At 31.4% G+C, this 72089-nt stretch overlaps 3 protein-coding genes across 3 annotated transcripts in view; all 3 read right to left on the reverse strand.

The window, feature by feature from the left end:
* Positions 1 to 1830, reverse strand: part of LOC128959362 (zinc finger protein 761-like) — a 2452-nt gene extending 622 nt beyond the window's left edge. Inside the window, exons 1-2 of the mRNA XM_054305309.1 lie at positions 1746 to 1830; positions 1 to 1057 (exon numbers count right to left, since the gene is read on the reverse strand). The exon at positions 1 to 1057 is cut by the window's left edge and continues 622 nt beyond it. Coding sequence (XP_054161284.1) covers positions 1 to 1057; positions 1746 to 1830 — 1142 coding nt within the window. The remainder of the gene's footprint in view (positions 1058 to 1745) is intronic.
* Positions 1831 to 9371: 7541 nt separating this feature from the next.
* LOC128959363 (zinc finger protein 239-like) lies at positions 9372 to 10865 on the reverse strand. Its single transcript, XM_054305311.1, has one exon. It carries the CDS (start codon positions 10443 to 10445, stop codon positions 9372 to 9374), a length of 1074 nt encoding a protein of 357 aa, XP_054161286.1. The 5' UTR covers positions 10446 to 10865.
* LOC128959364 (uncharacterized) lies at positions 10544 to 25283 on the reverse strand. The gene is made up of 8 exons (XM_054305312.1): positions 24131 to 25283; positions 23778 to 23933; positions 23098 to 23689; positions 22830 to 23026; positions 15884 to 17281; positions 14479 to 14814; positions 13572 to 13727; positions 10544 to 11367 (listed from the first exon to the last, which is right to left on the reverse strand). The coding sequence occupies exons 1-8, from the start codon at positions 25281 to 25283 to the stop codon at positions 10544 to 10546; spliced, it is 4812 nt and encodes a 1603-aa protein (XP_054161287.1).
* Between the last annotated feature and the right edge of the window lie 46806 nt (positions 25284 to 72089).

Raw genomic sequence — 72089 nt, forward strand, 5'->3', positions numbered from 1 at the left:
TCCAGACAATTCATATATGATATGTCGGGATAGGCATCGGGATGTTTAGTCAATCGATGACTATGTAGTAARTGTTTCGATGAATAACATTTACGACAATCCCGGCACTCGTATGGCTTATCATCCGAATGAACCGATTCATGTATTTTCAAACCACTGTTACTGTCGGCCATAAAATTGCACGAATCGATCGGACACTTGAATGTACCCAAATGTTGGTGTCGGTGCTTACTAAACGCTGAACGACTGTTCAATAGTTTTGAACATCCAACCCATGGACACCTATACGTTCCGTCAGTTTGTCGACATTTTTTCGTATCAAACAATTCAATGGCTTTCAGTTCATCAGCCGATATGATTCGCTTCTTAACAACAACAGCTGTCGTTGACTTTTTCTTCTTCAACTTCTTCTTCTTCGTCTTCTTTACCACTGTTTTATTCATTTCATTACTTGAATTCTTTGTATGASTCAATCGATGTGCTTTCAAAAGACCCGGACGATCGGTAATATACTGACACTCATTGTCGATATCACACCTATAGGTTCCCTTATGTCTATGCATATGTCGATTGAAATCTTGTAAATGTCTATATGTTTGCATACAGTCCGTCCATTGACACCGATATGTACCGTCCGGTTGTCGGCATTCAGTTATATTCAATAGTTTTTCTTTATTATCGGTACTTCTCTTCTTAATCTTCTTCTTCTTCTTAACTGTTTGTTTAACTCTCTTCTTGTCTTTGACTTCTTCATCACTACTATTACTCTGTTGTTGTTGTAAACCATCACAACTGTTGTATACATCTGTTTCGCTACCATTTGATTGACAATCAATGTCTTCATTAATATCTCTATTATTATTATCATTACTTATATCCAAATCATTGTTCACTTTATTTGTCTGAATATTGTTGTTGTTATTGTTGTCTTCATTGATGACCAAATTGTTTGCGACATTTTTATCGGCAATAATTGTTTCGCTAATATTATTATTATCATTACATTCATTGGCAGACAATACAGGTATCACTAATTCATCAATCAATTGATTGTTATCTTCAGTATTATTATTATTATATTTATCACTTGATTTAGAATCTGATTAATAAAATAAAAAGATTTAATAAAAGTTATAATAATTATAGTAATAATAATAATAATAATTATACTAATTATACTAATAATAGTTATAATATTGAATACCATTTATTATTTGATTTACATTATTGTTATCACAATTTTCATCAATTGATTCACTATTACTGATAATACTATTGATATCGCAGTCATTGATATCACTATCACTTAAAACTTCAATTGTTTTGTTAATATTTTGATTGTAATTATCATTGAAATCATCACTTGTTTGACAATCACTTGATTTATATGTAATAATACTAATAATAATGTCTTGAGTTTGTGTCCACACATTCATCGATAGTGTTGTTGATGAAGATGTTTGACAACCAATTGATTTGTTGACTATTTTTTTAAAACAAAATATAAATTTACTAAAACTTTTAATAACTAATTATTTTTTAAATACCATTTGTGTTCATCAAGTGATCCGATTGTTTCAATAAATTCAAAGACACGGAACACCTGTTGATATCATTCAGTGATTTAATACTCTGTTTGATCTCATTTTCATCAATAATTGTGTCATCAATTGTATCAATAAATTGCAGATATTTTTCATATTTTTTTGTTAACAATTGATATCTTAATAAATCATTTGTCAAACAATTGACTTCACGTTTGAGTCGATATATCGCTGAATATAATTCATATCGACTTAAATCACATAACAATTCACTAATTGATTGCATTATTGTTATTATTAATACTTTAAATACTATTTATTTTAATTCAATTTAAAAAAAATAATTATTTGAAATACAAACACATTTAATAATATTATTATTACATAATATTTATTAATACAAACATATATACACTGTATATAACAATCAATAGATTACGTCTACATTTTTTTTCACTAACTTTATTAAAATAAATTCAAAAAATATTAATTAGTTTTTTAACTTTTAAAATTTAATTCAATTGACTTAATTATATAATATTTTTAAAGTTAAAAAAAATTATATAATTAATTTTGAATATTTATTTTGTGACGGGTGTGGGGTTGATTTTCCCGTCATTGAAGCGAAGCTGTGATGAAAAGCCAATGTTGAGTGTTGTTGATGATTAAGATGAAAATAATTAATAAATAATATTAATTAAGGCGAATGTTCATTAGGTGCCGTCACAAGTGTATATATTCACATTGAAATAAAACTTAATTTTATTTAAAGTTAAGTGCACATTAAAATATATAGTGAGTACATATTGTTTACATTATAATATAATATAGTGTATAGGAATATAATAAGTTGAATACAAGAGATGCGTGCTCTTTGATAGCAAGCGAGTAACTGATAAAATAATGGATGCTAAGCATTATTATATAGTGATTCTACTAATCAATAAATGTACTGTCAAGGCTATGCTTCCAGAATATTCTATAGTTACGCAACTGTAGATACAGTGACGCAACCAGAGCATAGGGATGCTATGATTGACAGGTCTATGGGAGTTATAATGTAAAATGTAATATTTGGTTATAATTAGTAAAGTATAATTAGTTATGTGTTGTGTTTTATATAGTTGTGTTAAGTGTAAAGTCTAGAACACGAATATAACAAAAAGTCTACAAAAATATTAAAAATTACTAAATTATTGACTAAATAAGATTTACAACAAATAGAGAATTTCAATCAGTTATATATGGTAAGTATTGTATACTTATATAAATGGGAGCACTGTACTACTATATAGTAGTGTACGCATTAATAGTACAGTGTACCCCAACATATAATGTTAAGCACTGTTGACTCTCCACTGCTATAGCGTATGAGTCAACGCCCCTGTAATGGCGGCTTCCCTGAATGCATGTGTTTGTATATGTTTGTATGTGTGTGTATGTGAATGTATGTAAACATCAATTGGTAAGTATGTTTTTAAATTAATTAATTAAATGTATATAAATATATATAAGTATAATAATTGTGGTTCATCACATTCTCCCCTCGCTGACGAAAATTTATTCTCGTAGAATAAATTTCTTTAATTGAGAGACGTGAGCGCGAAAGGTTGGACCAGACAAAGTGTCCGCGATGTCGTATGTGACTTCACCATAACGTGCGATGATGTAATACGGTCCTGTCCATCGTGGTGATGTCTTCTGTACCGTTGGATGATTAGCAGGTGTTATACGGATGACTCGATCTCCAGGTTCATAAACAATGTGTTTATGTTTATCATCAAATCGAATTTTGCGGGTGGCTTGTGCTTGTCTTGTACGTTCATTTGCAAGTTTTCTAGCSTCATCTATTGAGATAGCGGGAGATGCAAATGTGGGAGTTTCTTCAATTCCAAATATTAGAAACTGTGGAGTAAATCCAGTGATGTCATGTGGTGTTCTGTTGTAATTTCGTATGACATCCTTTAATAATGTATTCCATTTACGTTTCGGTTTGTCTATTAGTTCGGCTCTAAGTTTCTCAATAATGATACCATTTGCTCGTTCAACGATACCATTAGTTTGCGGATGATATGGAGTTGAAAGTGAATGTTTAATATGATTAAGGTATAAATATTCATTAAATGTCTTAGAAGTAAATGATTTATGACAATCAGTTAATAAACGTTTAAATTGTATTCCAGAATTAATAAGATTAATAAAGAGTGATATAATAGTTTCTGTAGTATTCTTGTGTGTAGGATATGCCCATATATATCGGGAATGATGATCAATAAATACTTGAATATATTTGTGCTTTGTTTTGTCGGATGCTGGTCCCATGACAATAGTATCTAAACCAACCAATTCTAAAGGCTCTAGATCCGGTTCAGGGCAAATATATTTCCCAGGAGTTGGCCTATGGTCAAGTTTAGTTAACTGACATGTGCGACATGATTCAACATATTGCTTTATGTTGTGTATTATGTTTGGCCACCAATAATATGAAGTAATGAGTTTTACTGTCTTGGCTTTGCCAGGGTGTCCATGGTTATCATGAAATTTTTCAAATAGCTTTGTACGTAACGCTTCCGGTATAACTGCTTTATGTATACCATTGTGTTGAACTGTTGTAATGCCAAATCGTATAACAGGTGATTTAACATAAGATAAATCAGTGTTTTCTTGTGCATCTTTTATTTCTCGAGTTGATAGATGTAATGCTATAGGTGCTCTTGAGAGTGCGTCAACGTGTTGTTGATTACGGCCTTCTCTATGTATGATCTTCATTGGATAGGTTGATAGCTCAACAGCCCACATATGTAATCTTTTCTTCGGTTTCTTAAGAGTAGTAAGCCATTGTAGAGCTTTATGATCAGTGATGACCTCAAAGTCTCGGTTGAGATAAATTCAAAATGTTCAATAGCTTCCTTGACCGCCAGGCATTCAAGTTCAGTAGCACTATAGTTTTGTTGTGCTGTATTGAGTTTGCGTGAAAAATACTCAATTACGTGTTCTTGATTGTCATCACCTATTTGTGTTAACGTAGCTCCGATTCCAATACCTGAGGCATCAGTATATACTCGACACGGTTTATTAGTGTCAAATAAAGTTAACACTGGTGGTTTAGTTATGTCATCTGTTAATATCTTAAATGCTTTTTCCTGTTCTGGGCCCCAATGAAATGTAACACCTTTCTTTGTTAAGGCTGTAAGATGTTTAGCTTTATTAGCAAAGTTAGCAATAAAGCGTCGGTAATAACCAGTAAGTCCTAGAAATCTTCTGACTTGTCGTAAAGTAGTTGGTTTCGGGAATTCTTTTACTGCTTTTATTTTGTCTTCAGATGGTTTGACAGATTGATATGAAACAACATGTCCAAGATAAGCTACTTCATTCATAGCAAAGTGGCATTTACTTTGTTTTAATTTGATATTGTGTTGTCTTAAAATGTTAAATACTTTTTCCAATAATGTTATATGTTCTTCGTGTGTTTTTGTGTATAATATTATGTCATCTAAATAATTAATTGCACCATTGTAGAGAAGAGGACCTAATATTTGTTGAATAATGCGTTGAAATGTTGCGGGTGCGTTCTTGAGACCGAATGGCATGACTAGCCATTCATAATGGTTTTCATGTGTGACAAAAGCTGTTTTGTCAACTGAGTCWGAGTCCATCTCGATATGCCAGTAACCCCAGGCCACGTCAAGTGTTGTGAAATAACGAGCGCCTTGTAGGCGGTCTAACACTTCAGTGATCCTCGGCATCGGCATTTTGTCATCAATAGTAATAGCGTTAAGACTTCTGTTGTCTATGCATAAGCATTGTCCACCGTCTTTCTTTGGTACCATAGTAACTGGGAATGCCCATTGGCTGTCTTTGCTTTTGCGTACGAGTCCTTTGGCCTCCGCCTCTCGTATGATTTTTACAATCTCGTCGTATTCATGTTGAGGTCGGCGGTAAGGACGAAGTTGAATTGGTGGATGTGGAACCGTAATAATTTTGTGTTTGACAACTTGAATTCGTCCTATGTCTGTGTCGTGTTGAGCGAAAACTTGTCTATGTTTTGCGAGTAGTTTCTTTAGCGTAATGTCTTCTTTTGTTTCTATGTTTAGTATGCGAGGCTTTACTTGTTCAATGCGAGTGGTAACTTTACGAGTGCTTAGGTCTACTGTTAAACCAAATCGTTTACCAACTTCTAGTCCAAGTAAGAGCGGGTACCGGAAATTAGCCAGTACGTGAAATGTAGTTAAATGTGTTTGTGATCCCATTGTGAGTTGAGTAGATACGCGACCAATACTGTTGATATTGCCGTCAACTTGAAGTATATTGATAGGGTGATGAGTATCGATAGGTAGTTTTAATTGACTGGCCAGTCGTTGAGAAATGATGTTAACTGTACTACCAGTATCGATAAATGCGCGCGCGGGGTGTGAGTTGACTTTGACGACAAGATCAATGAAATCGGGTATCGGTCGCATGTTTAGTTTAAAGTCTCATGCGAGGGATGGTCACTGACCACCATATCTTGAACTGCTACTTGAGTTTTCGAATTACGGTTAATTGATGTACGAGGGGTACGAGAGTAACCAGTGCTATGTTTACGTGCAGTAGTGGTTGACATACCATACCGACGGTTCGGATTGTTTGGACAATCTCGGTGCCAATGAAATTCTACAGTTCCTAACTTTTCGCAGAATCTACACTTCGGTGCTGTACTAGTATTAGAATTCATAGTACGAGGAGTTAGCTTTGGTTTCGGTTTACCGAATCTAAATTGATTTTTCAAATTAGTTTCAATTAATTGCGCCGCTTCTAACCAACGATTGGTTGTAGCACAACTTAAAGTAATAAAGTATGGTTTCCAGTGCTGCGGGAGACCATCAGTAAGCTGCTGTACTATATCGGTAACTGTAAGTCTAGTATAGCGCAATAGTCTAAGTTTATCTATAGTAATCAAGTACCGACTCATCACGTCTGAGGTAACGCCTCTGCGCGTCTAGCAATGGGGTAGACGAGTCTGCGCCAAAGCGTTGTATCATAAGACTACTTAAGAAGTTACGCGGGTTTGGTATAGTAGACCAGTTATAGGTTAGGACTTCTTCGCCATACCATTCGAGTGCTTGACCAGTCAAATAATACTTGAGGTTACGTATTCGGTCTTGTTCTTCCATGTTCTCGGTGTGGTCATAATATAATTTCAGCCAAGTCTGAACCCGAATTGATTTATCACTACCACTGAATTTCTCAAGTTTAGGTAGCCCATGACCAGGTGTTGTGTTTAAATGCGTTTGCGTTGATGTACCAGTAGATGGTGTAGTAGTATTTGTGTTTGCATTTACCGTTCCCGTGACGGGTGGTGTGGACAGACCATTGATGCCGTTATCGTCAGCCATTATTAAAATAATTACTTAACTATGCGTTGTTAGACGTTGTTATGCGTTGCTAGGTGTTGGCTTCCAATCGATGCTCCACTCATGCGTTGAAGTGAGCAGTGAGTTCACAARATGGCGTATCAGTACAGTGTAATGAATTCAATATAAGCAGTGATACATATATGCACAGCGCTATCGGCCACTCAATAGAGCTCTATAGTTTATGATTACTTTGTTTAGTATATTGGGAGTGCAATAGAACTATGCCTCACGTCCCTTAGACTAGCGTTTTGTCATAAACTATATGTCCGATAACATACGTGAATGTATCACCGATATACCAAATGTATGACTATACTGATTTAACCAAATTATGAAAATTACGGTTACTCACTTAACTCAAACGGATCCTGCCGACTGCGCCAAATGTGACGGGTGTGGGGTTGATTTTCCCGTCATTGAAGCGAAGCTGTGATGAAAAGCCAATGTTGAGTGTTGTTGATGATTAAGATGAAAATAATTAATAAATAATATTAATTAAGGCGAATGTTCATTAGGTGCCGTCACAAGTGTATATATTCACATTGAAATAAAACTTAATTTTATTTAAAGTTAAGTGCACATTAAAATATATAGTGAGTACATATTGTTTACATTATAATATAATATAGTGTATAGGAATATAATAAGTTGAATACAAGAGATGCGTGCTCTTTGATAGCAAGCGAGTAACTGATAAAATAATGGATGCTAAGCATTATTATATAGTGATTCTACTAATCAATAAATGTACTGTCAAGGCTATGCTTCCAGAATATTCTATAGTTACGCAACTGTAGATACAGTGACGCAACCAGAGCATAGGGATGCTATGATTGACAGGTCTATGGGAGTTATAATGTAAAATGTAATATTTGGTTATAATTAGTAAAGTATAATTAGTTATGTGTTGTGTTTTATATAGTTGTGTTAAGTGTAAAGTCTAGAACACGAATATAACAAAAAGTCTACAAAAATATTAAAAATTACTAAATTATTGACTAAATAAGATTTACAACAAATAGAGAATTTCAATCAGTTATATATGGTAAGTATTGTATACTTATATAAATGGGAGCACTGTACTACTATATAGTAGTGTACGCATTAATAGTACAGTGTACCCCAACATATAATGTTAAGCACTGTTGACTCTCCACTGCTATAGCGTATGAGTCAACGCCCCTGTAATGGCGGCTTCCCTGAATGCATGTGTTTGTATATGTTTGTATGTGTGTGTATGTGAATGTATGTAAACATCAATTGGTAAGTATGTTTTTAAATTAATTAATTAAATGTATATAAATATATATAAGTATAATAATTGTGGTTCATCACAATTTAAATAGTTATATGAAAATTAATCTATTAATGTTATTTTTAAAAAAATAAAACTGTAATTTATTAATCTTATATATTTATTATTATCAGTGATTTAATACTCTGTTTGATATCATTTTCATCAATAATTGTGTCATCAATTGTATCAATAAATTGCAGATATTTTTCATATTTTTTTGTTAACAATTGATATCTTAATAAATCATTTGTCAAACAATTGACTTCACGTTTGAGTCGATATATCTCTGAATATAATTCATATCGACTTAAATCACATAACAATTCACTAATTGATTGCATTATTATTATTACTATTAAATAATTATAAATATCTTATAAATATATTTTAATTAATTTATAGGTTATATTTATAAACAAAAATTTTTTGACACGATTTTATTTTTTAAAAAAAACTTTAAAACAAAACAATACACAGTATTACTTTTTTGACACTACTCTTAAATTACGTTATCATATTTATTGCTTACAAATATATTTCAATAGATAACGTCTACACTATATTACAGTATTTAAACAATAATTTTGTTATACATATAAAAATAACAAATATATAATTCATATCATTTATAGTAATAAAAAAGTTTTATTTATTTTAAAAAATTATTATAATTAATATATTTTTTTTAATCAATAATAGTAACATAAGAATATATATATATATATATATATATATTTTATTTATTAAAAACTTTAAAATTTATTAATTACCAATAGTTAAAATTAATAATTTTTATAACATTTTTCTAAAAATAACTACAGTAGCATTAACTGTAGTATTATACTAATTAGTATGTAAACTATCTGGAAATTATGTTATAAATTAATTAATATATATATATATATTTAATAAAACAATATATTACTATAAAATATATAAATAAAAACTATCAAAAAAAAACAACTTAACATTAAAGTTTTTTATATAAAATAAAATAAATATAATATTTAAATAATATTTATTATTAAATATTAAATATTTGTAATAACAATAATATCAGTTTATTTATATATATATATAWAATTATTTATATTAATTACCGATAATAATATTATTATTATTATCGCGTTATATCTATTTCCCGTCGACTACTATACCCTTGTGTTTCAWTATATGACTTTTTAGTCTAACAGTGTTTTGTGTACTGTAATCGCATTCAGGCCACGAGCACCGGTAKRTATGCTTACCCTSGTGTCGTTGAATATGCATCACATACGATGATTTACGAAGAAATGTCTTATCACATTCAGGCCATTCGCACCGGTAGACAGTATCACCCGAATGTGTATTCAAATGGTAAATCATATCACAGTTTGWCTTAAACCTACGCTCACATCCCGGCCACTSACACGCGTGCGGACGKGGATYGWYRTTGTCKTTGAYGTGTGTTTTCCGATGTCTAAGATATTSTAGTTTAATWGTAAACGTTTGGTTACAGCCATCGTAATCACAGTTAATGTCCATTTGTTGGTGATGTAGCCGGTGATGCCATTTCTGACGACTAACAGTCTTAAACTGTTTGCCACATAAACGGCATTTGTATTGTTTGATCGACTGGTGTTTGGATTGATGTATACGAAGATCGGTATTATTTCGACAACGTTTGCCACACTTTAGGCAAACCATTGGCAAACTATGTGCCTGTCTGTGCTGATTCAATGGGGCCAACAGTTTTGCACGATAGKGGCAACCAGTTTCCGGATATTGCATGTACGGTATGTCGGGATAGGCATCGGGATGTACAGTCAATCGATGTATATGTAGCAGTTGTTTCATTGAAAATGATTTACGACAATCCCGGCACTCGTATGGCTTATCATCCGAGTGTATGGTTTGATGTTTTTTCAAAGTACTGGCACTTACGGCCCTAAAATTGCACGAATCGATCGGACACTTGAATGTACCTAAATGTTGGTGTCGGTGCTTGTAAAACGATGATCGATCTCTAAATGTTTTCGAACAGCCATCCCATGGACACCGATAGGATGGACGRCCATCCGATTGTTTGATCCGACATTTGATCGGATCAAACAGTTTCATGGCTTTCAGTTCATCAGCCGATTTGATTCGCTTTTGATTAGTTTTACCACTGTTTACCACTTCTACTAGATTTTGATGGATTTTATTATTATTAGTTTTATTGATCATATGATGATCACTCAATTGATGCGATCTTAAATATTCTGGACGACTGGCCAGATAGTTACAGCCATCAATTAAGCACCGGTAGTTAGCTCTATGGTTAGTCAAATGTCTATATAGTGGCGATAATTGTCTAAATGTTTGCTTACAGCCGTCCAATTGGCACCGATATGTGCCATCCGGTTGTCGACAATAGATATATTCAATAGTTTTTGTCTATTACTGTTGTTAACTGTTGTTATTTGTTTTGTCACTTTCATCTTCAATGTACTTCTATTACCACTTCTTTGATAACTGTTGTTGTCGTTGTCATCAGTATTGCAACTCAGATCCCTATCCATTAATTTATGTGTATTTCTATGTCTATTAAGTATGTATTGATTGCGGAACCGTTTCGTACAGTCATTCAAATTGCATTGATATTTAAATAAAGTTTTATTATTTATCTTTTTATTCATCGGTTGATTGACTTTTACCACAACTTCTTCTTCTTCATCATCACTACTACTACTACTACTACTAATGCTATTACACTGTAAACCATCACAACTGTATTCATCTGTTTCGCTACCATTTGATTGACAATTAATATCTTCATTAATATCTCTATTATTATTATTATTATTATTATCATTACTTATATCTTGTTTGCTATTAATAACTTCAACAGTGTCTTCATTTTCATCAATTACTTCACTGATATCATTGTCACTACAATTATTTCTCTGAATTTTGTTGTCTTCATTGATGACCAAATTGTTTGCGACATTTTTATCGGCAATAATTGTTTCGCTAATATTATTATTATCATTACATTCATTGACAGACAATATAGATATCACTAATTCATCAGTCAATTGATTGTCATTTTTAGTATTATTATTATTATGTTTGCAATTATCACTGAATCCATCAATTGATTTGGGATCTGATTAAACATATTAAAAAAAATCAATTATAATACTAATAATAGTTAAATATTATATACCATTTAATGTTATTATATCATATRTACTATCATTTACACCATTGWTATCACAATTTTCATCAATTGATTCATTACTGATAATATTAGTATTGATTTCACAGTTTTGATTGACATTACTATCACTTAAAACATCAGTACTTTGATTGTAATTATCATTGAAATTATCACTTGTTTGACAATCACTTGATTTATGTGTAATGTCTTGAGTTTGTGTCCACACATTCATCAATAGTTTTGAAGATGTTTGACAACCAATTGATTTGTTGACTATTTTATTATATATATATAAAAAAAACAATCATTACTTTAATAATAATAATAATAATAAATATTTTTATTACCATTTATTTCTTGTTTGACTTTAATATCGCTGAAAACATTTTGTTGAATATAATTATAGTTATAATTATCAATAAATTTAGGTTTAATGTCATCAGTTTGTGTTGATTTGCTAACTATTTATCAATAATAATAAATAAATAAATAATTAATTAATAAATATTAATAATAATAATTATAATATTTTTTTCAATACCATTGCTATCGTTCAAGTGATCCAATTGTTTCAATAAATTCAAAGACACGGAACACCTGTTGATATCATTCAGTGATTTAATACTCTGTTTGATCTCATTTTCATCAATAATTTTGTCATCAATTGTATCAATAAATTGCAGATATTTTTCATATTTTTTTGTTAACAATTGATATCTTAATAAATCATTTGTCAAACAATTGACTTCACGTTTGAGTCGATATATCGCTGAATATAATTCATATCGACTTAAATCACATAACAATTCACTAATTGATTGCATTGTTTTTATTATTATTACTATTAATACTTTAATACTATTGATTTTAATTAATAAAAGCTATTCAGCCATTTATAATCTACAAAAATAAAATTTAAAAAAACTAAACTAAAATTAAATATCAAAAAGTTTTTTTGACTCAAAACATCAACAAAAAAACTTTTTAATACATTACATAATATTTATTTAGAAAAAAAATTATTTACAATAGATTACGTCTAACAATACTACTACTACTAGAGAGCGAAAAGTTTCGGACCCGTACCTGATCTGATACCTAAAATCTCGGACTCGGACCTGACCTAACATAGGGTACAAATTTACCTGACCTGACCTGACCTGACCTGACCTGACCTGACCTGACCTGACTATGTAGGTCCGAAAATAATTTTATCAAAAAACAATTTTATTTACTCTATACCCGCAACAAATTTCTCTAAATTAACTTTAATTACTCGGGATTAACGATAACTGATTGTAGATCTAACTTAGATTCTAATAAAGTTAATATGTTATTATTTATTAGATCAAAACCATCATCTTTTGTAATATTTTATGTTTAATTTATACAACTATTTTATAAATAATAATTTAATAAATTTTGTGTTTGATTGTCATATTTTGTAATAATTGTCGTTTAAATAATGAATAAAAAAATTTCGGACCTGACCTGACCAAAAAATTTAGGTGTTCGGACCCGTACCTGATCTGACCTGAGCCCTAGCTTTTACCTGACCTGACCTGACCTGAAAAATCAGGTCAGTTTTCAGTCTCTAACTACTACTAATAATAACTTTAAATTGTATATAATTCATAAATAATAATTATTTTTATTAAAAAAAATTTCATATTTTTATAATTATATAATTTTGTAAATATAAGAGATAATGTCAGGTTAGGTTAGGTTAGATTAGATTAGATTATGTTAGGTTAGGTTAGGTTAGGTTAGATTATGTTAGGTTAGGTTAGGTTATATTAGATTAGGTTAGGTTAGGTTAGGTTAGGTTAGGTTAAGTTAAGTTAGGTTAGGTTAGGTTAGGTTAGGTTAGGTTAGGTTAGATTAGATTAGGTTAGGTTAGGTTAAGTTAGGTTAGGTTAGGTTAGATTAGGTTAGGTTAACCTTTGACCTCAGACTTCTAATATTTTATATACCCGTATACTAGTCATCATACCAGACCCTAATATACCCCCACACACCCGCCTCCTTCGCGGGCCATATAGTAAAGTGCAGTCCAGTATCAGTTTCATTATACATATGATTTATTTATTTTTTTTAAATAATCGATAAGTTTGTTGTCTTTTATTTTTTTTGGGTCAGCTACCCTTTACCTTTTGCGTGTGTCCGTTGGCACCGAAACCTACCCCATCCATTATCGGCTTCAAATGTCATTTCTTTTTTGCATTGCGTACAGGCCATGCCGTCCGGTATAACCAAAAGTCCGACTTGATTTAACCATATTTTACACCTCTCTTTGCTGACCAATACTTCAGTTGATAGTTTAAATAAATTCATTATTTGTGAGATATATGAATTATTGAATGACTAAAGTGAATGAACATTCCTTTATATAGTAGTTTATGTGTACTATTTAATTATTTTTATTTCCTATTTATTATTTATTTAATAACTTATTATAATCCTATTAGTATAGTGTATTGTATAGTATAGTATAGTATAGTATATTGTAGTGTATTGTATAGTACAGTATAGTATAGTATAGTATTTACTGCTATATTCATTATACCATACAATGACCCTTTGACCCCATGTATAACCCAAACCTTTGATTTGCGGCCATTGACACTTATATATCTATAAACTATAATCAATAAGGATTCTAAAAATATGCAACTGACCTCTCTCCTAATTAGCCTAGATACCAAACCCCTGCCTCGTTTACTTTACCGGTACTACTCTTCAATTGCTTTCTTCTTCTTCCTTCTTGTCTTTGATTACTGTTTTGTCTGATATGTTGTTTAGTGTCGACACCCGTATTGTTGTTGTTGTCGACCACAGTATTGCTAATCAAATCCCTATCCATTAATTTATGTGTATTTCTATGTCTATTAAGTATGTATTCATTGCGGAACCGTTTCGTACAGTCATTGCATTGATATTTAAATTTCAAAGTTTTAGTCATATTTTTATTAATCATCGGTTGATTGACTTTTACCACAACTTCTTCTTCATCATCACTACTACTACTACTACTACTACTACTACTACTACTACTACTCTGTAAACCCTTACAACTGTTGTATACATCTGTTTCGCTACAATTTGATTGACAATCAATGTCTTCATTAATATCTCTATTATTATTATTATTATTATCATTACTTATATCTTGTTTGCTATTAATAACTTCAATAGTATCTCCATTTTCATCAATTACTTCACTGATATCATTGTTATTCATATTATTTTTCTGAATTTTGTTGTCTTCATTGATGACCACATTGTTTGCGACATTTTTATCGGCAATTGTTTCGCTAATATTATTATTATTATCATTACATTCATTGCTTGACAATACAGGTATCACTAATACATCAGTCAATTGATTGATATCTTTAGTATTATTAGTTTGTTTGAAATTATCAATCAATTTATCTGTTAATTTAGGATCTGATTGATTAAACAAAATAAAAATTAATATTAATTAATAATAATAATAATAATAATATTTGTTTGACAWCCAATTGATTTGTTAACTATTTTTTTATACAAAATATAAATTTATATAAAACTTTTAATAACTATTTATTTTTTTTATATACCATTTGTGTCTATCAAGTGATCCAATTGTTTCAATAAATCCAAAGACACGGAACACCTGTTGATATCATTCAGTGATTTAATACTATTTTTGATCTCATTTTCATCAATAATTGTGTCATCAATTGTATCAATAAATTGCAGATATTTTTCATATTTTTTTGTTAACAATTGATATCTTAATAAATCATTTGTCAAACAATTGACTTCACGTTTGAGTCGATATATCACTGAATATAATTCATATCGACTTAAATCACATAACAATTCACTAATTGATTGCATTATTATTATTATTATTTATTTTAATTAATTAATTACTTAACTAAATAATCACTAAATTTAATAACAATCAGACATTACTTAGAAAAATAATTTTATTTTTTAAAAATCTAAAATAAARCGCAAAAAGTTTTAACTCAAAAAACTTTTTTTTATTTAAAAAAAACTTTTAAAATTACWTAATATTTATTTATTTTTATAAATTATTTACAATAGATTACGTCTACAAATAATAATAATAACTTTAAATTGAATATAATATTGAAAAATAATTAATTTTAAAACTTTTTTTTGTTATCATTATTTAATTTTAGTTTAGTTTTAGTTTAGAAAATAGTTTAAATATTATTAAACTGTTTTTAATTATGATTGCCTTAATGTTATAGTTTTTTTTGCAAAAAAAATTATAATTATGTGTAATAAAATAAACTATAAAATAAAAATTTAAAACTTTTAATTAAATTAATTATAACATTATAATACAAATATAAATAGTTTAGAAAATTTTTAAAATATTAAGATAAATATTTACTGAAATTATACCGTAATATCTATTTGTTGTTGTCGTCGACTACTATACCCTTGTGTTTCATTATATGACTTTTAAGTCTAACAGTGTTTTGTGTACTGTAATCGCATTCAGGCCACGAGCACCGGTAGGTATGTTTACCCTCGTGTCTGGCCATATGCATTATATACGATGATTTTACTATAAATGACTTATCACATTCTGGCCAATCGCACCGGTAGACAATATCACCCGAATGTGTATTCAAATGGTAAGTCATCGCAGCGTTTGTCACAAACCTACGGTCACATCCCGGCCACTCACACACGTGCGGACGGGGATCGACATCGGGGTTGTTGTTCTTGTCGTGTGTTTTCTGATGTCTAAGATATTTTAGTTTAATAGTAAACGTTTGGTTACAGCCATCGTAATCACATTGATAGTCTCCGTGTTGATGATGTAACTGATAATGATTTCTACGATTTCTAATTGTTTTAAACAGTTTGCCACACAATTGGCATTTAAATTGTTTAACCGACTGGTGTCTGGATTGATGGTGTAGTTGGAGGTCATAATTACTTCTGAAACGTTTACCACAATCCAGACAACTAACTGGTAGGCTATGTTGTTGTTGATGTTTTTTGAATGAACCCAACAGTTTTGTCTGATAAGTACAACCCGATTCCGGGCACTGTCTAAACGGTATGTCCGGATAGGCATCGGGATGTACTACCAATCGATGATTGTATAGCAATAGTTGTCGGGAAAAATATTTATCACAATCCCGACATCCGAACGATTTGTCCGATGAATGTATAATTTGATGTATATTCAAATGATAGTCACTGCGGCCTAGAAAACCGCAATCGGTTAGCGGGCACCTGTATGTACCCAGATGTATGTGACGGTGTTGGCCCAATGAATTTAATGATCTAAATATCTTTGAACAGCCATCCCATGGACACCGATAAGTGCCATCCGGTTGACGACATTTTTTCGTATTAAACAGTTTCATGGCTTTCAGTTCATCTTCTGATTGAATTCGCTTTACTTTCTTCTTCTTCGTCTTTTTCTGTTTAACTGTTTGTCTAACTTTAGTGTCGTTTACTTTACCGGTACTACTCTTCGATGGCTTTCTTCCTCTTCCTCCTAGTCTTTGATGATTGTTTTGTCTGACATTTTGTTGTTGTTTAGTATTCAAATCCCTATCCAATAATTGATGTGTATTTCTATGTCTATTAAGTATGTATTCATTGCGGAACCGTTTCGTACAGTCATTGAAATTGCATTGATATTTAAATTTCAAAGTTTTATTCAACGGTTGTCTGACTTTTACCACCAATTCTTCTTCTTCTTCATCACCACTCTTGAAGTCATCACTACAACAACTGTATACATCTGTTTCGCTATCATTTGTTAATTGATTGTTATTGTCTTCATGTAAGATGTCTTCTATATATTCTTCATCATCTGTTTCGTTGTCAATATTATTACAGTTATTATTATTATTATTATTATTATTAACTAATTTAGTCAATACTTTAGTATTATTATTATAATTATCTTCATTTACATCATTGTTATCATAATAATTGTTTTCATCATTAATTGATTCACTGATAATATTAGTATTGATTTCCAAGTTTTGATTGACATTACTATCACTTAAAACTTTACTATTACTTTGATTGCTATTATCATCACTTGTTTTATGTGTAATAATACTACTAATAATGTCTTGAGTTTGTGTCCACACATTCATCGATAGTGTTGTTGATGAAGATGTTTGACAACCAATTGATTTGTTAACTATTTTACGATTTAAACAAAATATAAATTAATTAAAAACTTTTAATAACTATTTATTATTTATTTTTTATATACCATTTGTGTCCATCAAGTGATCCAATTGTTTCATAAAATCCAAAGACACGGAACACCTATTGATATCATTCAGTGATTTAATACTCTGTTTGATCTCATTTTCATCAATAATTTTGTCATCAATTGTATCAATAAATTGCAGATATTTTTCATATTTTTTTGTTAACAATTGATATCTTAATAAATCATTTGTCAAACAATTGACTTCACGTTTGAGTCGATATATCGCTGAATATAATTCATATCGACTTAAATCACATAACAATTCATTAATTGATTGCATTATTATTATTACTATTAATACTTTAAATACTATTTATTTTAATTCAATTTCTTTAAAAAAAAATAATTATTTGAAATACAAACACATTTAATAATATTATTATTACATAATATTTATTAATACAAACATATATACACTGTATATAACAATCAATAGATTACGTCTACATTTTTTAACTAACTTTATTAAAATAAATTCAAAAAATATTAATTAGTTTTTTAACTTTTAAAATTTAATTCAATTGATTTAATTATATAATATTTTTAAATTCAAAAAAATTATATAATTAATTTTTACTATTTATTTAAATAGTTATATGAAAATTAATTTATTAATGTTATTTAAAAAAATAAAACTGTAATTTATTAATCTTATATATTTATTATATAGTTATATATTATTGCTAATAGACTAGGTATAGGTAAGTAAATTATTTATTTTTAATTTTTTTTTGTATATATTTATATACAGTATATAGTTATTATTACAAATTAAAATACAAAAATTATTATATAATATTAATTAAATATTTTTATTTTATAAATAAATTAATATTATAATTGAATAATTTAGCTTTAATTAATAATTACATTAATAAAATCTAATTTTTTAGCTAATAAAACTAAAATAATTTTTATTTTCTAAAWTTTTTTTATTTTATATTCTAATTAGTGTTTTATTTTTTGGATAAATAATGTATAATATATTACACTATTTTATGATATTTACTAAAACTATTTATTTAAACTATTTATTTAAAAAAATTTACTTTACTTGTAGTTGTTTTACAAACTGTAATTTATTAATTATAGCTATTTATTTCATAGTTAAATATTCTAGCAAATATTATTACTATTAGTTTTTATGAAAAAGAAAAAATATTTATATTTCATATGTTTTTCAAAAAAAACTTGAAAAGTTTTGTTTTCTGAAATCTATAATGGCTTTTTGAGTCTGTCTGTCTGTCTGTGTGTAGCATTTCATTTTGCGAATTTTGAAATTCTGACTTCAGATTCGGTTAGAGGACTACTAATAATGTATTGAAAAGTTGCATTAAAATTTTGATATCTCTTCGGGATCATAGAGAAAATGGCGGCCAAAATTAAGAAAATTTTTAGAAATTTTTTTATTAAGTATAGATTTGAATAAAGGATCAAAAACAAGCTGAAAAATATGCATTAAAATTTTGATATCTCTTCGGGAACAGAGAAAATGGCGGTTAAAGTAAAAAAATGGTAATGTATGGTAATGTATGGTAATGTATGGTAATGTATGGTAATGTATGGTAATGTATGGTAATGTATGGTAATGTATGGTAATGTATGGTAAGGTATGGTAATGTATGGTAATGTATGGTAATGTATGGTTAGGTTAGGTTAGGTCAAACAGAATTTTTTTTAATATTTTAATAAATAATATTACTTAAAAGTGCTGTCTTACTATAAATCAAACTTATAAATACTGTTATTAAATAATGTTGAAGTTTACAAAATAATAAAGTTAACGTATTAATAAAGATGATGCAAAAATAAATTATGATTAAATAAAAGAATATATATATTAGAAATACATTATTGATAAAAGAAAAAATTCTGAAATCTATAATGGCTTTTTGAGTCTGTCTGTCTGTGTGTAGCATTTCATTTTGCGAATTTTGAAATTCTGACTTCAGATTCGGTTAGAGGACTACTAATAATGTATTGAAAAGTTTAATTAAGATTTTGATATCTCTTCGGGAACATAGACAAAATAGCGGCCAAATTAAAAAAAATTAAGAAAATTTTTTTTAAGTATAGATTTGAATATAGCATCAAAAACAAGAATAAAAAATATACATTAAAATTTTGATATCTCTTCGGGAACATAGAGAAAATGGCGGCTAAAGTAAAAAAAAAATTTTAGAAATTTTTTTATTAAGTATAGATTTGAATAAAGGATCAAAAACAAGCTGAAAAAATATACATTAAAATTTTGATATCTCTTCGGGAACATAGAGAAAATGGCGGCTAAAGTAAAAAAATTTTAGAAATTTTTTTATTAAGTATAGATTTGAATAAAGGATCAAAAACAAGCTGAAAAATATGCATTAAAATTTTGATATCTCTTCGGGAACAGAGAAAATGGCGGCTAAAGTAAAAAAATGGTAATGTATGGTAATGTATGGTAATGTATGGTAATGTATGGTAATGTATGGTAATGTATGGTAATGTATGGTAATGTATGGTAATGTATGGTTAGGTTAGGTTAGGTCAAACAGAAATTTTTTTAATATTTTAATAAATAATATTACTTAAAAGTGCTGTCTTACTATAAATCAAACTTATAAATACTGTTATTAAATAATGTTGAAGTTTACAAAATAATAAAGTTAACGTATTAATAAAGATGATGCAAAAATAAATTATGATTAAATAAAAGAATATATATATTAGAAATACATTATTGATAAAAGAAAAAATTCTGAAATCTATAATGGCTTTTTGAGTCTGTGTCTGTGTGTAGCATTTCATTTTGCGAATTTTGAAATTCTGACTTCAGATTCGGTTAGAGGACTACTAATAATGTATTGAAAAGTTTAATTAAGATTTTGATATCTCTTCGGGAACATAGACAAAATGGCGGCCAAATTAAAAAAAATTAAGAAAATTTTTTTTAAGTATAGATTTGAATATAGCATCAAAAACAAGAATAAAAAATATACATTAAAATTTTGATATCTCTTCGGGAACATAGAGAAAATGGCGGCTAAAGTAAAAAAATTTTAGAAATTTTTTTATTAAGTATAGATTTGAATAAAGGATCAAAAACAAGCTGAAAAATATGCATTAAAATTTTGATATCTCTTCGGGAACAGAGAAAATGGCGGCTAAAGTAAAAAAATGGTAATGTATGGTAATGTATGGTAATGTATGGTAATGTATGGTAATGTATGGTAATGTATGGTAATGTATGGTAATGTATGGTAATGTATGGTAATGTATGGTTAGGTTAGGTTAGGTCAAACAGAAATTTTTTTAATATTTTAATAAATAATATTACTTAAAAGTGCTGTCTTACTATAAATCAAACTTATAAATACTGTTATTAAATAATGTTGAAGTTTACAAAATAATAAAGTTAACGTATTAATAAAGATGATGCAAAAATAAATTATGATTAAATAAAAGAATATATATATTAGAAATACATTATTGATAAAAGAAAAAATTCTGAAATCTATAATGGCTTTTTGAGTCTGTGTCTGTGTGTAGCATTTCATTTTGCGAATTTTGAAATTCTGACTTCAGATTCGGTTAGATGACTACTAATAATGTATTGAAAAGTTTAATTAAGATTTTGATATCTCTTCGGGAACATAGACAAAATGGCGGCCAAATTAAAAAAAATTAAGAAAATTTTTTTTAAGTATAGATTTGAATATAGCATCAAAAACAAGAATAAAAAATATACATTAAAATTTTGATATCTCTTCGGGAACATAAAGAAAATGGCGGCCAAAGTAAAAAAAATTAGGTAAAAATTTTAACGTTTAGAATTGTAAAGAGTATCAAAAATATGATATAATATATCAGTATAATTTTTTTTAAAAATGGCGGCAAAAGTATAAAAAATTTTAAGAATTTTTTTTAAATATAGATTTGAAGAAAAAATCAAAAACAAGGATAAAAAATATGCATTAAATTTTGATATCTACGGGAACAAAAAGAATAAGTATAAGCGGCAAATGTATAATTATAGATTATTATTTTGTTATACTACATCATTTGATACCCCACATGACTATAGTTTTTTATTTTGTCATACTTAATCATTTGATACCATACATTACAATATTTATATTATGTATATTTGACCAGTTTTTAAATTTTTATGTTATTATATAGCCGCTATAATTATAAAACTAATAGTTTTCAATGTTATTCAAGTTTTTTTTCTGAAAATGCTTTCTAGCATTCTTAACTGGTTTTAAATAATTTTTAATTTAGCAATTTATATACTATGTATCAAAAAATATAGTTTACTTATTCTACAGTATAATAAATAAAATATATACAGTATAAATCACTGTATAAATACTATTTGTATTATATAAAATATTTTTAAAAATTAATAATTTTTTTACAAAAAAAAACTTTAAACTCAATTAATTAATTAAAATTTATATTATGCATTTTATAACTTACTAGTCTATGTTTTAATTAATAATAATATAGATAATTTTTTATTTAAAAAACACATTTAATTAAAATTACTATTTGTTTTCATTTCAATAATGAATTTTATATTAGATTTATAAAAAATGTATTTATATACAATTTATTTTGACTAAATAAATTATAGTTATTTACTCTAGTAAATTTCTGTATATATAAAAAACTAATTATTAACTATTAGTATAACTATTAAATTATTAAATTATCTAGGTTATACACATTAATCAATAATAATTATTAATATGATTTTATTTTTGTAGCTAAATTTACATAGTTTAATTAATAGAGAAAAATTTCATTAATTAATTAGTATAACACAGGTTATTTTCAAAAAAAAAGTTTTTTAATAATTTATTAATTTTATATACATTTATCAATTATTATTATAAATTTAATTATTTAGTTAAATCAGTTAAAATATTTAGTATTTTTATATAACAATTATATAAAATATTAATAAACTGTAATTTAATTATTTTTTAAAAATATATATTTTAATGATTAGTATTAAACACTAGTTATTATAATTATTTTAAAATATCGCGCTTATCATAATCGTATAGCAGAGATCTTAATAATGTAATAAAAAATTGACACTGATCAAATTGTTTTAATCTATCAATTATAGGACTATAACTATCCAGATTTTGGACTATAGCTCCGGTATCTATAGACMATTCCCTAAAACTGGCCAACACTTGGCGACAGTCGGGTCTCTTATTTCTAAACGTTGATAACATTTCCAGTAAACAWGTTTGCAATTTATAGATAGCTTTATTAAATAATTTTTGTTGTTGATTATTATTATTATTATCATGTTGTGAATAATTTGATCTAGATAATTTTTGATAATAAAAATATGATAATAGTAATAATTATTTTAAAATTTTTTTTGGTAAACTTACTCGGGAACTTTAAACTCATAGATATCTATATCAAACAATTTCGTTGAGATAACCGCTAGACTGTAGACATCCGCTTTGTGATTGTATACCTGACCGGCCCTAACCTCCGGTGCCTCGTATACCAGTGTACCGACACCTGCCGAGTGTTTGTAGGCCGGCCGTTCATGTATGGCCCGATCGTGTAGAGTGGCCAGTCCAAAATCGCACAGCAGGACATATCGATTGGACATCAAACCGTAGTACTGGATGAGCAGGTTATCGGGTTTGAGATCCCTGTGTATAATAGGACGGGGCGTCAAACTGTGCAAATGGTCGACAGCTTCAAGGATTTCGCGAAATACATGACACCATAGATAGTATTCAACTATACCTAACCTATTGTTGTCAGTCGCTTGTTGTTGTTGTTGTCTATTGAAAGCCTGGTGTCTAAGACTAAGTACTTGACGCAAACTACCCGCACAGTTAGCCATCTGTATGTAGAGTACAGGTCCTTCAATCCATGAGTTTAGATATTCGACTACATACAGGGAACGTACGTTTATCATGTTTTTGGTTTCATCCAGCACCCGCCTAACAGTTTGATCGGTTAGATCTGTAGTATTATTAGTATAAAGCACCGGTAGGTTAGATTAACTTTGATTATTACTATTGATATCATGTAGTAATAGATACTATAGTACCTTTTAAATTGATAATTTTCATAGCAAAACAGCTAATACTATCCAGGTCATCACCACGTAACTTTGTATCTTTAGGTTTAACCATACATACACTACCGAAACTACCGGAGCCCATGTGTTTGACCACATCGAATAGCCGATCAAATTGACCAGAACCTTGATTAGATAAAAAATTAATTAATTAATACATTAAAATAAATTATTGATTATTTTTATTAAAAAATACAGTGTTTTTTTGTTGATAATATACTTAGTTATAACCACTTAATATTGTAATTAATTGTAATATTAATTGTTAAATAAATAAAACTTAATAATATATTATAAATAACTAATTTATTACACATAATTACCGTTGATTTGTTGTTGATTATTATTATCAATACAATAATTAACCACAAATTCATCGCTACTTAAATCAATTGTCTTATATGTTAATTGCATATTAACTGCATAATAGTCTAATATATTGTTGAACACTGTTTTCATTGTCTCGAAATTATCTGTTAATTCATAGACTTTAGTATCATCGTCATCATCATCAGCACCGGTAGCTAATAGTGCAACTCGGGTGCACTCCTCGCTATGCAAAGCAGTATAATAAGCGGTAACACTGTAAATACCATTAACATGAAGCTCATCATTGTTGTCCACAAACTCGACAGGCCTTACATCACAGTCATTGTTGTTGTTGTTGTTGTTGTTGTTGTTGTTGTTATCACTATAGAGTACCTGTCCATCGGTGGTCAGATAGTAGGCGTAACGAGTTGATGGACAAATGCTGACAACATTTTTAGCTAACTGTCTAATAGGACGAGCCCTACCCCTATCGACAGATCCCCAGATATATACCTGTCCGGCACTGGTAAGTGCCAGTCGTGTGCCGACACCACTGCACTGGACAGTAGTAATCGTATCGGTATTGTCGGCGAAATCAACTTTAGTTAGTCTGAAATCATTATCCGGCGATTCATTCGACAACATCAGTACATTGCTATACAATGTCGGCCACTCGCATACTTGGCCATCGATGGTCAGACCTACGGCCCAGTATAGACCGCAACTCAGGTCAACAATTTCCATGTTGTTGTTGTTGTTGTTGTTGACCAGTTCGGGCACTGGTTCGGGTCGTATAAAGTGTTTCTCATAGTTTCGGTGACCCGAATGCCAGCCCCAGTGCAGGACCCGATTGTCACCAGTTAAGGCATACATAAAATATTGGCCACTAATCAGTCGGCGTACACGTCGGCCGCTAAGCTCGGGTAGTGGTTCGGGTGATTCAACAGTTTGATAGTGACCTAAACCCAGACAACCGTATTCATTGGATCCCATGGCGAAACACTGGTCATTATTGTTGTGATCATCGGAGGTGATAAACACCAGGTTTTGGCCTTCCGTATCGTCAAATATGTGAAACACTTTGATGACATCCCGGAGCAAATCGTTTGGTATTATTTTAGCCGAAATATTAAATTTTGATAGTATATACTGGGCTGAGGTACTCATAATTTTTTAAATAATAATTTATATAATTAATAGAAACTTTAAGTTAATTATTAAAATATTATTATCATTATTTTATTTACAAACTAAATAAATAAAACAAAAAATAATTTTATACTAAAAATTTAATAACAACAACAATAATAATACTATAATAATATATAACTTTTATCTAATCAAGGTTATAAACATTATCTAATAAAAATAGTATAGTTATAGTATTGTATGGATATAAAACCAGTTTAACATTAAATATTTGTTTTTTTTATTTATATTTATATAATTTTATAAACAAATTACAATATTTATAGTTAAAATATATAGTTGTATTTATTTATTGCAAATGTAATAATAAATTTTTGTTATTGAAAACTGTAATAACTAAATAGCTTAACATTTAATTAAAATAAATAAAATTTTAATAATCTAGAAATCATAGAGAGTTTGGTTTAATAATTTATTTTTAATTATTATTATTAAAAATATTAATATTAGATATAAAATATATATTATACTATTTATATATATATTTATTAATAAAAATATTATATATTTATAACTTATTAAAATTAAAACATTTTTTTATTCAAAATGTATATATATATATATATAGTATTATTAATAATAAATTTTAAAAAATAAATTCAAAATTTTTTCATCAAATCATTAATCAATAAATAAGTTGAAACTATTTGACAACAATAACGATAGAGTATATAGTTATTTATGGCAAACATATTCAGACACCAGAAACCGATATCCGTATCGGAAAGCCATTCATTAAACTCCATAATCAATAACCGGTGTTTTCAATGATAACCGTTGGCGTTGTCGGCCATCCGTTAGCTGGACATCAACGAGATAGCGGTGTAGTAATGGTCGGGACCAATGGGCACACTTGTTGACCGATGCCAATAMATAGTTAATAAGTGCTAGTAGAAAAACACTGTTGGCCAGTCCATAGACGGCTGCACCGATAACATAGTGATTGGATTCAGGATGTAGGGCCACATAGACAGACATATCGGTTTCGGGTGTAAATATAAAATACAATACAAATATTACCCGATTGTAAACTCGATTCAATTGGGCAATCGATTTGACAATCTGGCGATAGTCGTCCAGTGAACGGGTTAGTAGACCCAGGTTTGACTGTTTGAGACTACAGGCTAACCGGGCGTTAACTTCCAGTAACTGGTATTTTACATAACTACTGTTGAATATAGGTTTAACAATACAATAAATAGTACGGCAATTGAAATGTATATTTCGGCAATAGATATGACTGACCATAGGATGACCGATATAAGTGGAAACTGTATGTGTTGTTGTTGGGAATCGGCATTAATAAAATAGGGTAGTACTGTAGTGGGAACCGATAGCAAAATCATACTGACTATCATAAACCAAATCAAATAATCATTGATAACTGTGGCCAACAAAAACATTTTGCGGCCAAATCGGCGTTGATTTTGTCTATTCAATCGGCAATTATTATGATTATTATTACTTCGGATATTATTGAACATTTGAATGGGATATAACTGTCCGATCCATTCATAGTAGAAATATATAGCTATCTGTCCCATAACCAGAGCACAGGACAAACATACCTGAGCTGACATAATGCTAGAGTTGCCCAACAGATACAAGCCATTGGCCGTATAGTCTATGACTGTTGTATTGTCGCCTAACAGAGCTGATATGGCATACCTCAGGAAAGTTAGCATAAATGCCAGTCTCAACAGCAAAGCGATGACTACTCTACGAGAGGACAGTCTATACCTATGTTGTTGTTGTTGATTATGACGGTGACTATAATCGTCAAAATTTTCAGCTATTAATATATAGTTTTTTGAACAAAAATTGTCGACTTTATCGATAAAACTATCAATCGTTGCTTTATTTTCCAAATAGTTATCAAATTTTGTTTTCAATAATAACTTTAGATTTTTTAGTTTATTTCTGTTTGTAAAAAAAATAATTTATAAACTTTTATCATATGATATATATATAATCTATATAATATATATATGATATAATACTTGTAATTATTGCCAAAACTATTAATCCATATGTTATTAACTAAATTAGTTAATGTCGTTAATAATTTTACATTTTTTAGTTTATTGTAAATAAACATTTTGTATATATATTAAATAAAGAGTTATTATATTTGTTTTTAACTTATATAATTTAATTAAAAATAATGATAATATTTAACATTAAATTAATAATTTTGTAAACTTATTTTACTTGTTAGTGAAAAAAATTTCTACTAATTTAATTTATTAGGTTTTAGTTAATAATATTTATTTCAATGACATTATGTTTATATTTTTATGTGTACTAGTATTACATTTTATTTATGATATATTATATATTTTATTTTATTAATAATTATAATATTATTATTATTTAAAATATTTTATGACTTATTTTATGTTTATATATTTTTTATTACTATTTTTGATTGATTATTAAAATTCACACAATTTTTACATTTATTCAATAAAACTATATATAAAATAGATTTTAATAATAAAAAAACAATATTTTTAAAAATTATCAGAAAAAACTGTTATAATTTAATAGATTAGCATTTATTAAAAATAATATACAATAAAAAAACTTATAAATAGTTATTATTGTTATTACAATTGACATAACTATTAATTGTTAAGTTATTGTATAATTTAGTTAATAATTATATATAAATTTTTAGTTTATTATAAACTTACGTTTCTAATATTAATTAATAAAATAATTACTAATATTAATTAATAATAAAATTACTTACAATTTTATAAATAAAAAATGAAAATATGCTATTAATGTAACCAAAAAAAAACAAAAAATTAATTCAAAAATTTTTCATTAAATCACTAATCAATAAATAAGTTGAAACTATTTGACAACAATAACGATAGAGTATATAGTTATTTATGGCAAACATATTCAGACACCAGAAACCGATATCCGTATCGGAAAGCCATTCATTAAACTCCATAATCAATAACCGGTGTTTCAATGATAACCGATGTCGTTGTCGACCATCCGTTAGCTGGACATCAACGAGATAGCGGTGCAATAATGGTCGGGACCAGTGGGCACACTTGTTGACCGATGCTAATACATAGTTAATAAGAGACAGTAGGAACACACTGTTAGTCAGTCCATAGACGGCTACACCGATAACATATCGGTTGGATTCAGGATGTAGGGCCACATAGACAGACATATCGGTTTCGGGTGTAAATATAAAATACAATACAAATATTACCCGATTGTAGACTCGATTCAATTGGGCAATCGATTTGACAATCTGGCGATAGTCGGCCAGTGAACGGGTAAGTAGACCCGTGTTTGACTGTTTGATACTACGGGCTAACCGGTCATTGATTTCCAGTAATTGGTATTTTACATAACTGATTGATGTATAGAGGTTTAACAATACAATAAATAATACCACAACTGCATTATATAGACCGCCAATAGATATGACTGACCATAGGATAACCGATACAAGTGGAAACTGTATGCGTTGTTGTTGTTGGGAACCGGCATTAATAAAATAGGGCAGTGCTGTAGTGATTACTGATAATAATGTCATACTGACAATCATAAACCAAATCAGATAATCATTGATAACTGTGGCCAACATAAACATTTTGCGGCTAAATCGGCGTTCATTTTGTCTATTCAATCGGCAATTATTATGATTATTATTATTTCGCATATTATTAAGCATTTGATGGGATATAACTGTCCGATCCATTCATAGTAGATATATATAGCCATTGGTCCGATGGCCAGAGCACTGGACAAACATACCTGTGCCGACATAATGTTTGAATTGCCCAAYAGATACAAACCGTTGGCCGTATAGTCTCTGAYTGTTGTATTGTCGCCAAACAGGGCTGATATGGCATACCTCAGGAAAGTTAGCATAAATGCCAGTCTCAACAGCAAAGCGATGACTACTCTACGAGAGGACAGTCTATGTGGTTGTTGTTGTTGTTGATTATGTCGGTGACTATAATCGTCAAAATTTTCAGCCATTAATACATAGTTTTTTGAACAAAAGTTGTCGACTTTATCGACGAAACTATCAATCGTTGCTTTATTATCCAAATAGTTATCAAATTTTGTTTTCAATAATAATTTTAGATTTTTTAGTCTATTTCTATTTATAAATAAAAAATATTAATTAAAATTATTGTATAAAAATAATATAAATACTTGTAATTATTGCCAAATCGATTAATCGTTGTATTAGTTAATATCGATAAAATTTTTACATTTTTTAGTTTATTATAAATAAACATTTTRTATATTAAATTAAAAAGTTATGTTATTATTTTTAAGCGTTTACTTAGAAATTTAATTAAAAATAATATCAACTTTTATTTCTTATTTTATTTAAATTTAATAATTTTATAAACTTATTCATTACTTATAGAAATTTTTTTTACAAATTTAATTTATTAAGATTTAGTTAAAAATAATTATTTCAATAATATTATGTTTATATTTATTTTTTGTGCACAAATAGTGCAGTTTATATTTGATATAAAATAGTATTAATTTTATTATTAGTATTATTATTATTAAACTTATTTTATGTTTAAATATATTATTTATATTTTTATTATTACTTGATTGATAATTAAAATACACACAATTTTTACATTAATTTTGAAATAAAATTATACATAAAATAGATTTTAATTAAAAAAACAATAGCATTTTTTTAAATAAATTAACTGAAAAACTGTAATAATTTAATAGCATTTAATAAAATAGTATACAATATAAAAATAATTAATTGTTTATAAGTTATTAAACAAAAATAGTTTATTATAATTTAGTTAATAATGATAATAAATTATATATATATTTTAGTTAATTATAAATAAACTTTTTTTAATTAAAAAATAAAGTAAAAAGTATATATTTTTTTATTATTAATTAAATTCATAAAATATTTATTTTTTAAATATCTATCTGTACTTTATGTAAGTTAACTAAAAAATGCATATAATTATTGATTTTTATACAATAAAAATAATTATTATATTATTATTTTTATAAAAAAATTATTATAATATTTTATTTCTATTACGATTTGATTGATTATTAAAATTCACACACATTTAGAMATTAATTTCATAAAATTTTTATATAAAAATAGTTTTTTTTAAATAAATAATAAAGAAATAAATTTCAACTCGTAGATATAAAATAAAAAAGTTATATTAAAGTAATAAATTTATATAATAATTTATAAACTTAAATTTAATATTAAAATATTTTTATAATTTTTATTTAACATTTAAGAAACTATTAATTTTAAACAATAGTTATTTATAGTAAACATATTCAGACACACAATTTTTTTTAATTAAATTATATAAAATTCGGCGTGTTTCGTCGTCATTGGGCGCCTTTGGGCACAATTAAGTATTAGTGACATTTATAGCTTTTATTAGTGACATTTATAGCTTTTATAGACCCAAAGGTTTATAAATGCATTCGGCGAGATTCGGCGTGTTTCGGCGTCATTGGGCGCCTTTGGGCACAATTGGGCACATATGGGTCTGTTAAGTGTATTAGTGACATTTATAACTTTTATAGACCAAAAGGTTTATAAATGCATTCGGCGTGTTTCGGCGTCATTGGGCGCCTTTGGGCACAATTGGGCACATATGGGTCTGTTAAGTGTATTAGTGACATTTATAGCTTTTATAGACCCAAAGGTTTATAAATGCATTCGGCGAGATTCGGCGTGTTTCGGCGTCATTGGGCGCCTTTGGGCACAATTGGGCACATATGGGTCTGTTAAGTGTATTAGTGACATTTATAGCTTTTATAGACCCAAAGGTTTATAAATGCATTCGGCGTGTTTCGGCGTCATTGGGCGCCTTTGGGCACAATTGGGCACATATGGGTCTRTTAAGTGTATTAGTGACATTTATTGGGCACATATGGGTCTGTTAAGTGTATTAGCTTTTATAGCTTTTATAGACCCAAAGGTTTATAAATGCATTCGGCGCACAATTGGGCACATATGGGTCTGTTAAGTGTATTAGTGACATTTATAGCTTTTATAGGCGTTTATAAATGCATTCGGCGAGTCGGCGTGTTTCGGCGTCATTGGGCGCCTTTGGGCACAATTGGGCACATATGGGTCTGTTAAGTGTATTAGTGACATTTATAGCTTTTATAGACCCAAAGGTTTATAAATGCATTCGGCGAGATTCGGCGTGTTTCGGCGTCATTGGGCGCCTTTGGGCACAATTGGGCACATATGGGTCTGTTAAGTGTATTAGTGACATTTATAGCTTTTATAGACCCAAAGGTTTATAAATGCATTCGGCATTCGGCGTGTTTCGGCGTCATTGGGCGCCTTTGGGCACAATTGGGCACATATGGGTCTGTTAAGTGTATTAGTGACATTTATAGCTTTTATAGACCCAAAGGTTTATAAAAGGTTTATAAATGCATTCGGCGATTCGGCGTGTTTCGGCGTCATTGGGCGCCTTTGGGCACAATTGGGCACATATGGGTCTGTTAAGTGTATTAGTGACATTTATAGCTTTTATAGACCCAAAGGTTTATAAATGCATTCGGCGAGATTCGGCGTGTTTCGGCGTCATTGGGCGCCTTTGGGCACAATTGGGCACATATGGGTCTGTTAAGTGTATTAGTGACATTTATAGCTTTTATAGACCCAAAGGTTTATAAATGCATTCGGCGAGATTCGGCGTGTTTCGGCGTCATTGGGCGCCTTTGGGCACAATTGGGCACATATGGGTCTGTTAAGTGTATTAGTGACATTTATAGCTTTTATAGACCCAAAGGTTTATAAATGCATTCGGCGAGATTCGGCGTGTTTCGGCGTCATTGGGCGCCTTTGGGCACAATTGGGCACATATGGGTCTGTTAAGTGTATTAGTGACATTTATAGCTTTTATAGACCCAAAGGTTTATAAATGCATTCGGCGTGTTTCGGCGTCATTGGGCGCCTTTGGGCACAATTGGGCACATATGGGTCTGTTAAGTGTATTAGTGACATTTATAGCTTTTATAGACCCAAAGGTTTATAAATGCATTCGGCGAGATTCGGCGTCATTGGGCGCCTTTGGGCACAATTGTGCACATATGGGTCTGTTAAGTGTATTAGTGACATTTATAGCTTTTATAGACCCAAAGGTTTATAAATGCATTCGGCGAGATTCGGCGTCATTGGGCGCCTTTGGGCACAATTGTGCACATATGGGTCTGTTAAGTGTATTAGTGACATTTATAGCTTTTATAGACCCAAAGGTTTATAAATGCATTCGGCGAGATTCGGCGTGTTTCGGCGTCATTGGGCGCCTTTGGGCACAATTGGGCACATATGGGTCTGTTAAGTGTATTAGTGACATTTATAGCTTTTATAGACCCAAAGGTTTATAAATGCATTCGGCGAGATTCGGCGTGTTTCGGCGTCATTGGGCGCCTTTGGGCACAATTGGGCACATATGGGTCTGTTAAGTGTATTAGTGACATTTATAACTTTTATAGACCAAAAGGTTTATAAATGCATTCGGCGTGTTTCGGCGTCATTGGGCGGCTTTGAGCACATTGGGCACATATGGGTCTGTTAAGTGTATTAGTGACATTTATAGCTTTTATAGACCCAAAGGTTTATAAATGCATTCGGCGAGATTCGGCGTGTTTCGGCGTCATTGGGCGCCTTTGGGCACAATTGGGCACATATGGGTCTGTTAAGTGTATTAGTGACATTTATAGCTTTTATAGACCCAAAGGTTTATAAATGCATTCGGCGAGATTCGGCGTGTTTCGGCGTCATTGGGCGCCTTTGGGCACAATTGGGCACATATGGGTCTGTTAAGTGTATTAGTGACATTTATAGCTTTTATAGACCCAAAGGTATTAGTGACATTTATGCTTTTATAGACCCAAAGGTTTATAAATGCATTCGGCGAGATTCGGCGTCATTGGGTGCCATTGGGCACAGTTGGGCACATATGGGTCTATTAAGTGTATTAGTGACATCTATAGCTTTTATAGACCCAAAGGTTTATAAATGCATTCGGCGAGATTCGGCGTGTTTCGGCGTCATTGGGCGCCTTTGGGCACAATTGGGCACATATGGGTCTGTTAAGTGTATTAGTGACATTTATAGCTTTTATAGACCCAAAGGTTTATAAATGCATTCGGCGAGATTCGGCGTGTTTCGGCGTCATTGGGCGCCTTTGGGCACAATTTGGGCACATATGGGTCTGTTAAGTGTATTAGTGACATTTATAGCTTTTATAGACCCAAAGGTTTATAAATGCATTCGGCGAGATTCGGCGTGTTTCGGCGKCWTTGGGCGCCTTTGGCACATATGGGTCTGTTAAGTGTATTAGTGACATTTATAGCTTTTATAGACCCAAAGGTTTATAAATGCATTCGGCGAGATTCGGCGTCATTTGGTGTCATTGGGCACAATTGGGCACATATGGGTCTGTTATGGGTCTATTAAGTGTATTAGTGACATCTATAGCTTTTATAGACCCAAAGGTTTATAAATGCATTCGGCGAGATTCGGCGTGTTTCGGCGTCATTGGGCGCCTTTGGGCACAATTGGGCACATATGGGTCTATTAAGTGTATTAGTGACATCTATAGCTTTTATAGACCCAAAGGTTTATAAATGCATTCGGCGAGATTCGGCGTGTTTCGGCGTCATTGGGCGCCTTTGGGCACAATTGGGCACATATGGGTCTGTTAAGTGTATTAGTGACATTTATAGCTTTTATAGACCCAAAGGTTTATAAAATTGCATTCGGCGTGTTTCGGCGTCATTGGGCGCCTTTGGGCACAATTGGGCACATATGGGTCTGTTAAGTGTATTAGTGACATTTATAGCTTTTATAGACCCAAAGGTTTATAAATGCATTCGGCGAGATTCGGCGTGTTTCGGCGTCATTGGGCGCCTTTGGGCACAATTGGGCACATATGGGTCTGTTAAGTGTATTAGTGACATTTATAGCTTTTATAGACCCAAAGGTTTATAAATGCATTCGGCGAGATTCGGCGTGTTTCGGCGTCATTGGGCGCCTTTGGGCACAATTGGGCACATATGGGTCTGTTAAGTGTATTAGTGACATTTATAGCTTTTATAGACCCAAAGGTTTATAAATGCATTCGGCGTGTTTCGGCGTCATTGGGCGCCTTTGGGCACAATTGGGCACATATGGGTCTGTTAAGTGTATTAGTGACATTTATAGCTTTTATAGACCCAAAGGTTTATAAATGCATTCGGCGAGATTCGGCGTGTTTCGGCGTCATTGGGCGCCTTTGGGCACAATTGGGCACATATGGGTCTGTTAAGTGTATTAGTGACATTTATAGCTTTTATAGACCCAAAGGTTTATAAATGCATTCGGCGAGATTCGGCGTGTTTCGGCGTCATTGGGCGCCTTTGGGCACAATTGGGCACATATGGGTCTGTTAAGTGTATTAGTGACATTTATATTAGTGACATTTATAGCTTTTATAGACCCAAAGGTTTATAAATGCATTCGGCGAGATTCGGCGTGTTTCGGCGTCATTGGGCGCCTTTGGGCACAATTGGGCACATATGGGTCTGTTAAGTGTATTAGTGACATTTATAGCTTTTATAGACCCAAAGGTTTATAAATGCATTCGGCGAGATTCGGCGTGTTTCGGCGTCATTGGGCGCCTTTGGGCACAATTGGGCACATATGGGTCTGTTAAGTGTATTAGTGACATTTATAGCTTTTATAGACCCAAAGGTTTATAAATGCATTCGGCGAGATTCGGCGTGTTTCGGCGTCATTGGGCGCCTTTGGGCACAATTGGGCACATATGGGTCTGTTAAGTGTATTAGTGACATTTATAGCTTTTATAGACCCAAAGGTTTATAAATGCATTCGGCGAGATTCGGCGTGTTTCGGCGTCATTGGGCGCCTTTGGGCACAATTGGGCACATATGGGTCTGTTAAGTGTATTAGTGACATTTATAGCTTTTATAGACCCAAAGGTTTATAAATGCATTCGGCGAGATTCGGCGTGTTTCGGCGTCATTGGGCGCCTTTGGGCACAATTGGGCACATATGGGTCTGTTAAGTGTATTAGTGACATTTATAGCTTTTATAGACCCAAAGGTTTATAAATGCATTCGGCGAGATTCGGCGTGTTTCGGCGTCATTGGGCGCCTTTGGGCACAATTGGGCACATATGGGTCTGTTAAGTGTATTAGTGACATTTATAGCTTTTATAGACCCAAAGGTTTATAAATGCATTCGGCGAGATTCGGCGTGTTTCGGCGTCATTGGGCGCCTTTGGGCACAATTGGGCACATATGGGTCTGTTAAGTGTATTAGTGACATTTATAGCTTTTATAGACCCAAAGGTTTATAAATGCATTCGGCGAGATTCGGCGTGTTTCGGCGTCATTGGGCGCCTTTGGGCACAATTGGGCACATATGGGTCTGTTAAGTGTATTAGTGACATTTATAGCATTCGGCGAGATTCGGCGTGTTTCGGCGTCATTGGGCGCCTTTGGGCACAATTGGGCACATATGGGTCTGTTAAGTGTATTAGTGACATTTATAACTGCATTTATACCCAAAGGTTTATAAATGCATTCGGCGAGATTCGGCGTGTTTCGGCGTCATTGGGCGCCTTTTGGGCACAATTGGGCACATATGGGTCTGTTAAGTGTATTAGTGGCTTTTATTTTATAAATGCATTCGGCGAGATTCGGCGTGTTTCGGCGTCATTGGGCGCCTTTGGGCACATTGGGCACATATGGGTCTGTTAAGTGTATTAGTGACATTTATAGCTTTTATATTGGTTTTATATGCTATACTATTATATTGATAATACCCTTATATTTTGGTTAGTTTGGTGGTTAGGTTGGGTGGGGTCTGTGAGGTTAGGAAGTGGTGATGATATGGGATGAAGTGGGGTTAGGATGTGTTGAAAGTTTGGATGGTTTGCTATGTTTTAATGTATTTATATTAGTATTTTTTTTTTATTGAATAAATTTAATTAAATTTCACGCGCTAATAGTTAAATCAATGCATTTAATACAATGTAGTATTGAAGGCGACAATAATGTTAAAAGCGAAGCCACCCTAAGGTAACCGTAGCCAAAATAACAATATAAATTAATAAAATTTTTATTACTCATTTTTTAATTTAACAAAAAAAAAATAAATTCAAAAATTTTTCATTAAATCACTAATCAATAGATAAGTTGAACCAATTTGATAACAATAACAATAGAGTATATAGTTATTAATGGGAAACATATTCAGACACCAGAAACCGATATCCGTATCGGAAAGCCATTCATTAAATGACATAATCATTAGCCGATGTTTCAATGATAACCGTTGGCGGCGGCGGACTCGGTATCGGTCATCCATTTGTTGGCTTAGATACCGGTGCATCAATGGCCGGGACCAATGGGCACACTTGTTGACCGATGCGAATACATAGTTGACCAATGCTAATGAACTAACAGAATTGGTCAGACCATAGATGGTTATACCAATCATATAGCCATTGGATTCGGGATGTATGGAGACATAGACTGCAGTATCGGTTTCCATAAGAAATATAAAATACAATACAAATATTACCGGACTGTAGACCCGATTCAATTGGGCAATCGTTTTGACAATCAGGCGATAGTCGGCCAGTGAACGGGTAAGTAGTCCCGGGTTTGACCGCTTGAGACTACGGGCTAATCGGGCATTCAATTCCCGTAATTGATATTTCAAATACGTAACAGTTGTATAGAGATTTAATAATACAATAAATACTAGCACAGGTATGTTATATAAACCAGCCATAGATATGACCAACCATAGTATGACCGATACAATTGGGAACTGTATGTGTTGTTGATGATGATTGTGTAGTAGTGGTAGGGAACCGGTATTATCATCTAAAAAATAGGGCATAACTGTTGAACATACTATTAGGACAGTTAGAAATAAGATAATCAACCAAATCATATGGCCATCGATAACCATTGTGGCCAACAAATTGATTTTACGACCAAATTGGCGGCCATTTTGTTTGTTTAAAAGTTTTAGGTTTTTATTATTTTTCATATTGTTAAGCATATCGACGGGATATAACCTACCGATCCATTCATAGTATAGATATATACCAATTGGTAGTAAACATACGGCCATTGATTGACATAAATATATGGACATAACAGTAGAGTTGCCAAATAGATACAAACCGTTGGCCATGTATTTAGTAATGTCTAGATTGTCGGCAAATAGGGCTGTAATGCCGTACCGTAGAAAAGTTAGCACTAATGCCAGTCTTAATAGCAAAACGATGACAACTCTACGAGTAGAGGACAGTCGTCTATACCAATGGTGTTGTTGTTGTTGATTATGACTGTAATGACTAAAATCGTCAAAATTTTCAGCCATTAATATATAGTTTTTAGTACAAAATCTATCGAATTTTTCGACATAGCTATCAATTGTTGACTTATTATCCAAATAGTTATCAAATTTTGTTTTCAATAATAATTTTACTGATTTTAGTCTATTTCTGATTTAGATTTGAAAAAAATATATTGTAAGGGAAGTGGGGTTATCACGGGTATATTTTTACTGTGAACACTCTATGAGTGTTCATCAACCCGTGATGTAAACCCTACTATTGCTTAAGACTAAGCCCTTACTGTGCCTTGTACGTACCAGCATTATCATCTCTATCGGTGTGTGGCTTAAGAAGCGAGCGGATCTCCTATCACTGGTTGTGTACAAAGCTATGTGTTGTTTTGTGTAGTATTTAGTCGACCGACTGTTTCAGTTTATGCTGTTCCTTGCATAAACTATCCGTATAATACTACGTACGGATATCCAACTGATTGGTACAAAGTCTAGTTTAAGGTCTGTTTTGGTAAACATGTTTTCCTTGATATCTCCATAACCATTTGTCCTACTGATCTCCAACAAGTACCATTGGCATCAGTACATAAAACCCGATTTCCAGTTCTCGATGACCTTGACCTTGTATAGGTGACCTTGACCTTGGACGTGTGACCTTGACCTTGGACATGTGACCTTGACCTTGGACGTGTGACCTTGACCTTGGACATGTGACCTTGACCTAGGGTCAGTAGGCCAGTTGTAGGCCAGTTGTAGGCCAGTTGTAGGCCAGTAGTAGACCAGTTGTAGGCCAGTTGTAGGCCAGTTGTAGGCCAGTTGTAGGCCAGTTGTAGGCCAGTTGTAGGCCAGTTGTAGGCCAGTAGTAGACCAGTTGTAGGCCAGTTGTAGGCCAGTTGTAGGCCAGTAGTAGACCAGTTGTAGGCCAGTTGTAGACCAGTTGTAGACCAGTAGGTCAGTGTGACAGTAGACCAACGTGTCTAGTGCCTTATTACTATATCTGAGTTAACCTATCATAGCGCTTACGTTTGCATATACTATACTTATAAGTACACTTTACTGCTGTTTTGTCATAGTCATATACTAATACTATCCTTATAATAGAATCGTAACTATAGTATACAAAATACATTGTATCTCTATTAACATTATGTCTATAACAATAATTTATTAGTACTGTAAATTAAATAATACAGTCACTATACTTATTTTAATATCTCTATAGTATAACTAACTATGACTATGTTAATAATAGGCATATACTAAGGCTATGCGTATAACACTACTGCTTTAATACTAATAGTATTACTAACTATTAAATAGGTTACTCAACAATAAGGTTCACTCAACGTCGTCACGTGTCAACACTAATCTCTGGTCGGACCGGTCAGATCCTACCGTGTAGCGGACACAGTACCGGAGTTCCCTTCTATAGAGTATTCGCTTACGTAATAAGAGGACGAATCCCATCGGCGCGGCGTTCGATTGCTATTCTTTATGTTAACTGTATCCTATAGAACTGTTGGGCCTATAGGACCAATGGGCCTGTAGTGAAGCCATATGTGATCCATAATACCATCCATGACGTAATCCATGGTGTACTTCCATGACTCAATCGATAATGTTATCCATGATGTAATCTTTCTTGTGGTCAGCTTTCATCAGTATAACATCGATAGTGTAATCCATGACGCACCAGCAATCCAAGACCACTAGCCGCGACGAGTAAGTAATACACACAAAGAAATATGCAAATACTTTTATTTCATCTTATAAACAGTTATACATTGTAGCACTCCAAGAGAACTCCGAAGAGATCTCTGAAGAGAACTGAGAACTGATCTCAGAAGAGAACCGATTTTGATGTCTGAGAGACACCACTATTTATACTAAAGTGTACGTGAGAAATAATTAGGTCGTATTGAGTCAGCTTTAATCCCTGGGCGTAAACTATTCACTTTTCTATATAACATTTTAATACATTATTTTAACTGTGAAATACAGAGTAAAAATAAAATAAAACTTTGCTAAAATGTAGGAGTTTACTATTCACTGTTTTGTATAACATTTCAAATCATTATTTTACCAGTGAAATACTAAGTAAAAATAAAATAAAACTTTACTTAAAAGTAGGTGTTTACTATTCACTTCTCTGTGTAACATTTCAATGCATTTTTAAAAGTGAATTCTAGAATTTAGTATTAAGCAAACCTTGGTTTGCAAATATAATTATTTAAATAAAAATAAAACTAAGCGTTGTGTTAAATTCACTTTAGTAAATTTAGACACAAACAAAAATCACTTTTTTATTTTTATATTGCAATGGCACTGACTGTCTATAACACTTCCGCCCCTTCAAGTCTGCATCTGTCCTCAGATGCGTAATTAATAAATTACGTCTAATTTATAACTATGCCTCATGTACACAATAGTTTACAAATAATTTTTATAAACTTATTATAAAACCACTTTAACTAAAAAAAATTCATGCATTAAATAAGTAAATTTAGAATATCTAAATTCTAACTCTTATTATAATTAATTTTTATCGATGTCCGTATGATCGTCAACGTTCTTCATTTCTTGATAATCTTATTTTTAGTTGATCAACATCATAAACATTATCAACCAATATAATATTCGATTTCATCTATTCATCTTCAGCTTCTTATCAAATATCCAATAATGTGGTTTAGCCAAATAACAGAAGTCATCTGTAATACGATTTTGAATTAAGCGTTGGCTTCTTGTGCTTGATTCTTGACCCATATCTGCCAAGGGTGTCGTTTGGTTGACCATTATTATTTATTATTATTTCTTTATAACATTTATTAACTAACAACTATGTTAACAATTATCTCTTTGTCTCTATCTTTAAATTTAATTATTAAAAATCTAAATTTAAGTTTTAACAAATCAAATGATTTAAATTGCGTACGATTTTACATTTTAATAGGCCTATAAATGTTCTAATGTACGACTTCTTTAACTTATGATTCCTATAACAAATTCATTTTAATAAATCTTTTTTACTCATCTTATATAACTTAGAATTCTAAATAGTGATCACTTGTTTATTCTCATTATATCTCATTGAATTGCCTCTATCGGCGTTCTATTCATCTTAATGTACTGTAATTTCATTACAAAGCACGTCGAGTGACATAATTAATTAATTTTCTTATTTATCAGCATCATGGTTTCTAAGTCGTGTTAAATCTATATCTCATTGAATTGCCTCTATCGGCGATCTATTCTTCTTAATGTTTTGCTATTCCATTTTAAGTCTCGTCGATCGACACAATTATATTCATAATTGTCATCTTCAAGTTGTCAATGTTAAATTAAGTTTAAGTCTCATTGAATTGCCTCTATCGGCGATCTATTCTTCACAATATTCTGCAATTGCTTAGAAAACACGTCGATCGACACAATTAAATTATTTTCTTAATTGTCATTTTCAGGGTGTTTAAATTTGCCGCCTTATAATGGTATGGGCCTACAAATTGGTTCCATAATTAAGTACAAAGACCAAGGATTGTGTAGAGACACCAATTCTACTCCTTATATGTAACATCGCGATGTCAGCGCTATAACGGAATTTATCATCGTTAAACGCAATCATTATTTTCTTTGAACCAATTCTCTTCCATCCTCCAAATAATAATACCAAAAGCAAGTACACGCGGACTTTATTAAAATACGTCTATTGGTACTAGTCTTCACATCCATATATCGATAAAATTTCGATGTACAGTTTCAAATTTTTTCCGCAAATTTATTTTACTGTTGATTATATGGTGTATGCAAATGGAGGATCTAAGATTTCTTATGAAATCTTCAATGAAGTATCTGACCAACTTTATTTCGTTATGGCGCCATATCACGTCAGAACTTCATCAACAAACCATTTTACTTTACTAGGTTTGTACTTTTTCTCACTATGTCTTCATTTTTATAAATTAGGTCAATCATTAAAATCTTTTATTTTGAAATTTTATTTCGGAGGGACGGCCCAATATATCAGCTCCGATTATTTCATATAATAAGTGGTATCCATCAGCTGCAGCATTTCTTCATTTAACTGACATGACTCAGTTATTTAATAAATTATGATTGACTATACAGTGAGTTCAAAATTTTTTAATTTTCCATGTCATAAAATCCTAATTGAGTTCCGGATTACTCATTGTCATGTTAATCTTTTAGGATTTGTCTTTTAAAATCTCTTAATAATCATGATTATCTTCTTCTATTAAATCTCGTCTGATGAAGCTTCTTTTATTTCTCTTTTGAATCCCATTCATTGTATTTTGAATGTTTTTTCGTGTTTTGATCCCCAAAGAAATGTAATACATTTCTTTGTTAATGCTGTAAAATATTTAGCTTTTTTCTTTAATGTTAGTTTTTCTTCACGTATCTTAGTATCTAATATGTCAGCAGATATTCATTACGGTTTTCATGTGTGCCAAAATCTGTTAAGTCGTCTGAACCATTTCGATATGCCAGTAACCCCAAGTAACATCAAGTGTTTTGAAATAACGAGCGCCTTAAGGCGGTCTAACACTTCAGTGATTCGTCATCCGCAATTTGTCATCTATAGCAATATCGTTGTTTTCTATAATTTATGCTTAATTGTTCTCCACCGTCTTTCTTTGATACCATAATAACCAGGAAAGCATACTGGCTATTCTTAATTTTACGTCCTTTGCCTTCTCTCGAATCATTTTTACAATCACGTCGTATTCATTTTAATGTCGGTGGTAAGGACTGAGTCAAATTGCGTAACCGTAATAATCTTGTGCTTAACAACTAGAATTCTTCAAATGTCTGTGTCGTGCTGTGTGAAAACACGTCTATGTTTACATAATGCGAGTGGTAACGTTACGACTGCTGAAGTTTACAGTTAAACCAAGTCGTATACCAACATCAAGTCCAAATAAGAGCAGGTCCAAATTAACTAGTACGTGAAATGTAGTTTGCGTTGATGTACCAGTAGATGGTTTCGTAGCATTCGAGTTTACATTTACTACTGTTTACTAAGTTGTATGGTATCGTTATCGTCAGCCATTATTAAAATAATTACTTATGTTTTAACGTAGTGTGGTTGTTAGGTGTTGGCTTCATCTTGATGCTCATGCGTTTAAATGAGCATTGAGTACATAAAATGGTTTATCAGTTCAGTATAATGTATTTAATATAAGCAGTGATACATGTATACACAGCGCTATCGGCCACTACAATAGAGTTCTATAGTTTATGATTACTTTGCTTTGTATTTTGGGAGTGCAATAGAACTATGCCTCACGTCCCATAGACTAGCGTTTTGTCATAAACTATGTGTCCGATAACATACGTGAATGTATAACCGATATACCAAATGTATAGCTATACTGATTTAACCAAATTATGTAAACGGTTTAAAAATTACCAATGTGCTTTAATCAGTATATTCGATCCACGACGAAAGGTTGAAGTTCAATGTATGTATATACCAGCTACGCCCAAAGCCATATGGCTCGGACTCAGCGCCAGTCTGGTTATGTTAATCTCTTTTATTCCAATTCTTTAGTACTGTCACGAAATGCGAGTGACTTTTGGTTTATACATCTCTAGTAATTACGTATTATTCGGATATTTGGTGAGTTCATTTCAGTAGTTTGTATAACATATCGGTGAATCCATCAATTTGTATTTTGTGGAAATTTGCATCCTCCACTGCTTCCATCAAATGTAAGCAACATTAGGTTAAAACGTATTTTGTTTCTTTTAGGATTTCGTATCCTCCAACGATGTAACCAAGTGTAAGGAACATGTGGTTAAGCGTGTTGTGTTTTTTTGTGGAATATCGTATCCTCCACTGCTTCCACCAAATGTAAGGAACATTTGGTTTATACGTCTTTAGTTTAATGAAATTCGTATCCTTCAACGTTGCCAACAAATGTAAGTCATTTGGTTATTTTTGTGGTGATTCGTATCCTCCACTGTTTTCACCAAATGTAAACGACATTTGGTATATGCGTATTGTTTCTTTTGGGTATTCGAAATCCTCCAACGCTGCCACCAAATGTAAGAACATTTGGTTAAGTGCGTTATGTTTTTTGTGGAATATCGTATCTACCATCGCTGAAACCAAATGTAAGGGACATTTGGTATATACGTATTAAGTTTCTTTTGGGTATTCGAAATCCTCCAACGCTGCCACCAAATGTAAGGCATTTGGTTTATTTTTGTTGTGATTCGTATCCCACCGCTGCCACCAAATGTAAGGGAAGTGGGGTTATCACGGGTATATTTTTACTGTGAACACTCTATGAGTGTTCATCAACCCGTGATGTAAACCCTACTATTGCTTAAGACTAAGCCCTTACTGTGCCTTGTACGTACCAGCATTATCATCTCTATCGGTGTGTGGCTTAAGAAGCGAGCGGATCTCCTATCACTGGTTGTGTACAAAGCTATGTGTTGTTTTGTGTAGTATTTAGTCGACCGACTGTTTCAGTTTATGCTGTTCCTTGCATAAACTATCCGTATAATACTACGTACGGATATCCAACTGATTGGTACAAAGTCTAGTTTAAGGTCTGTTTTGGTAAACATGTTTTCCTTGATATCTCCATAACCATTTGTCCTACTGATCTCCAACAAGTACCATTGGCATCAGTACATAAAACCCGATTTCCAGTTCTCGATGACCTTGACCTTGTATAGGTGACCTTGACCTTGGACGTGTGACCTTGACCTTGGACATGTGACCTTGACCTTGGACGTGTGACCTTGACCTTGGACATGTGACCTTGACCTAGGGTCAGTAGGCCAGTTGTAGGCCAGTTGTAGGCCAGTTGTAGGCCAGTAGTAGACCAGTTGTAGGCCAGTTGTAGGCCAGTTGTAGGCCAGTTGTAGGCCAGTTGTAGGCCAGTTGTAGGCCAGTTGTAGGCCAGTAGTAGACCAGTTGTAGGCCAGTTGTAGGCCAGTTGTAGGCCAGTAGTAGACCAGTTGTAGGCCAGTTGTAGACCAGTTGTAGACCAGTAGGTCAGTGTGACAGTAGACCAACGTGTCTAGTGCCTTATTACTATATCTGAGTTAACCTATCATAGCGCTTACGTTTGCATATACTATACTTATAAGTACACTTTACTGCTGTTTTGTCATAGTCATATACTAATACTATCCTTATAATAGAATCGTAACTATAGTATACAAAATACATTGTATCTCTATTAACATTATGTCTATAACAATAATTTATTAGTACTGTAAATTAAATAATACAGTCACTATACTTATTTTAATATCTCTATAGTATAACTAACTATGACTATGTTAATAATAGGCATATACTAAGGCTATGCGTATAACACTACTGCTTTAATACTAATAGTATTACTAACTATTAAATAGGTTACTCAACAATAAGGTTCACTCAACGTCGTCACGTGTCAACACTAATCTCTGGTCGGACCGGTCAGATCCTACCGTGTAGCGGACACAGTACCGGAGTTCCCTTCTATAGAGTATTCGCTTACGTAATAAGAGGACGAATCCCATCGGCGCGGCGTTCGATTGCTATTCTTTATGTTAACTGTATCCTATAGAACTGTTGGGCCTATAGGACCAATGGGCCTGTAGTGAAGCCATATGTGATCCATAATACCATCCATGACGTAATCCATGGTGTACTTCCATGACTCAATCGATAATGTTATCCATGATGTAATCTTTCTTGTGGTCAGCTTTCATCAGTATAACATCGATAGTGTAATCCATGACGCACCAGCAATCCAAGACCACTAGCCGCGACGAGTAAGTAATACACACAAAGAAATATGCAAATACTTTTATTTCATCTTATAAACAGTTATACATTGTAGCACTCCAAGAGAACTCCGAAGAGATCTCTGAAGAGAACTGAGAACTGATCTCAGAAGAGAACCGATTTTGATGTCTGAGAGACACCACTATTTATACTAAAGTGTACGTGAGAAATAATTAGGTCGTATTGAGTCAGCTTTAATCCCTGGGCGTAAACTATTCACTTTTCTATATAACATTTTAATACATTATTTTAACTGTGAAATACAGAGTAAAAATAAAATAAAACTTTGCTAAAATGTAGGAGTTTACTATTCACTGTTTTGTATAACATTTCAAATCATTATTTTACCAGTGAAATACTAAGTAAAAATAAAATAAAACTTTACTTAAAAGTAGGTGTTTACTATTCACTTCTCTGTGTAACATTTCAATGCATTTTTAAAAGTGAATTCTAGAATTTAGTATTAAGCAAACCTTGGTTTGCAAATATAATTATTTAAATAAAAATAAAACTAAGCGTTGTGTTAAATTCACTTTAGTAAATTTAGACACAAACAAAAATCACTTTTTTATTTTTATATTGCAATGGCACTGACTGTCTATAACAATATAAATATTTTATAAGTTTAAGTAAAAATCATAAATATTTATTTTTTTTTTAAAATTATCATTATTAAATTGAAATTATATTAAATTTTTATACAATTTTTTTTTGATAATAATTTTATAATTAATTTATATTAATATTATATATTACCTGTTATTCACAAAATAGTTGTTTAATTTAATTTTCATTTTATTTATTTTATTCAATTTATTTAAACTTTAAAAAATACTTGTGATTATTGCCAAAGATATTAACAGTTGAATTATTAACTAAATTGGATAATAATTTTAAATTTTTTTTAGTTTATTGTAAATAAACATTTTGTTTACAATACAATAATAAATGTTAAGTTATTATATAATTTTTTACTTATTAATTGAATTGAAAATTAATTTTAAAATATTTACATTAAATTTTTATTATGTTTATAATAATTTTTATAAACCTATTTTACTAAAATTTTATTTAATATATTGCGTTGTGTTAAATTAATTCGTAGCCACTGTTACGCCACAGCGGTCCGATACGAGCCGAAGAAACACAACCGGTATCTATCCGTAAACAGACACCGTCTAAGTCTGACGACTCACCGTTGAGTTAAAATAAATGGTAATCCGTATAGAAGTGAATTATAACAGTATTTATTTGAATAATAATAATAATAATACAATAAATTTATAAGTAATCCAATGGTATTATTTTAGGTTTGCAGTTTAATGCAAATCCTAAGCACTCTTTAGGGTTAACTGGTTTAAGTCTGAACCCAACACTTCATAACCAAATGAATGGTTTACAGCAGTTTATATACTCTCAAAATCAATGGGACTTATTGTTTGCGCACAACACCTATTGGTGTCGTGTGCAAACATGCCGTGCCTTCCCTAATATAAATTCATATACTATACTTAATTCCCAATAAGTATTAAAGAAATTAATTAATTAATAAAATATTCCCATAAAAATTCCCTATATTTTCCCTATATTTTCCCTTAATATTCCCTATGTTTCTGTTAAGTGTTAACCCACTTAATAAAAATAGTGTTGTATATTTTGTATCATAGACGGGAATATGTTAGGATTTGTGTCGGGTATTTTAATACCCTACTCCCAACATTCCCGGGAAAATCACGGTTATTCCCATTGGGAACAAACCGTGATTCCCGTTAYACACTCTAGTTTAAGTAGTGTCGGGTACCATCAATAGATGGCAGCACCGACCCTATACATCACAAAAACATCTTTACATGACTGTATTAACAATTATAATAACAATAATAACAACAATAACAACAACAATAATAATAACAATAATAATAATAATAACAATAATAATAATAATAATAATAATAGCAATAACAATAATAATAATAATCAAAAATAAAAATCAGTATTAATAACAGTATTAATTACCGTATAGTATTAGTAATCAAAATGTTTAGTAATAATAGTATTAATAGTAGTTGTAGTAGTTGTAGTAGTTGTAGCAGTCGTTGTAGTAGTAGTTGTGTTAGTTGTGTCAGTAGTAGTATTGTTATTGCTGTTGTTGTTGGTAGTGTTGCTGTTGTATTCAACAATACTAATATTAATTGTCAGTATTTAACAAAAGTATTATTATAATCAAAACAAAATTAATTAATTAGTATTAACCATAACAGTATTATATACTACTTATCACTACAATATTATTTATAAAAAAAACAATTAAAAAAAACAATTACTTTTACAGTATTACAAAACAAACAGTATTACAATTAGTAATWTTTTTTATAGTATTACTATAAGTATTATATTTTTGTRTTATATTTAATAATAACAGTATTACGCCGTAAAAACCTAYATGTATTATAAATAGTATTATTTAAGTGCAAATTATTATGAATTTTATCAGTATTTACTTTATAAAAAGTATTAAAAATAATTTTTGTAAAATATGCAAAACACTATCAGTTATTTACAACTGATATGTTTTGCATAATAAACAACACATTAGGCATTACCCCACATTTACAAAAGTTTATGTCCACATAAACAATAAAACAAAAACAAAAAAAAACATTAATGTATTAATTGTCAAAGATGTCAACGTTTGGGCAGCATCGACCAGCCCTTTTCATCATCGTTGATATTGCTTCCATTATAAGTTGATCTTTCGTCTACTTCCTGTTCATCGATGATGTCGTCATTGTGTTCCAGGGCGTCCCCTAGTTCGTCAATGGCGTCTTCCYTCCATTTCTTAAGTTGCCTAACGTTTACTATCTTTGGTTTTTCTTTCGGATCCGATAGATTTTGTATTTTATAAACTAATTTGTTGTCGTATGTTTTGACAACCTCATAAGGCCCTAAATATTTTGGCAAGTATTTCTCTGATTTGCCTTTTATTCGAATATTGTTTTTTCTTAAAACCTTATCGCCGACATCAAGAATAACTTCAATTCTATCTTTGTCGAACGTTTCCTTTTGGTTAAGTTGGGACTCTTTTAGGTGTTCATGAACTAAAGCTCTTATATCGAGCATATCCTGTATGTAGTCTTCATTTGACTTATACAAACATTGATATCCTAGGCTTATCTCTAACGGAAGTCGCGGTAACCGTCCATATAACAACTGAAATGGTGTCATCTTTATTGAGCTTTGTACAGAGGTATTATAAGCAAATACGACTTTTTGTAACTCATTGTCCCAATTTTTAAACTCATAATCCAAATAATGTGATAACATTTGCGTTACCAGTCCACATGATCTTTCAGCCAAACCATTTGTTTGCGGGTTGTATGGCGTAGTAAAAATGTGTTCGGTTTGTGTAATTTTCATTAAATCATCTAAAAATTTTGAAGTCATTTCACGAGCGTTATCGGTAAGTATTTTAGTTACGTATCCGTGTCTAAGAAATATATAGTTTGCTAACCAGTTGCCTATAGTCGCCGCATCACGATTTGGTATTGCTGTACATTCTAACCATTTTGTATATAAATCAATAAAAACTACAATGTATCTATTATTGTTGTATGACTCAGTCATAGGACCGAGTAAATCCATTCCACATATTTGAAACGGTTCGGTAACTATTATGTTTTGCATTAATCCTTTAGGTTTGCTAAAGTCTCGTTTGAATTTCTGACAACTTTCGCAGTTGCCGACATACTTTCTAATTGTGGACTCAATATTAATCCAGTAAAATCTATCCGCGATTTTACTATAAGTTTTCAACATTCCCAGGTGTCCGCTGATTACACTATCGTGGCATTCTTTGAGTATTTCCGGCCGTATTGATTTTGGAATACACAGCAATAGTTTCTCACGACCCAAAATGTCAAAACTTTTCCTGTACAAAACACCATCATTCAGTTCATATTTCTTGAGATCTTTTTCTTGATCTCCACTTTGGATCCTTTGTATCAGTTGGTTTGTCCAACTATCTTTTAACTGCAGTTCTTTAATATCCATTTCATTGGTGCGTAAAACAGGGAACTCAGGTTCCGTACTGTCGATCTTTGTATCGATATCTAGTCGACTTAAGGCGTCGGCATTTGTATGTTGTCGACCATCTTTATACTCGATTTTATAGTTGTATTGTTGTATATATAGCGACCACCTTGTTAGCTTACTGTTTGGATTTTTAATTTTCGTTAAGTAACATAAGGCACAATGGTCCGTACGAATTATAACTGGTGCACCAAATAAAAATGGTCTAAGGGCCTCGAGAGACCACACTATGGCTCTTAATTCTTTCTCTGAGACGCTATAATTGATTTCAGTATCAGTAAATTTCTTTGAAATATATGCGATGTTTACTTCCTTTCCATTCTGTTCTTGAGCGTACACACAGCCCATGGCGTAGTTTGAAGCGTCTGTGTACAGAATGTTCTTTGCGTCCGGGTCATAGTGACCTAATATTGGCTCTGACAAAAGTTTGTCTCGTAATAAATTGAATGCTTCTTGGCATTCAGCTGACCAGAAATATTTTGTGTTTTTCTTCAATAATGCCGTTAATGGTACGGCTATTTTTGCGTAATTTTGTATAAATTTTCGGTAAAAACCAGTGAATCCTAAAAATTTTCTGACTTCTTTCTGTGTTCCCGGTATTGGATAGTTTATTAGTGATTCAATATAATTAGTATTTGGCTTTAGTCCGTCTTTATTAATTATGAATCCTAAGTACTCTGTTTCGTCTTTTAAAAAATCACATTTTTCTGAATTCATTCTTAAGTCGTGATCGTCAAATTTTGTAAATATTTTTCGTAATATTTCTATGTGTTCATCAAACGTTTTACTATAGACTAATACATCATCTAAATAAATGATACATCCGTTCCATATGAGTTCATTTAAAACGGTTTGCATATATCGTTGAAATATGGCAGGTGCGTTACACAAACCGAATGGCATCACTGACCATTCATACTGTCCAATAGCTGTGACAAATGATGTTTTTGGTTTGTCTTCTTCAGATACACCCAATTGCCAGTAACCTGAGAGTAAGTCAATTTTTGAAAAATATTTGCATCCACTTAACATCTGTGTGGTGTCTTGAATTAATGGTATCGGAAAATTATCTTTAACTGTAACATTATTTAATTTTTTATAATTGATACAAAATCGATATTTTCCGTTTGGCTTCTTAACGAGTACCACTGGTGATGACCAGGGTGAGTGTGATGGTTCGATTAGTTTATTTTCYAATAATTCTTGAATTTGTTGTTTAATAATATTTTTCTCAAATGGACTTGTAGTATAAGGCATCTGTTTGATTGGTTTTGCATCTCCCGTATCAATATTTAGTTGAACATTTTTGGCCCTTTTTATTTCTTTGACTTTAGTTCCAAACAAATGTTTATATTGTATTATTAATTTTTGTAGCGTTTGATTTTTGTCATCTTTATTTGAAGGTATTATTGGTAACATTTGTGTAATTAATTGTTCTTCTACTTTTCTAATATTTTCTTCATTTATATTCTTTAAAGGTATCGAGTAAATTTTTCCAATTAATGTTTCAGTATTTATTTTATATTTTATGTTATATGGGTTATAAATATTAATTTTAATATTCTTTTGTTTCAAATCTATTATTGATGGAAAAATCATTAGTCCTGTATTTGTAATAAAATGTTTGTTTGGGACGAAATAGCCAAATTCTAAGTCTTTATTATCCATATTTTCTTGAAATATTTTAATTGGTTTTGCTGTGTTTTTAGGTATAAACAATGATTCATTTGTAAAAATTTGATATCCATTTGAATTATTAAGTTTTTCAGGTAATTGAATGAGCTGTTGATTTTCAATATCTATTATTGAAGTATTTTCCTTAATAAAGTCGTATCCAATAATTATGCGATCACTCATATCGTCGAAAATAAGAAATTTGTGTTGAAAATTTTGACCGTTATAATAAAAGTCAACGATGACTGCTTCATCTATTATTTTTAAACTATTGTCTAGTAATCTAATATTTCTTGGTGTTACTATTTCTTTAATAAAATTTTCGTTATAACATATTTCTGAATGAATTAGTGATACTGTGCTACCAGTATCTACTACTGCAATATAATGGCTATTGTTTATAATAATTTTGATTTTAATTGAGTTTTCTGAGTGTTCAGTATCAGCAAGTTTAACACACTCAATTAATCTTGCTTTTTGAAGTTTCCCTGGTTTTGTTTGTCTTTGGTTTTTAATTCAGGACAATCTCTCTTGTAATGTCCTTCCTTATTACAATTGAAACAGTTGTTGTTGCGTTTCTGTTGATTATACTGGTGATTGTCTTTACTGTTGAACCAACCACTTGTACTAGGCTTTGGTTGATTAATTTGTTTGTCATATTGTCTGTATGGCTGACGCTTATCAATGTTTTGTTTTCCATAATAATTTTTATTAGGTCTTTTGTCGTCCTGAGCCAATTGTGTTCTCTCATATCGAGTCGTGTTGCCATAATAATCTGTGTTATGACGACTATTGAGAAATTTGTTACTTTCTACCACTAATCGATATAGTTCATCGACAGTTAGAGTTTGTCTCCACATTGTTACCAGTCTATCCTTTACACTTGTTCTGAGTCTTGTCTTAAGTCCACTGATCATCAAATTTTTCAACTCATCAAAGTTTTCTGGTCTCATTAGATGAGATGTGTTTGCATCAATCATTGCTAATTTTGAATGCCAATAGTTATCTAGAGTTTCGCTATCTGTATGTGTTCTATTAGCGATCATTGCAATTGGTGACATATTCATTGATGTCATAAGAAACTGTTTTTTAAACAATTCCTTGAACTCATTCCAAGTTATTAAAGGATTTGACTTAATTAATCGCATATAATAATATTTAGCCGCTGGACAGTCGGCAAATGCTATCATTAGATAGTCCACCTTATCTTGTTGAGTCCATCTTCTTATTTTCGAGAATAGAATCTCGGTTGTGTCTCATTATCGGATGCCTCGAAGCTACCATTATTTTGACCGATGTCCTTAATTTCGATGTCTTCTCTTGATGGACGAAAACGTACTTCATAACTTTAGGCTTAATATTTCATATACATATGAAGTTATATAGCTTCATATACATATGAAGTTATATAGTGAGGTACGAAGCATATCATCATAATACATAGCAGTGTATTGAGCATAGCTTTGTAATACACAGTAGTGTATACAGCATAGCATCATAATACATAGCGGTGTATTGAGCATAGCTCTTTAATACACAGTAGTGTATACAGCATAGCAGTATATTTCAGCATTAGCGGCACTAACGATACTAATACATTACTATTGTATTAATTGACACTATATTATAATAACTAGTAAATAACACTATAGCATACAGTATACTACATATGCCTTATAGCATTAGAAACCTTGATTGCATTATTTTAAGGCAATAACTAGTTTAATGACAACCGGTACGTATTAACTAGGCTGAGACAGTAATAGCCAATAAGAGAGTAGTTTATATAGTTGTGTCACTAATAAGTAGTATATGATTGGTATGATTAGAGCGCCGACTCGGGAAATGTGCCGAGCATTCTGTTCCCTAGTCACTTGAGTGACTGGAGAGAAGAAGTTGAGTTCGAGACGCCGAGACGAGAGGACGTGTAGTATCTATTATTGTAACCCATATTATACTTTTATATATTTAATCAATAAATTGGTGACGGTTAGGAACAGCAACAGTAAGTTAAAGTGTTTGTAGGCGCAGGCCTTCGGGCCTTGCGTTCGCCAGCGACGATGGTCGCGTAAGTGTTGGACAGAGATCGGGTAGATTTGTTTTCTGAGACAGAGTCTCGCCTCCCGAGTCGTTCGGTCGAGGCTAGCGAAGTCTCTGATCTTCATTTGGTAGGTAGCCGAGACCACCGGTATCGTCTCGCTTCCCGTCGCGAAGACGGTTGAGGCTCGAGATGAGGTCTCGGCCAGATCAGGCAAAAGGGCCGACAGTGTAATACCAACGTCACATCGGGAGCGACCGGAAGGCGGTTATCGGATGGCCGTCGAGAACCCCTAGACATCTTATGACTACGCGATACAACAACCCCTAGACAACGTATAACTTCGCGATGCGATTAACCCCTAGACAGACAAACTTCATAGAGGACAATCCGAGTAGACGAGGTAACGTTACGTACTTCATGGGTATGGTTAGGATCGGCCACGGTCAGGCTACGGCGTCGTCGAGTAGCCACCGCAGGGTAACCTAGTGCAGCGTTGGGGAATCGTAAACGAGTCTGCAAGTGCAGAGTCGTAAAGTCTGCATAGCGCTGGCGAGCGAAAGCGAGCCAATATTACAGATACAAGTCGGTGCGAGACCTACTGGGTGTCTACGACACTGGCGACTTAAAGCCGATTTACCCTTACGTCGAAGTAGCGACGCAGGACGTTACATTTTATGGAGGCTCGAGTCCGGGATTTTCTGGTCTTCCGAGGATGGCTTTGGGTTCAAGTGTGATGGGCACTTTAAAACTCATTAGATTGCTGTTATCTTAAAACAGTGGGATTACGGCGTGTGTTGAGTTGTTCCGCACCCGATTATACAATCTCTGTCTTGAAACTGAAAATAAACACATTGATTGATTATCGATCGAATAGAGCTTTAAAGCATTTTCTGTTTATTTTCAGTGAATAAGAAAACCCTATTTCATCGAATCTTCGATAAATTATCTACAATTGAAATTGAGAGAAATAACGATTACATAAAACGACTTCAATACTATAGAGATAATTACATGAAGTCGGTACAGGAATTAAACAAAATGTTATTAAAAAATATATTGGTTAAGGATGAGTTAAGAAAACGTAAATTCAACGAAGAATTATTTGTATCAGACGTCGAAACACTTATAAAACAATTAAAACAAATTTATTTTTGTCGAAAATATGGAAAATCTCTTCGAGACGCTATACGTGCAGCCCGTGAAACTGAGATTACAATGTACAAATCTTTAACTAATCTACTGGATTACAACCGAGAAATGAAAGAAAATTGTAGACAATACATGTTGCATAATGATAATGAAACATGTGTGGTGTGCTATTATGTAAAAATAGATGAAACAATGACTATTGGAACGTACGATCCACAGAAATTAAACTATACATATTATGAAAATAAAACCCTAAAGCATGTCCACAAGACTGTAGCTATACAATGCGATAACCAAGATGATGTGATGAACAACAAGACGGACGGTTGCAATGATGATGGTGAAGCCACTACGTCAATACAAAGTACTTCTATCAGTACTATAGTAAGAGATAAAGTGAAACAGCCTTCAGTTACTGGTTCGCTAGTCTGTCCAGTAAAATTACAACCTCCTAAAAGGTCAAATAAACGATGGGGAGTCACGAAGCGAGGAAGACGTTGCGAAACCTTACCAAAAATAAACTTTCGAGAAATTAATTGGTACGTGGGTGTCGACCCACCGAAGGACATCAGTTTGGGTATTGATATTGAATGTGGAATTTTTCGAAAAACTAATAAAATGGTGCCATTGTGGATCGCGGTGTGCAGTCGACTAAAAGTCAGACAATTGCATAAATACGGAATGAAAAGTAATGTTGTTTTTCACTGCTTCATAAAACACAATCCCTATGAAGTTAATCCATTGACTAAATTCTCGGGTGTTAAGAAAGAAGATATGATTAACGGTGTACAGTGGAGTGAAGCAAAATTAAAAACTAAATACTATTTGATAATTATCAAATTATCGGAAAAGCTGTCAAAAACGATTTAAAAACTTTAGAATTAGCTGAATATGCAGATAGAGAAAACATCGTCGATATTGAGACAATATTCATTGGCAAAGAAGGAAGTAACGACAAGCTATCGCTTCGATCGCTGGCGTATTCAGTTAAAGATAAGCTAATACAAGAATACGACATGAGTTCACAGGGTCATTCGCCTATAATTGATTCTCAACTCACCTTAGAGTTGTATAAAAGACATTTAAGTAATAAAATAAGTCCTGAAATAGATGAAACCGGTTCGTTATCATATCAATGGGTGAGAGACAAAGAAGAGAAAAATCCAGCTATTGTTAAAATTAAAAATGAGATCAGAGCCAATAGGAGGGCTCAACGGGTTGCTAAGAGAACTAAGCAAAACTAGATTTATAACTGGATAGGTGGATACTTTTTTTCAAACCAGTTTAGCAACATAATACTAATTGCTATTTATTATAATTTCGTCTCATTTTTTTGTTATTTGTGTTTGGACTTTCAACTAATACACTATAGTAAGCTTCTATTTGTGAAAAATTTTTAATCCTATTATTATGGCCGGAGTGAATAGCAAAGTCGGAGCTCTAGATTATCAACTGTATTATGATTTTATACATTTGTATACTTCACTACGGAAGAAACAGCTGCTGATGCATATTCGAGAAATGTCATCCGATTTCACACTTCACAGCGAAATTGAATTGATACGGATCGCCAAGCGCTATTTTGATGATGCCCTACGATTCATTCTCAATGGTGAAGAGAAAAATGTTATCCGCGATAAGTTGGACTTAATGGCAAACACGATCAACAGTTTTGACGAAAAATTAATTCACTTCGTCGGCGATTATGTACGACATAAAACCAAATGCGCGGAATGTAACAACAGACACAATGAATCTTTGAACGTTGCAAAATTTGCTAAATTTAATATATATATACGAGAAGTGATGGCTAATCTTAAACTTGATCGAAGACTATATAAACTCTCGTTGTCTCCAACTGGTATCGATGACGACCAGTCGGCCACAATCAGATATGACGACTCTAATGAAGATGTGTCTTCCATTCAAATAAAAAGTTGTTATGTGGACATGGAATGCGAAGAGACCAAAGAAAGAAACGTCTTCAAAAATGACGTCTTGGTAACGGCATCTGAATACACATCTCCTGAAGTAAGAGTGGCCTATTATAAGTTCATGCACCTCGACATTATATTGAAGCAGAGGGTATCTGAAAGTAAACTACACAATGATCGCTTGGAACTAAATAAGTTGTTTACAATAAAACACTTCTATGAAATAATTCAATTGTGGGTCAACGATCGATGGTCTAACCAAAAGAAATTATTAAAATTATTGAAACTTATGTTTTCTATTATGAGTCAATTACAACGTCCCATTGACTTCGGGTCGGTCGATTATTTGGATCATAAGAAAGTATGTAACGTATGTCCAACTGATACAGTAACCTACGCGAGAGTTATGGAAATAATCTTCCATTTAATGCACTACTTTGAGAACATGAAGAAACATAGACGACTAGATGAGCAACTTCAAGGGAAAGCTGATAAGGAAGAGAATGAAATTGAGAAGCTGCGTTCATGGATTGAAAGCCACAACTTCAATACTAAGATTTAAAATTATATATTTCTTTATACAAATTATACACTATATATATTATTAATATATATATATATATATATATACATTTGATGTATTTGGTGATGGCATATATATTAATCAAATAAAACATTGATTAAGCATATTAATTTGTTTATACTTATTTTACTAAAAATATAAATAATTAAGTAGACTATTTTAAGATAAAAATATTTATTTTTAGTCAAAACCATAACCTTTGATTAAATACATTATAATGAAGTAAAATTAAAAAATAAAATAAAAATTTAATTGAGAAAATAAAAGTCAGTACTACGCTTATCAAGCAATTTACTGATTAATTCAAGGGATTGCATCATAGTATCTACTTGAGAGATACTATTGGAGTAGACTTTGTAGTCTTCAGTCGCAGCTCTAATCCGCATCTTCACTGACGTACGGAAGTTGGTGTGATTACGTGTTTGGTATCCATCACTCAAATGATGCGACCCTGGTAACCACGTGTTAAATGATAACACCTATGAAATACATGAAGATAGTAACAAAATTATTAATAATAAAATAAAAATAATTTTTTTTTCACTATACCTTTGATGCATCACTCAGTTCATGTTGCAAAGTTAACATTAGTGATGTTTTGTCGAAAACATAGTTGTTATGGTGACTGAAGAGCGTAATAAACTTGTGGTGGTTATGATAATGAGTGAAGTTAGTCGCAACTTCACGTGGTTCGACAAAGGTATTAAGACCCCATCCTAGGCGAAGTATCTCACGATTGATGACTTGCATGTCTTCCTTACGAACCGAGTTTTGTCCAACGATGTGGGGCCAAATATAGAAGTCGGCACATAATTCATTTTGTCGCCAAGCAAGTAACACCTCACGGAAAAACTCTATCATTGTTACGCGTTTATCGATATAAACGTGACTTTCAACAGAATAGTGTGCTTGAAATCCAGTTTTAAAGTTGAAACCTTCATTGACAATATAGTCCAGTATTTTAGTTCTAAGTATATAACCGGCCTGTCCCACTGAAGAACTACGAAGATACTGATAATACTCGGGTATTATCAATTCTACTTGCTTTTTGGGATATAATTCCATGAAGTCGTGATCAAAGTGAGGACGCTTACCCACTCTGACTTCATTGTACCAATTAATAAAATGAATGTAAAGATGTTTAGTATAAGTATGATGACGGCAATGAATATTAACTTCATCTTCCGTTAGCCATCGTCCTTTACTCCATACTTCTCTACCAAAACATACGAAGTACTCGACGACATTGTTATTAATGCGTTTATCAATAATCTCTTTAAGAAGATGGGCTTCATTCGGCTCTTCAACTATAGTAGGCAATAGCGGTTGAGGAAGGAGAGATTGTTGGATACGAAGTGATCGACGTACGGCCTAATATAAATAATTAGTTATAATAATTAATTTTAATTAATAATTGCTTAAAATAATAACTAAACAAAAACTTACCATTTTAGTTGAATTATAGTTGTTAATACGGCTGATATCGAATAAGTTGAACAAGTGAATAAAACAACTTTTTGAAATAACACAACGCACAGACATTAAGATAACGCCTTAAAAAAAACTGGTTTTTTTACATGACCTTCTTAAACCGGTATTTTAGTACACAATCAATATAATATAGTATATATACAATGTGTAAAAAAAAAAAAAAAAAAAAAATTTTTTTACTACAAAGCTAAAAGTTGTTGAACTTTGTGTTCATTTTATTTTTTTTATAGTGTAATATAGTACATATATAAATATAATGTCGACAGAATACGACTCCGATGATACAGAAATTTATTATAATAGTGACAATTCAACTATAAGTGAAGAACTTAATCTAATAATCGACGAAACGATACACTCTTCAGATGAAGAGATAGAGTCAGCATATGACGACTCGGTATTTAATAAGATAATCGATGAAAAAGATGAAGAAAACAAAAATTTCAACGATGCAACCATCGCGAACGATGTACAAATTAATAATTCTGATGTCGCCAACAAAGTTATTAATAAAGACAACAATTTACAATATGAAGAAACTGATGTCAGCAATGAAGGAAATAAAAAAAACAAAGAATATAACTTCAACAATAAATGAAGTAAACAATTGGACGTGATAAAGCTCGACGCAGCTAATAAGGAAATGTCACAACAATAATATCGATAGCAAAATGTAAAACCTCAAAATTAATATATAATTTTAAAAATATAAAAATAATTATGATTAATTTTTTTAACAAGATTTAAATTGCGTAAATTTTTTTATTATTTTATAAAACAATAAGTGTAAGATTACATTAACCGTAACAATAAAACCGTATACTAAATTACAAAATTAATATATATAATTCTTTTAATATAAAAAAAAAATAATAATTACATTATCATATGAGTAAATAAAAAAAAATATAATAGTGAAATTATAAAAATAAGTATATAAAAAAAAATTATTATTATTGAATGTCAACATTCTATTCATCACTAAATGAATCCATGGGAGCGGATGGTTGTTCACCGTACTCTTCAATGGTGGCGGCCGATGTAGATGCTATCGGTTCGTCTAAAGTCGCAGATGTTGATGGCACCGGATCATCCATTGTCGCTGCTGATGTCGACGCTGTCGGTTCGACTGAAGCCGCGGATGTAGATGGCAATGGATCGTCTATAGACGTTGCAGAGGATGAAGCTATTGGTTCTTCATCACTGACAGCGGTCGCATCTGATGAGTCAGACGATTGGACCAGCTCTGTAATGACGTTCAACAGTAAAGGATATAACTGTTGATGAACCAAAGCAGCAATTTGTGTCGGTGGAGTTATAGTTGAAGAAGTGTTTTTAGTTGTTGACAATACGAGAACAGGACTTACATCTCGTAGTTGTATAATAATCTCTGGATCATGATATTCTTTAAATAAACAAAATGTGTCATAGTTGATACCTTTATAGAAACAACAAATAAATCAATTAAAAATAAATATAAGTTATATAAGTATGAATAAACTTACAAGTGAGCAAATCGTTCTTGAAATTAGGACGTAATACAAGAATACTTAATAGTTTTTCTTCTCGTTTAACCTTAATTTCAAGTGTTGTATGTCGCTTGAGGTTTTCACGGCATAAAACAACCACTGGCTTTTTATTCAACACAATCAATTCAATTATCTTCTTTGCATTTTCTTTGTGTGTCAAAGAATAGAAATTTTGTAAAATGCTTTTATCACTAAAGACTTTAGTTAAAAGTTCGATCACATTAGTACGACCATTCGGTTTTATCGAGACGACCCGTGGGTAAATTAAGTATCCGCGTGAAGCCAAATCTGTTGCAAATAGGTCGATGAAGTGACGCCAAACCAAGACTACCAGCTCATGAGGCTCTAATGAAGCAGTGTTTGATATAACAACACTTTATAGTATAAAATAAAACGAGTTTAAACAATGATAATGCATATGTAAATTAATGACAAAATAATTGATACCTGTTTAATGACCGATTTTGTTTTGACCAACCCTGTTCGATCCCTTTATCGAACAGATCTATAAGTTTATTTACAAGAGATGACAAGTTATTATCAACGCTCTGAGGAGATGATGATACTGCGAATGAAGTGGAAATATCGTTATTTACGATATATTCTTCAGTAGACTCATTGACTATAACAGGCGTTGCATTTGATTTACGAGCCGTTTTACGTTTCTTTGTATATTTCTTTGTTTGTACGGGAAGTGTTGGGATATATTCAATATCACTGTCATCACGTTGTCTTCGCACGGTTGTTTGTGTGCCTCTATTACTATTAGTAACTATTGGGAGGTCATTTGAATCATTGATAATTGGATGGTCTTCAATGTATCGACGAGGTCCGTGGGCTCTACTAATATTATCTGTATGTAAATAATATTCGTTTACAGATCTTAGGCTTTCGGGTAATAAATCTGAAGCTTTGATCCATTCATTTAAGTAACCTCTAATAACATTCGCCGCGTTTCGCGTGGGCTCCCATTGCACATAAAAATACAACACATTATCACCATTTCTTTCTACAAAATCGTGACTTAAAACCCAATTGATACCATGTACAACTACTGAGTCGTCAGACTCACCAGATGAAGAGTAATAGTTTCTTAAATCAATATCGAAGAACATATGTTCATCGGATGCTGGCACTGGAGTAACAGTAGTAACTGGTGGCGAATCGAGTATCACTACTTCATTAGTAGATGAAGTCTGTGATTCGGTAGTATTGTCAGGTACACGGCTGTGACCTAATACCCGTGCAATTACTTCATTGCGCACATTTTGATCATTATCTATAATCGATAGAGTTTCGGATGTAAAGAGTGGAGTATTACGTTGAGGGGGGCTGTTAGTAGTAGGTGATGGATCAACAGGAACAGCTACACCAGATGGAACAATAGATTGCGGAAGATTTGCCGTTAATTGTTCAATAGTTTTGGTCAACAAATTGGTATTGGCTAAATAGGTGGCAGTTACAAGAGTAACCATAGCGGAAAATGAGTCCTTATCGGCGGGCATAATGTCTCCTAACAAACACAATAAAATAAAAATAAAAATAATTATATAGATATATATATATAAATATGTTTAGAATGCATTTAGTACTACTAAAATAAATTTTCTAAGTATTAAAAGTTTTTAAAAATTTGAGCAGAGTTCTCTCTGAATTTTGTGTTTTCTCTAAAAAAAATAATAATTTCCCTATGCGATACCCCCTTTCGGTTTGCGATTCCCCATTTCTGGGCCCCAGGAGCCGTAGCCATGTACCTGGTTTAAAAATTCACTTAACCGATAGTATAAGTAGAGGGTACGAATGGCATAAAAAGCTTATCCGGCCTCAGCCTCTAAACCTATCGGGTCCTGCCGTACAGCGAACTATACGGGTCATCAGACAGGGCATCGAATGAAGATTTTTTTTTGTATGTATTTATATACACTTTAATATATATACATTGGCTAAAATTAAAATTTTAATAACTTTAAAAATAATCTGTCGATTTTAAAAAATTTAGTATATTTCTAGTCACTATAACCTTAGATTGATGATATAAATAAAATTTTATTAAAAAAATTATAAATTTACCTTAAATTAATAATTAAATTTTTACAAAAACAATGCGTTATATTGCCTCAGTAGTAGTACACAAATACTAAACATAAACAAAGCACTGTTGTAATGGCTACCATGACGTCATAGATAATTATAAAATTTCAGATATGTTATAATCAAATAGCGCTTACAAAATACTTTCAGTTTTGTACAAAGACTTATATAAAATTATGAACACATTTATCACAAACGTTAAAAATGTAAATTTTTTTTAAAAAATCGTAACTTAATAACTAGTATTATTAAAAATCTCAAACTTGACTGTGATGATCAGTCAAATAAGTGCTTTAAATATCTCAAATAAAATTTAAAAATTTTAAAGTAGTTTTTTAAGAAAATAATTAAAATATAAAATTTTAAATATAAATTAATTGATTGTCAATTTTTGAAAATTATTTTCAAGTAGTTATTGAAGTTCTAAAAATCCAAAACTTATAAATTACGTACATACAGTATAATCAAACTTAAAAAACAACTTTATAAAATTTTACTATTACTAAAAATAAAGATATGAATTTTTGAAAAATTTTTATAAAAATTGCAATTAAAATTTCATAACTCGAAAACTATAATAGATAGATGAAGCGCTCCTTATTGGTTATTGTTAACATAATTATTACTAAATTTTGCTAAATAATCTTAATAAGAAAATAGTTATAATAAAAAAGTTTAAAATTTTTTAAAATTGTCGCTTCATATTTCTAATTGTCTTAAAAATCTGAATTAAGACTAAATAATATCTACCAGCGATGAACTTTATAAATACATCATATTGCTTCATCTGACATTTGTTATTAAGAAGTTATAAAAACTTTTGTAAAATTTTATATGTATTATAAAAATGTAAATTTAATAATTTATTTAATAAACGTACTTTAGGTAACACTCATATGAAGCGATTTGCTATAAAATTACGGAATAGATAATTATTATTGACATAAAAATTATTGAGCTTAAAATATTGACTTTTTAATGAGGTAGAGCATTTTAAATATTATGTCTATTTTCTGTAGATTGAGTTTAAGAATTTATTAAAAATAGAAGACGCAGTCTAAAATTCTCAATATTAAGAGAAATGATAGATATATATTTATAATTTATATAAAGTTAATTGCAAAATTTTAGCTAGAATAACAAAAACATAAATGACGTTTAAGTAAAAATTTTGTAATTTTATTAAAATTTTTAATAATTTTTTTAAAAATCAATTGAAACATTTAGGATAATTTTAAATGATACAGTTTGTTAAATTTTTAGTCGCTAAAAACATACAAAAACATTAATTAAAAATATTAACATTTAGGACGAAGCGACGTCTATAAAGATAATAGACCAAAATTATTGTTATCTTTTACGATAAGCGCTTCATTGTTAATAAGCTTGTATTTTAATTTTTATTCATATATTTAATAGACTATTTATGAAGTAATTTTGGGCTAAAAATATTAGCCGTAATGTTTACCATAATTAAGAAATAATTATTTAAAATTAAATCTTAAAGTTTTACTACACTTTGTCTTGTAGCCGTAAAACTATTACTTTTAAAATTATTTTATTTGGTGTGCATAATGATTACAATATATTCTTCTAATTTGCTTAACAAATATTTTATTTATAGTTATAGTTTTTGAATTAAAAATTTTTAAAATTATTTTACATAAATTTTTCAATTTTTTGAAAATTTTTAATAAATAAATGGTTTGCTCTAAAATTATAATTTCATATAAAAATTGTGTGTTTATTATCTAACTAATGAATTTCATAGGTATTACTTCATTATAAACTTGGTTGTGCTTTAAATTATTTTTTTAGTACTTTATTCTATAATATTGATAATTCAAGCAAATATTTAACATTAAGTCTATGGGTTTACATGTTATTTCTATGGAAATTTCAAAAAAAAATACAAGTATTTTTACATTATGTCTATGGGATTGTATGTTATTTCTATGGAAATGTTTTACAATTATACTTTATGTTTATCAATATTTCTATACAAACACAGTCTATAACTACTATTGTAAAACATATATAGGTATATGAGGTAACCTTTTATTTGTTATATTGCGACGCCCATGTGACGTCATGAAGGTTGACGTAAAATACTACGATTGAAAGTGGTATATATACAACTGTAACCACTTCATTCTGACAGTGATGTTTGTTACACTACTCTTATTGTTGGTGTTAATAATAATAGTTTTGATTTTAAGTGAAGTTTTCTTTCGTTACTATTAACATGATTTTGCAAAGTTTAACTATACTTACGTTGGTTACGTATAGTATAGGTATCTATACTGACTATGTGACTTTGATCGATTCTGGTGAAGACGACAAATTTTTATCAAATCAATCGTACGAATTGGTTAACGTTATTGACCGAAACACTCTTATCATACGAAATTCGAAATGCGATGTTTTGCAAATAAAGACATCGGATGTTAAAGAAAGATTTTCAGCTGACGTTGGTGTCAACCGTAGATTTAAGTGCAATGGATATGTCAATGTCGAAGACAAAAATGAAACATCTATTGAAACAATACAAAAATGGATTATAATTAAGCGACAAATGGTCACTGTAGATAGAGACATTAAGGACGCAGTCAATCACGTCTTAATATATAAAGACAAAATGTATGAGCCTGATTATGGATCACATACTTCTGGTATAATTTATATACACAACGACAAGTGCGAATCAACTCCTGTACCGTCAACGTATGTTACAGTTCACTATATTTACGATACCAGCACCGTTTTGTACAGATGCTATCATTTGCAATTTTACAGTAGTCAAATTGATAAAATTAATTATAACTACAAGATTGACTCTACTTATACGTTGGAAGTATTACCTATTAGTGGTAAAATAATTTATCTCAAAACAAAAGAAAAATTTGGTAGTCATTCAGTAAAATTAGAGCCATCGTGTCCGACAACAGAAGATAGTTACATAATTAACCACCCCGTACTTAACATATCCACTATTACTTCAACTGAAACAGTACACCATACATCTACAGTTACCAGTACACAAATACAGCCAACTGAAGTAATGCAAATAAAGACAACAACTACTACAATAGTTTGCCAACCGACCGGTCAGTCGCAAGAGATAATTAAAAACGACATTAATAATGTATTTTCCAAACGTAAATTATTAGAATCAATAGGATTGGTATCGTCTGCGACTCGCAATGCAGTACTTCGTCAATTTACTTCTCAAAAACCTCAACCCGTAACTCCAGTACCTATTCCTGTAGAAGATAATAGATTAAAAGTAAAGATCACAAATTTTGAATTACCAAAACAAACTAATAAAGTACAAGATATTAAATACGAAGATGAGAAAGAAGATGATAATATCGACGTAATTCCTTTAGAAAACATATATGTTTCAAACATTACGAGGAAATTTGATGATCTAAACTATACAACGGTAGCAGCTTACCATGGCATTCAATTTACAAGATATGGCAAGCTATACGCCTTCACAGATGAATTCATACATTTTATTAAATTTGACTTCCCATTTGAAAATTTTCGCATATCTTCTTTACATGATATAAACTTGTGTACAGAAATGATATCAAAAATTACTGTAAGTGGAAACATAACCGAAGCCGAAAATTTTGTGACAACATTAAACAATACATGTCAAAGTTTCGAACAAAGTATGGCCTCCTTTTCCGAACAAATTGATATGACCGCCACTAAGACACTTAAAAATTTCCGTTTAAGACAACAATCAAGAGGTGAAATAAGAAATAAGCGTTTCATTGATCCGATATCTGTGGCTGTAGGAGCCGGTGCAATCTGGTTGGTGACGGAAGTGATCTCCGCTAAACACGACCGAAAGAAACTATACGATAGGGTTACCGATTTGGAGGATTCTGTCGAAAAGACTGCAAAAAGTTTAAAGATTGTAGCAGAAAATTTCATAGGTTTTTCCAAAGAAGTTTCCGAAACAATGATAAAATTTAATGAAAAAATAAATCTACTAAAGAGTTACACTACCACAGAAATTAATAATCTTTACAATTCATTAAATGATTATAAAGATTACTTAGAGAGCAAAATAATCATTGTAGCTATAATGTCTATTTTTAACGATTATCGATTGGCAGAAAATAATTTATTTCAAAATCAATTAGTCGTACTTTTAGATGGCATACAAACGTTTGAAAACATTTTCAGTGTTATTAATTCAGGGCGACTTAGTCACGGATTACTGAGTTGGCGGCGCCTAAACCGTATATTAAGCAATATCGAGAGATCTTTTAATAACAATTTTGACTTAGGTATTCATAGATCTGAACGTCAGTTATACTATACTTTTCCACTAATTTCTACTGCAATCGATCCAAAGACGAACAAAATTTACATTTCCATTCGAATACCGCTGACCAGAAAGAAGAGTAATAGAAAATATACCATAATAAAGCCAACGTTTTTGCCGTTTACATGTTTAAAAGAAGATTGTTTCAATAAGGGTAGTAAAAATAAAACATTAAGCTTCATCAACGGTGATACGCTATGGTTAGTAAATGAAGATGAGACAGACCTAATGGGAACCATATCACCTAATTTTATTAACTGTCAATACATAAACCATCAGTATATTTGCTTTACATTTGATGTTAACCAAATTATGGAAGCAAAAAGTTGTTATAAAGGTATCTTTGATTGGGATGAAAGAAAAATTGGTCAAAATTGTGACATCATTACACGTCAATTGGACGACTATCAACCAATTGCTATCGGAGGTGATCGATATGTTATTCATAAAAATGCACTACCTGTTTATGATTTATTGTGCGAAAACAAAAATCCGGTGAGACATCACTTAACTGAATTCATAGAAGTTATCAATCTAGATCCGGGTTGTGACGTCTCATTCCCTAGTATCGGTCGGATCCTCAGGGGTCCGTTTGCGAGGCCTCTTCGTAATGAAGTGGATAACCAAGCATTCTCATATCATTCAGAGCTTTTGACTGAAATACAAAAAATGTCGACAATAAGTGATGAACAGGTTAACAGTTTGATAATACCAAACATTACGATTCCACATATAAGACAATATAACTCAACGATTGATGACGTATTCTTCGAGTGGGACACAAAAACTCTGACAAAATTTACAAATTATTTGTCTACTATGCAACAAAATTTAGCAGAAGCTATCAGCGAAGTAGAGACGGTAACGGCAAAGAAGACCGGAAGTTATTTTGTGAAAGGTTTAGTCGGGACATTTAGTGGTATCATTCAAGTGTTGATGATTACTATAGCAATAATGGGTGTTTTATCGTACAGTAGAGTAATAGGTTCTACGGCTTGTTTTCAAGTAATTGCTATGACTGAGGTTGAAGCCTCTATCTTTGGTTTAGATCGAGAATTGTTTTCAATAGATATACAGACAATCGTAGATCTGACAGTTATCGGATTACTAGTTTTTATTTTAACGTTAATTGTTATAACTACATGGAGAAGAAGAACCGTCTACACCCATTCAATTGGTAGGATTATCGAAACATCTTCAAATAATTGGACTATTTTGGTATTCATAGTAAAAGAAACACCTAACATATGTACTTATTTTGTCGAAGTCGTCGAATTGCGAGTACCTGTGTTGATCGGACAAGCAGGAAGACAAATTACTGACTTAAGAGTAGCTAACAAAGTGATACCATGGCATATAAAGAACGGACGTAGAGGAAAGACATTGTCGTTGGGAGAGAAAGTTCATATCTATGACAACAATGACTCATTGATCGATGGATGGCAACAAATTCAGATTAAAATAAGCGCTATTAAATGGAAGTATTTACCAGAAATGCCACATAACAGACGTCCGGTGTTTCTCAATAAGATTAACGAACATGGAGTAGCGTTTGTGAATGTAGCGCCTAAACGACTTTAACCAATTATAAGACAAAAGACAGATTTTCAAGGACATGAAACTGAATATTTTTTTTATATAATACTTTTATTCTTTATTTTAAACTTGTCTTACCAAACCGGTTATATTTCCTATATATTTTAATCACTCAATAAACTTGTTTCAAGCATTAAAAAAAAAATTTTGTGTTTTATTAACTATATAAGCAATGGTTATATGAAGTAATGATTCATTCTATTATTACTTCAGTTTGTGTAAGCATTGATTTGGTGATACTTTTTAATAGTTGTAAAATTAAATTTTATAATGACAAGTGAGGTTAGACGTAGTGTTTCATATGAAGCATTGGATATTAACAATGCAGATCCAATCGCACCTGTGTACCGTTCTATTAATGATGACCAACTAACCGATAGAAGTGTCATGGATCGAAGCTCACTTGGCGTTAGAGATAACGATAACCATGAGAGACCGACTGAACGCGACAATACATTTATTAGTCATCGTTTTGTTAAATCATACAAGCATCCACAAATCGATGCTTATAATGGAAGTAAAAGTGGTGATTTTGATGATTGGATAACCAACTTTGAGCTGTTAGTGTTCGGCAATCACATCATTCCTGACGCCGAGAAACGGAAACTATTGATCAATAATTTGGGATCAGAACCGAAAACCTATGTTAGATATGAAGTAACCAATGGTACTTATGTTGCAATTAAGAAGAAACTTATGGGTCTTTATGGTGGATCTGACGACTCTATGACAGAAATGATTAATCGTAAGTTTGATTACGGCCGAGAACCGATTCAAACTTATATTGTAGAGAAAAATAATTTGATTGAAAAGTGTTCTCCCGAAATGAGCCTTAAGAACAAAAAGCAAACGATTGTGGATGGTTTCAAAGGATATGAGTTCTATGAGGATATGTTGGATATTACTCGAAACACAGATATAAATAGTGAACACGAGTTGATAAAATTAATAGTTAAAAAATTCAAAGATCATGAGAAGGCTAGAAACGCAATTAATCCCAAAGGATATAAGACTGAAGACGATGATTTAAAACGTTTGCTACGTAAAAGTATTGAAACAATTAATAATACTAAACATGTAACGTTTAATCGACGCGATCAAACGGATTTCAATAGAAGAGAATCACAGGAAGTTAATCAACGTAGTTCGAGAGACTATACACGAAATAGACAGCAAAATTTCAATTTACGTAACAGAAATTTTAAACAATATAGAGACCCTTCGTATGAAAACGATAACTATAATAAACGTTATAATACTTCGTTATATGAGAACACAAATAGTTACCGAAGAAATAGTTTTGGCGATGGTAGTCGACCAAGTAACAAGGATAGTAATACATTACCGAAGACAGTGGATAACAACTCAAACAAGGCTGACAGACAGCAACATCCTCTACAAGAAGGAAAGCTTTCAAGACTAGGTCCAAGGTGTTTCAATTGTGGAAAAATTGGGCACATTAAGATTAACTGTACCCAACAACGAAAAGATTCAAAAAACTAATTAGATCGAGTGATGATAAAGATGGACATACACTCGATAAATTTTATTATAGCTATCCATCTAAATATAAACTATATTTTGATATTAAACTTAATAATAATAATTATAAAATTTTATTCGATTCGGGATCGGATCTTTCTTATATTCATCCAAAATTACTTATCAAACTTAAAGTTTCCGCTACGAAATGTCATCCAATCCCAGTTAGTTTAGTTAATGGATCCAATATAATAATAAACAAAAAAGTAAAAATTTTACTTTCATATAAAAATATAAACTTTGATCATACGTTTTACGTGTTTGATAATTTAAATGAAGACGCGATTTTAGGTATGAATTATTTCATGGACGCTTTGTTTCATAATAATGGTGACATTGAAGAAATTTTCCCATCGCTCGTCCAGTGTGGTATCAATAAAAATTTATTATACGATATCTCTCAAAAATCTGAAGAAAAATTTATAATTGGTACTAAAGATGAAGAAGAAAAAGAATTAATAGAAAATTTATTAAACAGGTTTACAGATGTTTTTGCTTTCAAAAATTCAGATCTAACTACTGCCGTAGGCATTAAACATTCAATTGACACCGGCGATGCTTTGCCTATTAAACAAAAGAATTATCCACGCGGATGGAGGGAAAAAGATGAGATCACTACAATCGTTGACGAAATGTTAACTAATAAAGTAATAACAGAATCTGTTAGCCCTTGGAATAATCCGATTGTATTAGTTAGACAAAAAGAGAAGACAAGGTTTTGTCTTGATTATCGTAAACTTAACAAAATAACCAAGGAAGACGTATTTCCGTTACCGCTAATTCAAGATCTAATAGACCTATTAGAAGGGAAGCCAATTTTCTCTTCGTTTGATCTACGTTCCGGCTACTGGCAGATCGAATTAGAGAAAAAAGATAAAGAGAAAACAGCTTTTACCGCTAATCATCAAAGATATCAGTTTAATGTAATGCCATTTGGACTTGTGAACGCACCAGCGACATTTCAACGATTCATGCAGAAGGTTTTTGACGGCATTCTACATAAATTTGTTTGTGTCTATTTAGACGACGTCGTCGTATTTTCTAATACATTTGAAGACCATCTTCAGCATCTAGAAGTCGTACTGAACCGAATAAGAAAATACAACCTTAAGATACATTCAGATAAAAGTTACTTTGTTGTCAATGAGATGAAATTTCTTGGCTTTGTTATCAATCGAAATGGTACTAAACCTAATGAAGACAAGACAAAAGCCATATCTCAATTTCCTGTACCTCACAACTTAACTGGTATTAGATCGTTTTTAGGGATGTGTAATTATTATAGAAAGTTTGTTCAGAATTTTTCTTCAATCGTCAAACCCTTAACTAATCTTACACGAAAAGATATACCATTCATTTGGAGCGCTGAATGTCAAAAAGCGTTTGACGAAATTAAAAATAGACTTTTGAACCCTCCGATACTTGGACATTATAGGCAAAGAGAACCGTTAATCTTATACACAGATGCTTCCGGTATTGGTATCTCTGGAATATTATGTCAAATACAAGACGGTAAAGAAAGGGTACTATACTATGCAAGCGCAACGTTGAATAAAGCAGAATCTAATTATTCAACAACTGAAAGGGAATGTCTAGCTATTGTATGGGCTATCAAAAAGTTTCATCAGTACTTATATGGGTCAAAATTTGAAATCAGAACCGACCATTGTGGTCTGTGTTGGCTTAAAACTATTGACAACCCACGTGGAGAGACTTCATCGCTGGTCTCTTGACTTGCAGCCATATCTAAACTACATGGAAATAAAATATAAAAATGGTAAACTACATACAAATGTTGATCCGCTTTCTAGATATCCCGTCAATGATGAAGTAGACCTAAACACTGATGTGACATTCTATCAAACCACAGTAAACATCGGTGATGAGCAGAAAAAAGACCGTTGGTGTCGTGAACTATATAAAGAAATTAATACAAATAAAACTGTAAAATACATAATTGAAGACAACATTATCTACTATGTTGATACTGACATTACTGGACAGGAAAGACGCAGAGTCTGCTTACCAAAGCATATGATTGATGATGTTTTGTATTCATTGCATAGTGACATGACTTCCGGGCATTTAGGACTAAATAAAACATTCGACAAAGTTATGAATAGATTTTATTTTCCGAACATGAAGAAAATCGTTTTCCGTTTTATCAGGGGATGTGCCGAATGCCAATCACGTAAAAGAGATTATGGTTTACCTAAAGGTACACTCCATTCAATAACTACAAGCAAACCTTTTGAGAGGGTAGGATTAGACTTTATGGGTCCAATATCACCAAAGTCAAATAATGGAAACAAATACTTAATTATTTTAGTAGATCATTATACTAAGTGGGTCGAAGCAAAAGCTGTACCCGATTCGAAAGCGGCCGTGGTCGCAGATTTTTTTATTCATTCTGGTGTATTAAGACACGGCGCCATCACTACGTGCTTAACGGACAGAGGTCTTAGTTTTTGTTCTGAACTTACT

This window comes from Oppia nitens, unplaced genomic scaffold (assembly GCF_028296485.1).
Source record: "Oppia nitens isolate AA-2021 unplaced genomic scaffold, nextdenovo-longstitch-racon4-pilon3 scaffold48_pilon_pilon_pilon, whole genome shotgun sequence".
NCBI classification, from domain to species: Eukaryota; Metazoa; Arthropoda; class Arachnida; order Sarcoptiformes; family Oppiidae; genus Oppia; species Oppia nitens.